The sequence below is a fragment of the Eulemur rufifrons genome, chromosome 8 (genome assembly GCF_041146395.1).
Source record: "Eulemur rufifrons isolate Redbay chromosome 8, OSU_ERuf_1, whole genome shotgun sequence".
Lineage (NCBI taxonomy): Eukaryota > Metazoa > Chordata > Mammalia > Primates > Lemuridae > Eulemur > Eulemur rufifrons.
In genome coordinates, this window is record NC_090990.1 from 125,732,226 (window position 1) to 125,804,314 (window position 72,089).

A 72,089-nucleotide genomic window follows, 5' to 3' on the forward strand; every position below is an offset into this window, starting at 1 on the left:
GACTAAAGGAACCCACCTAAGAAAAACAGAGGCAGTTAGTGGGAGAAAGTAACAAAGGACAGCCTATTACTCCTCTGAAGGTGGTACTTTTTTCATTCCTTTGTTCACCAAATATTATTTTGCTTCTATTATGTGCTAAGTTCTGTAGATACAAAATAATAAATTATGGTCTCTGGCTTCGAAGAGCACTGCTATAGAGTTGTCCTGATTATATAAGGACACATTTGCCCTCCCTGATAAAATGCAATTGCTTTCTAAGAACTTTTGGAAAGATACTAATCTTTCTGTAATTCTTTTTTTCCTATAAATCTGGTCTTAAGAGATGGCCTTAAGTATCTCAGTATTTTCTGAGTTCCTTCTCCTTTGCCTGGTGATACACCTGATGGCAACAAATGAACATTAGTGGTCTAATGGGTTGGTCATAATCATTGTATGATTTCTTTCTCCTGGATAGTAGATTCTATTTCTTTTAAACTGTAAAAGCTCACATAACACCTGCTGCTGCCATTTTTGTCACCTCTATTTCTTGAGTTTTACCAGTAATAATGGCCATTTACAAAGAGCGCTAACTATTAATAGTTTACATTTATTATATGATTTAATCCTTGCAGCAATCTTACAACAATCTTGCACCTGCTAGACTCCCCAATTTGAAAATAAAGAGCCTAAGGCTCAGGGCCATTCGGGGCCGGGCCCCAGCTCACAAAGCTGGTAAGTTGCAAACATGGAATTCAAATGTCTGTGTCTCAAAAACCCTTAATCATTGTACTAAATACCTCATCATCATAATTTCTAACGCATATGAAGTACTTGACTTGTACTGCGTGCTGTGCCAAGCATTTTACAAACATCTTCTCAGTCTGGAAGGCAAAGAACTGGGGACGGGAAGGTAGAATCTACGCTAGGGGCAGGAAGAGCTACCAGCCTGCTGTTCCAGGTGTGGTTTGTGTTCAGCAGCATTGGCATCACCTGGGAGCTTTTCGGAATTGCCGAGTATCAGGTCGCACCCAGACTGACCGAGTCAGACGCTAACAAAATCTCCAGGTGACCTGTAAGCACATCAGTCTGAGCAGTACTGTCGTAGAAGACGCCTGAAAAAACCCATCATCAGTTGTGCATAGATTTCTCTAATGCAGGGCTTCTGTAAATGCGATCCTGAATCAAAACATCAGCTTCACCTGAGAACTTGATTAAAATGCAAATTCTAGAGCCCCACCCTAGACCTATTGATTAGAAACTCCGGGGCAGGAAGCGGTTTTAGTTCCCCAGGTGATTCTGATGAGCCCTGAGGCGTGAAAGTCTTCCTTCCTGATCCCGCTAACCTTACACCTGTGCTCAGCCGGGAACAAGGAGGCAGCAGTGACACCCTGTGGAGCCGGGGGGAGTCTGCACCTTCTCCATGCGCACACCTGCTCTTTCTCCCTGGTAGGATAAAACCGTCAGGATCCTTGTTCTTTGCACTGGAAATACCAAGCTGATTTCTTTTCCTGCAAACTATTTGCTTTCGAGTCCTGTGCCCATTTTGTATATGCAAACTAGATTCTTTCATTCAGCAAATATTGATTAATGTATCACCAACGAGGTGTCAAGGATCACGACAGAGGTAATGCAGAAGATATAAAGCATATCGCATCGGCCCCCACAGCAATCTACTAACAGTGGTATCTGTAATAGCACCAGCTACCATTTTAGGATTGTTGTGCGGCAGGTACTGTGCTAATTGTTTTCCAGACCTCACTCAGCGCTGACGTGCCTGAGACGCACATGTGAACCTTGAACAACGTGGGTTTGAACAGTTTGGGTCCATTCATACGTGGACTTCTGTCAATAAAACTTACACTGAGTGTGCACCTGCCTCCCCTTCCTCCCCTTTCCCCTCCTCGACTTCTTCTGCCTCTGCCACCCCAGAGACGGCAAGGCCAATCCCTCCTCTTCCTCTTCTTCCTCAGCCTACTCAGTGTGAAGGTGACGAGGATGAAGACCTTTAGGATGATCCAATTCCGGTTCATGAATAGTAAATATATTTCCTCTTCCTTACGACTTTCTTAATCACATTTTCTTTTCTCTAGCTTACTTTCTTGCAAGAATACAGCATATACTGCATATAACATACAAATATGTTAGCTGACTGTTATCAGTAAGGCTTCTGCTCAAGAGTAGGCTATCAGTAGTTAATTTTTTTGAGAAATCGAAAGCTATATGTGGATTTTTGTGTTTGTGGGGGGTGGGTGCCCCTAACTCCCACATTGTTAAAGGGTCAGCTGTATTTGTCATTCTCGTTTTGTAAGGAAAGTAATATGAGGACCGATTCTAGTTTACGCTCTGAATCACACACAGTTCTTAAAGTGGTCACCAAGGGTTATTGTTATTAGAATCACTTGGTGTGTTTGTTGTCAGAGCAGAGCCTCAGAAACCCACCGAACTAACCTCTGGGGGTGAGACATGTTCAGCAAACACCCCAGGCAAATTTTATATGCACTAAAGTTTGAGAACTACCATAATACACTATATGGTATCCACCAAAATATTGCCCTTCAAAGTATTATGGGCTACAGTCAAAGATTTGTAGAGCACTGGGGCTTGTACTTTAGGGAGGCCTATGAGGTGGCCGTAAGAACAGAGTTGAGGAGGTTGGTGGTGGCAGAAACTGACTTTACAAGAGCATCATCAGAAGATGTCACACGGACATATCAATGCCACCTGGTGTTCTGGGTCCATTTCCTAAGTGATTTGCTCACTGTATGGAATCTCAAATTCTTGACTCAGGAAAATTCAATTTTAAGAGTTGCACGGAATGTGAGCTAGAAATTCTGAACCAATTACTAAAGAGGATACCTTAGATAAAATAATTTTTAAAAGATAATACACAGAGGCTCAGAATTAGAGCCCTACGATAAGAATCATCCTCATAGCAATATTTAAAAACAATCTTAAGATACTACTTAGAACCTATTTCGACGCCGAACAATGGTCTCTAAGTTCTTTCTGACATTTTTCTTTTTTTGAGTTGTTACTATCACTTTAAAATTTTCAGCGTTTACATTTCAAGCCTTAGTGCTTGATGTTCGCGCTGGTTATGCGGGTTGTGCTGCGCCCCCTGGTGGCAGCATGGAGAGGAGGATGAGAAGCATATTTCAATCAAAGGGAAGGTGCCAACTTAATTGAAAGAGCTGGCAGGCCCTGAATTTGAAATGGAATTTCATATAGAATTTTTCTGGTCTTACTAAAAATAGGAAACATCCCGTTAAACTAAAATCAGATGTATTAACTTCAGGCTGCGAGGTGCATATTTCAATTTCCCTTGCTTTGTCATAAAATGGATTAGCTCCTTGAAATATGTCAGTTGAACTCGAAATTAAATATTTGCTCTGCATAGAGCTAAGTGCCTGAACTCAAAAATGATAACAGAAGTCAGTATCTGCACGGCAGCCCCTTAAGATCAGGCCTCAGCACGTGCCATGGACCGATGATGCCATTTGCATCTTCAGAGTATTAATTTTCCTAGATTAATAAACTTTAAAAGATTGCATGGCCCAAATAGTCATTCTCAAGAAGGCTCTGGGAAAAAAAATCTAAATATTATAATTTGTTCTTCAGTCAAAACAGCCAAATATAAGTCCTAATGTCCATCGTACCCAGGGCCTCTTGAATAAGGCTTTTTACTTCTTTAGGGGCAAAAATAGAGTGAAGATAACAAAACTACTAAAACACATGTTGATATTTAGTGTGAGAAAATGCATAAAAGATAGTGCTTCTTGCTGTACTAATATAAATCTGATCTCAATGACCATATAATTCTCATGGGAGAAATGGCTATTCCTTAAGTAAACATTTCAGTGACTACCAGGTGCTTGGTACTATGCTAGACTAGAGATACTGAAACAGATTTGTCACTGGCCTCAAGAAACCCAAAGTCTAGCCAGGTAAAACACTTGAATTCCTTTGTGAGGTTGGGTTAGAGACCAGGAGCTGGTAAGAAGATTATTGCAAGTATTTGAGGTGAGAAATCACGAGGACACAAAACAGCAACACGAGCAAAGGAGACATAAGAGGGAGATTTGGGGACCTTAATCCACCGCTCTTGCTAACTTAATAGATCTAATAAGTGAAATGTGGTGGCATAAGAGACAAAGTAGGTGAGCTCCTTTCCCAACATGGGCAAACGCATAGTTGGTGATGTTAGTAACCACAATGTTTCTTTTTTATTTTAGCATATTATGAGGAGGGGGTGGGGTACAAATGTTTAGGTCACATCTATTACCTTTGCGCTGCCCAAGTCAGAGCTTCAAGCGTGCCCATCCCCCAGACGGTGCGCACCGCACCCTTTAGGTGTGAATACACCCATCCTCTCCACCCCCCTCTCCCACATCGATGGATGTTACCACTATATATGCACATAAGTGTTGATCAGTTAATACCAATTTGATGGTGAGTCCACGTGGTGCTTGTTTTTCCATTCTTGAGACACTTCACTTAGTAGAATGGGCTCCAGCTCTAACAAGAATACAAGAGGTGCTAGATCACTGTTGTTTTTTGTGGCTGAGTAGAACTCCATGGTGTACATAGACCACATTTTATTAATCCACTCATGTATTGATGGGCACCTGGGTTGTTTCCACATCTTTGCAATTGTGAATTGTGCTGCTATAAACATTCTAGTGCAGATGTCTTTTTTATAGTGTCTTTTTTCCTTTGTGGAGATGCCCAGTCATGGGATTACTGCATCAAATGGTAGTTCTACTTGTAGCTCTTGGAGGTATCTCCATATTACTTTCCACAGGGGTTGCACTAGTTTGCAGTCCCACCAGCAGTGTATGAGTGTTCCTGTCTCTCCACATCCATGCCAACATTTATTGTTTTGGGACTTTTTCATAAAAGCCATTCTTACCAGGTATAAAACCATCCTCACATAGCCATCTAATCTTTGACAAAGCAGACAAAACGTACTCTGGGGAAAAGAATCCTTATTCAATAAATGGTGCTGGGAAAACTGGATAGCCACATGTAGAAGACTGAAACAGGATCCGCACCTCTCACCTCTCACAAAAATCAACTCGTGGTGGAAAACAGACTTAAACCTAAAGCATGAAACTATAAGAATTCTAGAAGAAATGTAGGAAAACTCTTATAGACATTGGCCTAAGGAAAGAATTCATGAAGACCCCAAATGCAATCACAGCAACATCAAAATAAATAAATGGGACCTGAACAAATTAAAAAGCTTCTGCACAGCCAGGGAAACTATCACGAGAGCAAACAGACAACCTACAGAGTGGGAGAAAATATTCGCATGCTACACATCCGATAAAGGGCTGATAACTAGAATCTATATAGATCTCAGGAAAATCAGCAAGGAAAAAAAAATCAAAGAACCCCATTAAAAAGTGGGCAAAGGACATGAACAGAAACTTTTCAAAAGAAGACAGACGAATGGCCAAAACACATCTGAAAAAATGCTCAACATCTCTAATCATCAGGGAAAGGCAAATCAAAACCACAATGAGCTATCACTTAACTCCAGTGAGAATGGCTTTTATCACAATGTTTTTAGATATTTGATAATCATATTTGAATCTAATTGGTTTCCCTTATAATCACATGATTCTGAAGGGGTCCAATAGGCTTCACCCGAATGCCAAAAGGTCAGATACACCCACTGACCACGGAGTCTCCAAGTCTGAAATGCACGAGATACATGACAAACGTAATAAAATGTATGCAAATATAGTAAAAGTTGTACGGATGTTTAATTTGTAGATTGAAGCTGTGGGTGTAGACAAAAGTTTTCTAGAAGCATAGAGATTGTGAGGAGGAGGGCCAAGGACAGAAGCCTGGAGAGCAGAAACTCTTAGGGGGTGAACAGAGAATGAAGCCCACAGGGGAGGGAATTAAAAAGGGACAGAGAATGAAGCCCACAGGGGAGGGAATTAAAAAGGGACGGGGAATTAAGAGAACCAACAGAGTCGTGTTATTGAGACAAAGGGGAAAAAAGTACTGGACAGCTGGAATTTTAAAAAGATAAAGATTAAAAAAGTATCTATTGGCCCGGCGCGGTGGCTCACGCCTGTAATCCTAGCACTCTGGGAGGCCGAGGTGGGTGGATCGCTCGAGGTCAGGAGTTCGAGACCAGCCTGAGCAAGAGCGAGATCCCGTCTCTACTAAAAATAGAAAGAAATTATATGGACAACTAAAATATATATAGAAAAAAAAAATTAGCCAGGCATGGTGGCGCATGCCTGTAGTCCCAGCTACTGGGGAGGCTGAAGCAGGAGGATCGCTTGAGCCCAGGAGTTTGAGGTTGCTGTGAGCGAGGCTGATGCCATGGCACTCACTCTAGCCCGGGGAACAGGGCGAAATTCTGTCTCAAAAAAAAAAAAAAAAAAGTTATCTATGGAATTTTGGTAACTAGGAATTTTTTGGTGACCTTAGAAAGCTCAGAGAATTAATATAGACAGAACAATGCCATGATGGACAGGAAATAAAATAGACTGGCAAATAGACAATAGGTTTTCTAGAAATTTGGTCGGGGGAAAAAAGGGCAGTAGGTAATGGTAGAGACAGGTACACGGTGGTTAAAACTTTTAAATATGAGACGTGTTCATGTTTACACCTGATACCCAGCCTCACAGGCAGCCCTTTCTATGAAAACCCGTGACTATCTAAAGAGCAGCAAGGAAGGAGCGGGCCGTAGCTCCACTCTGCACCCCCATCTATTCCTCCAGACACCTCGTTTTCGTTCTTCTCCTCCCATTCCAGGGCTTTCCTCTCGCTGAAGGCCTGGGCTCTCCCCACAGCATTTTATTATCTCTGACAAAGAGGAACCTACCCAGCACTCTCAGGACTCTGAATACTAATAGATAACAGGTATCGAGTGTCTACTAGGTGCCAGGCACTGTTCTAATCATTTTATGCATTTTAACTCATCTTTCTCATAAAAATGCCGATGGCGTCAAGGAAGAAACAGACTCCCACACCCAAACTTTTTCTTTCAAATGATTACATTAGAAAGTGTAGTACGGCTGGAACATTCCAGACTTCAGTATCACATGAGCACAGTTCAAATTTTGGTTCAGCTATTTAACCTTCTGGGACCATCATATGGTTACTAAATCTGTAAAGTAGTAATAAAAATATCGAATCAGATCCCCAACTACAGTGTTTAGGGCACAGTGAGGCCTTAGTGAAGCCACAGCTCTGGATGTCAACAAACAAAACCACAGCCGTGATAATAACGGAAAAAGAATATTTCAAAGGTAACCAGTTTCATTTTATTACAACTATTTGCAAAGGGCAGAGTACAGACATGAATAGCTACACAAGTTATTTTAACTTTAAATTAATAAAAGTCTACCTTGAATTCTTATCTTATAAACTAGCCACATATGAGAGTATATAAGAACTGACTGAGGCCACATTATTTGGTGCTTCTGATACTTCCACTAGCTTCGACTTAACTATTGTCTTTCCAAACAGAAGATTAAAGGACGACAAGCTATTTACAAAGAGACGTATAATTCGGTTTAATCAGGGTGACACTCTGAACATCTTCCTCTTCAGCTCCGCTGTCTTCTCATCTACCTTAGCACAGCCGTCCTCTCTTGCCTTTTCAATGCCTTCGTGGTATTTCTCCAAAGCAGTTTTCAAGTTTAGAAGTATTTCCTAAGTAGAAAATGAAAGAGTAAAAATTATTCCATGCAACAACCTAAACTAAAAATGAGTTACAAGAATTCCAGTAGTTACATTCGTATTAATATTTTAAAGCCTAAACTCTTATGCACACACATGCATGTGTATGCCTGCTCTGATTAAAAATTCATTCTGCTGAGCTGTACAAACACATCAAAAAAGTCTGCTACTTAGAAAGAACAAAGCAGAGACATGTGACAATGGTTAGGATTCCAAGACATTAAAAATAAACACTTATAATTACCAAAGAAAAATTTTACTTTAGAGCTTTCCATGCTAAACATGGAATAACTGGATTACTATAGATAAACTATAACCACTGTATTCGACCCTAATCATCATTTAAAAGATATGTAAATAGATTTAATAAGTCATCTACAGGACTGAAAAATGTATCTTTGAGTTCTTTTAAAAAATTGGTTTCATAGTTCACAACTTATATGGATGTGCTAAGAATTAAAAAAATGAAAGCAAAACAATTTTTATAGATTAAGAAACGTGTTAACCTGTATACATTTTCTATTTCATACTTACAAATATAATATTAATCCTCCTTTTATTATTCATTTTTCTTAGACAAAACAATTCTCAAGCCATGTACAAGAAACAGTGGTATTGTGCAAGGCTACGGGATCTATTTTGCCATTGAAATAAAACAACCACCCTTTTCCAACAGGGGAGGACAAACAGTAAATGGGTACAATGTTGCCAATTTTAAGCATCTCTCCTATAAAATTTTTCTTAAACCTATGGTTTCATACTATTTATCTAAGTTTAAATTCTAGCATAGAATCTGATTTTCGATAAATTATATAGATTAGAATTTGATCTAGTACGAATTCAGTGTTCCAAAAAAAAGAACACTATTTTCAGTGACTGCCACCTTTGCAAGTCTAACAACTATTACTCCAGATTAAGCGAATGTAAATATATGCTTAAGACTAAATGCTCTCCAAAAATTCAAACGGTTATTAAATCCTAATACAAAAATAGAAGAGTGTGTTTAGATTTCCAAGATCTAAGCAGATATCAAATTACCATTACTATGATAGAATACAAACCATTAGGAAAATAAATCAAAAATTTTTGAAAGCTTTATTTCTTAAATCCTTCAGGAAAAGTGTGAATTAGTTGCTAGCTTGTGTGAATGCCATTTAAAAAAAAAAAATCAGCAGATTCAGCAGCTATAGATCAATTTAACTTCCTAGTTCTATAGGGGTATATGTTTATTCATACTAAAAAGAAAGCTGAATAAATTTGGTAGAAAGATAGTACTTATAAGAAACTATCAAAACTAAGCATGGCTAAATAAAGATATACAATCTGTAAATATCTGAACCAACGGTTTCAGCATACTCAAAAGAACATTCTCCTCCTGAGAACAAACATTCTCTCAAGACGGAGCCAAATTCTGCCCGTAGAGGCTGTAGGGTCAGACTAAAGCCAATTCCATGCACACACACACACACACACACGGGAGCAAACAAACCTTGAAGTCCTGAGCCAGCCCGCACAAGGTGTTTAATGGGGACAGATCCTAACTCTGATAAATGCTATCTATTTTAAAGTTCCCAATTGAGTTCTACATCCAAGTGGAACTTTATGATATTAATCCACAATAATTCATATATAGTAAGTCTTACTGTGATGACTGTATTGAAGTTAAGTATTTTTAAACTCAAAAACTAGTTCCGCACCATCTAATACGATAACCACTAGCCACATGTGACTATTTCAATCTACTGCAATTTAAATTTAACTTAATCAAATGAAATTCAAAATTCAGTTCCCCAGTGGCACTGGCCACACATCAAGGGCTCAACAGCCGCATGTACCCGCCGGCTGCGGGACCCCAGGAAGTTCTGTTGGGCAGGGTTGGTCTAGATACTAATAATTATCCCACTTTTTAAATCAGAGGTATTTAAGATTATACAAAATCTATGGATTTTTATACCCAGTGTAGCCATTTATCACACAAGTATGTGTTAATTAATCAACCAAATATATTATGGAGTACTTTCTATAAGCAGCACTGTAAATAATATAGTAGTACAATGGAAGATGAAATTGTGCCTTCTACCCTCCAGGAACATATAAACATACCAGACTGGATATTGAGTGCTTGAAATATAGCTAGTGCAAAAGAGGAAACATTTTTTATTTTATTTCATTGTAATTAACTTAAATGCAAATGTAAACAGCCACACATTGCTAAGAGCCACCTCTCTGGACAGCACAGACCCAGGTTATTCAGAGGAGACTGACGGTGCTGCAGCACCTGAGAGAGCAGAGGAATCAAAGGCAGGTGCAAGGAGTCGGAGAAAGTTATACGGAGGATACAGTCTCTACTGAACCCTCAATAAGGGAAATGATCATCTTAGATACAAAGTTCCGGAAGTCCAGAGGTGGGTGGACTCGCGCCTGCTCTCTCGGTCACGTGACGCCCACACCTCACAGACGCACGGGCCGCCTGTTGAAACACTGCCCCAACGAACAGACTGGAAAAACAGTTCCTGCTTTAAACAAGAAAGGACTGTATCGAGGGCAATATTTTAGCAGGATAAATTTGGTATTGTCCAAATCTACTTAGTACTCCGTGTGGATTTGATACAGAAGAATCTGAAATCAAGGAAGAAATTCAGCAAGTGCCGCTGCCATCGATGAGCATTACCTAATCATGTGAGAGACGTACGAACAGAAAGGGGCCGTTACGAACAGTGTCACCGAGTAAAATAAAATCATGACATTAACTTGCTGATTGTCTAGATAGCAGGATCATCTAAAGCAAGTCCAAAATGTCAATTCTTTATGATAGAAAATGACGATGCCGTTAAGAAGCAGAAGAAACTGAGAGAAAGAGAGGCAGGAAAAGAGAGAAAGGGAGGGAGGACAGACACAGAAAGACGTTGGATATAATCTTACATATGTTATTTTTGTCGTGTGTGGCCAGAACAGGAGACAGATTTTTGAAAGTTACCCAAATAAAGGTAATAATTGAAACTAGAAGAGATAAATTATGTCTGGGAAAGAATAGTTAATGAAAAAAGGAATAGGATCACTAGAATTCAACAGAATTTGTGCAAAGAACAATTTGGCAATCTTAACATATCCTTGTTTCCTTTTCATAGTGGATGATTATAAAGTAAACTAAGGAGACTTCTCTGACAAAAAGTACCTTGATTTCAACAAAATATTTAGAGACCTTCCCATGCTACTGGGGAACAAACAGGTATCACAATGTAGACAGGTAACGGTAGTTTAGAATAACTTATCAAGTTGAACAGTTGTACCTAAAGTTGTGATCACTAGTTCTACACCACTTTGAATAACAATACAAGGCAGCAAAGGGCCTTGTTCTACTCAGCATTTTTATCTTGGAGACAAAGGCACGTGATTAAATGTGCAGTGACGCTGAACAAGGAGAAACAGCTGATGTGCATGATGGAATGACAGATTTAAACTGACCTTGATATTTCTGAAATCTAGGTTGAAAGAAATAAAATGAAATGGTAAAACCCTGAATTAAAAGCAAGAGTTGCACTAAAATACAGTGAACAAGTCCTACCTTGGCAGGACCGTATGTGACAAAGACAGGGGTCCTTGAACTAATCACAAGCTCGGTGAGTCGAGGGCGAGACGCTGACGCCCCAACTCCAGCCCGGCGTTAGGCTTCACTAAGCACCGGGCTTGGGGCTGGTCACGCCACCATGTTAGGAGACTGCGTTTAGTATCAGGTTCTACATTTTAAACAGAATAAAGATAAGTAGGAAACAGAGTCGAGAGAACAGTAAACAGGACAGTAACGAGTCTGAAAACCAAGCTCCATGAAGAATGGCTGGAAAAGTGGGTGGGGCCAATTAACCTGAATGAGAGAAGGCTGAAAAGAAACCATGACCATTGTCCTCAAATGTCTGAAAGGTTATTAAGTAAAAGAAGGCATAGACTTTCTCCAGAGAGAAGATCTAGGTTCACTAGAGTACAGAAATAAATATTTTAAACTCAATAAGAAATAGCATTTTACAACCAAAGCTGTCCTAGCAGAACAGCGTGATTGGTCACGAGTGCTACACCATTGAAAACAAGTAAGTAGAAACCATCACCAGATCTCAAAAGCCACAACTGAAATACAGGTTTGCGGACCCCACTGCTGTAGAGTCTAAACCAAGGTATTTGGGTGGGGGTTGTTTATTTTTAAATTCATCGTTGAATTCTAATACCCAGCTGGTTTTAAGAAACACCATGCCAGATGACCTTTCCATTTGACAAACATTTCAGGAAAGCACACTACTTGTAAGGCACCATCCCAGGCATGGTTGACACACGCTAAGGTTAACAGTACATGACTGCCACTGTCAAGAAACATAAAATGTGACCGGCAAGAGACACATGCACAAAACTAACAGTAATATAAGGTGAGCGTGGTTATCTTTTATGACTGATAAACAAAGGGATCTGAAATTTGAGTTAGTAACTAGTTACTAATTCGTTAGTAACTGGTTCATTAACTACCCAGACTTGTGATACTATATAAATATTTATCGATTTGATTTGGTTAAGAAGCAGGATTAAATATCTCCCAAGGTCTCTGTAATCCCCATTCTGCATAGGGCCAAAGACCGAATCGTGGTGAATATTCAGTTAAGGGGCGGGAAAAAGAAAAGTAGTTGTACAGAAAGAAAAGAGAAAAAAAGCAGGATAGACAGTGCACTAGGCAGACCATGAAAGGAGAATCACAACCATTTTATTTTCTTTTTACTTTCTTTTTCCTTCTTCCTTTCCTTCCTCCAGTTCTTTCTTCTTTCCTTCCTCTTAAAGTAGCCTTGAGATGATGCTCACATGGACAAGTGCCACAGCATAATCTTTCAGGGGGATAGAAAGTCCCCGAGAACAGGTAAGGGCATTGTCTTCTGTGGCTCTTTTAGTATTGGGAATTTTTGCAGACTGGGTGTGGATGGTGGGAAGTAGTGACAGCAAGTGTTGAAATATTTATCAGGTATCGGGGATTTCAGAAACCTGAATCGAAGGTGTCAAGCGCAGGCAAGATGAAGAATATTGAGAAAAGAAAAAAAGGCCAAGGGATTTTGCATCATAAAGAGCTATTTTTAATGACTTTTGGTAGAGCAGTTTAGACGATTGTTCTAGTAGAACAATCTTGACGATATGAATCAAACTTCAAAAGTTCCGGAGAGAATGGAGATATGATAAATGTATCAGGAACAGACAACTTGTTAGAGACACTGGCAGTTAAAAGAAGGAGAGAAACGGGTAAACATTTTATGTTTGACACAGGACTGGCACTTCGAAAGGTAAAACTGTACAAGACAACATGCCTGTTCTCATTGCACTTAAGACTGTTTATGAAGTTATAAAATAAATGTACTCGAAACAAGCAAAGAATAAACATAGTAAATAATAGTAGGTAACTGTGATAAAGGTATCATTAAAAGTCCTATGACACATGGGACCAAGCTAAGCTGTTTTGTTTCAGTTAACACCTCCAATATATTTAACACTGATGTTAAAAAATATTTTTGAGATCCTTTTATCAGGAAAAAAAAAAATGGAGAAACTTTTTAGAGGAAATTACTTAAAATCACTATCCAAGTTCATTTACCTAAAAAATTCAGAATCTTTATGGAACAACTACTCTTACTGCAAAGAACAACATTCTGTTATGTGTTGTCAGGAAAAAAAGGCAAGAAAGAAAAAAAGGTATGGAGAAAAAACATACACAGATTATACAAGGGTAATAGGAAAGGTGCTATACATGAAAATAAAAGTAAAGGACCTGTGTGGTCAATTTCTAATCCAGAAACGGACAGAATCTTCATGATGAGGGTGACAATTCACACTTTAAACCCAGGAGATGACCTGACGTCGATTCTTACGGACACACACCCACCTGGGACTTCAGCTTCTCCCGCTCAGCAGCATCCTTTAGTTGCTGGATTCCAAATTTAACTTTTTGGATTTCTTGATTAATTGTGGTGACTCGCTCATAGACAGCATCTCTTTTTTCTTGAACTTTATTGCAATCCCTAAAGGAAAAGAGACAGCTAACACAGAATCCTCTTAAGCATCCAAAAAGGCAAACACTTAATTCTAATTTTGATTCCAAAGTGATCCTGTGTCAGTCAGGATTTATTTAACACACCACGTCTAAAACTCTTCTCGAGATAGAAAAGCACACAAACAAAAGCCCCGAAGCCTGGTGCTAGACTCACGTCGTGGCATACAGTGAGCTTTTTCGCCCAAAAGCTATTTTAAAAACTGGAGATTTTAAGTGACATTTCCCTAGTTGTACACACTTAGGTACTGTTGGTGGGATTACAAATTAATGCAACTTTTCTGCCAGGCAGTTTGACGACAAATACAGAAGCCTCAGGCTCTGCCCTTTTTCTTCATCTGCTTAAGGAAGTGCGAAGGAAACAGACGATTGATCTCTACTGATCATCTTTTAGGACTGAGAGAATGATGTCACAAACGTATCTGGGACAGGTATTCTAAACACACATTCTTAGAACTGATGGGGAGAAGACCCTACCAACGAAATACTCCAACACGCTGGTAAAAAACATGTTTAGCAAAGTATTAGTTCTTACCTGAATAAAAAATAAAGACTTTTTCTCAGTGAAAGCTATAACTCTACAGCCCAGCTAGACCGTAAGACGGACCGGCTGACTCATTCTAACGCACCTCTAGACCACAGTCTCCAAAGTGCACTGGCACGAGCAGTAGCACCAGAACCCTCGTGCAGAATGATACAAAGGAACTGGAATTGTGTATCTAGGAAAAAAAAAAACCTAGTAGCTCAAACATCTCTAAACCTAGATCTCGCAGTATAAGTTTCATAACTAACCCATCTGCCTTAGTCACCTAAATGTGACTAAATAAAACTATTTAAAACCTTTTTGAAAATATAGTAGTTTTGGAATCCTGGGGGGAGAATGCTTTAACTTTTCCTAACTACTTTCTAACACACTAAGATGGATAGTAACTCCATACTCGATTAGTGTGCGTTTGTATTGCTTAACGTCCTCATGCTTCTTGTTTATCTTGAACTGTGTCGTGGCAAGTTTTTCCTTCTTCACAATCATCAGTCTTTTGAATGAATTTTCTTCAGTCTTCAGTTTTTTCAGTTCTGACTCATCACTCTCAATTTGGTCCTCCAAGTTCAGGCTCTGCATTTTACAGGAAATATTTAAAGTCAGTAAACCAATGAGGATTTACAAACAAATTGGAAGAGTATTTTCTAGGATGAGCTGTAATAAACCCTAATTTTAAAATGAGATAAAACCACCTAGCCCCTGCAAGCACAGGTGAAGTCGCAGACTGAACAACGGAGACAACAGGAAGGCACTGGGGGTGCTGAGGGAAAGCACGGCGGCCGGGGAGGCATTTCCATCGCGTCCTCCTGTCGGTAGAGATCGCGACAGAGAGACGTCAGCAGATCAGCCAAGAGACTAGAGTGAGGAGGTTAGTGGGGCAGGGTCCGGGCCAAGGCAGGAGAAGGGAAGAGAAGAGGGAAGACCCTAGCAACAACTGAAAGCAGAGCTCAGTCTTTTGGGGCGACTCTTGACGGTAGATGAGGGGATTATGTAGTCAGGAAGGAATACCTCAGGCCATCTCAACTTCTCAACCGTAGGGTTCTCTCAGAAAAGGAAATCATTGCTCGAATGTAGTGTTAGTTAGAACCCGGGGACTTCAGACTAAGAAACGCAAATGCCATTAGCTCTCACTCTTCAGGGCAGAGACCTTGCCGTAAACTTCAAATCTCTTTATAGGCCCTAGGTACAGTGTTGGACACCGAGTTGAGATTTTATGCTTTCTGATTATGAGATCATTTCCAACTGTTAGAACAAGTGTAAAATTCTATTACAGCAGCCCCTTCATCCATGAGTTCCCTTTCCATGGTTTCAGTTACCCGAGGCCAACCATGGTCTGACAACATTAAATGGAAAATTTCAGAAATAAAAACTTTGTAAGTTTTAAATTGCAAGCTGTTCTGAGCAGCATGGTGAAATCTCGCAGTGTCCTGCTCTGTCCCACCATGGGTGTGCGTCGTCCCTCTGTCCAGCGTATCCGTGCTGTGCACATCACCTGCCCTGTCTTTAGTCATCAGCGTCCAGCCACAGACACCGGAGTGGCTGGTGAGCCGGGACCACCTGAAGCAGCTGACCCTCCTCCTGACATATGGTCACAAGGTCAATGGTAGCCTAACGACTTGTCACAATGCCTACACCATTCACCTCACTTCATCTCAGCATGTCGGTATTTTATCATCTCCTATCATCAAAACAAGGGTGAGTGAGTACAGTACACTAAGATGGATTGAGAGAGAACAGTACATTGTTACAATGGTTCTCTTTTATTAATACTTATTGCTGCTAATCTCTTACTGTGCCCGATTTGTAAATTAAACTTTATCATACGTATGCATGTATATGAAAAAACAAAGCATATACAGGGTTCAGTGCTATCCACGGTTTCAGGCATCCACTGGATACACCTTGCAACGTATCCCCTCTGCTCTGGATAAGAAAGGACTACTGTACCATTTTCCAGAATGTACGTGGCAATGTACTGTGTTAGTCAATTCACAATTCATTGTATCCGAAGGTTAAACATGGGTTCTTGCTACTGCCAGGTTTAAAAAGAAAAGTGTCTTATTTCCCAGCATTCATTGCCACATCTATTATACCGTAGAATGATCCTGCTTTTCTTTAGGAAAATAGTAGCAAAAACTGAAAACAAAATCCAGGGAACTATCGTAAGCTATTACATAATAAAGACATGAAAAGTGCACACAATACAAACCTCCTTTAGGACGCTGGTTAATTTCTCCCTGTTATCCGAGAGGTCCTGTATTTTCTTCTGGTACAGCTGCACCTCCAGCTGGCACGCGGGCAGGCAGTCCACCGAGTCCCCATAGATCTCGTACTTCTCCATCACCTCTTGCTTTGAAAGAAAAAAAAATACAGACCACAGTTTGATACTCTCCTTTATGAAGCTGTAGTAATGTCAACTTGTTTGCTCTTAAATAATTTCTGCATTTAATATTGAAAGCTTAAGAGTAGAAAACAATCAAGTTTCTAGGTCAGTAACGAAGCTCTACTATTGACATGTGTCTGAGCACATGTAATTATGTTTCTTAATTGCCAAATATCCCCGAACAAAGGAAAACTGCCATAATTTTACTAAATCCCTCACTGAAGTACACTCCAAAGGTTATTCATTATGATATTAAAAGTATTCATTCTGCTAATACTCAAACCATTTCTGATTACTCCTGGGCAATGAGATTACCCATTTATAATCTTCCTATTCATTTGTATAATAACTGTTATTATAGCTAATTCTTTTAAAAAGATTAACTCCTCTTCTAAAATTACAAAATGAACATATATTTACCACAACTGCTGTAACAATACAAAGATTTCTTTCCTTTTCCCTACCAGCCTACCCCTTGTCCTAACTTAGCAACCAGTTGGAGTTTGTCTTTAGTGAAATGCCTAATCATATTATTGCTCATTTTTCTGTTATCTTTTTCTTACTAATATGTAAATGCTCTTTGCATATTGGGGATATAATCCCTTTACCTGTCATATTCGCTGTAAATATGTGCTACGAAATCTACTTTTCTCCATAGTTTTGGGGTTTTGAATCTTAATTTTCAAAATCTATCCTAGTCCAAGATTATATAAATAAATGTTCTCCTAAAATTTCTAACACTGCTAATTTTTTAAATTTAAATTTATAATCCACATAAAATTTATTTTTGTGAAGGGTGCAAGGCACGGGCCCAACTCTCTTTTCTTCTAGATGAATAGCTGACTGAGCCAGAACTGTTTTCTAAATAAAGCATCCTTTTCCCATAAATACTCAGATCAATTTCTGAGTTATCATTTCTGTTCTGGTGACATTTGTCCATTTTTGTGTGATAATCTTAATTTCTAGGAATAACTTTGATAACAAATTCAGAGATAAATAAGAAATTTTAATTAATAAAAATTAATTAAAAACTTTGCTTCAGATAGGATGCTTAATTGTCTATCCAATTCTAATTCTGTGTGGCTCCACCTCCATCCGTCTCCCACTGTAACCGCTAACCTTGACTATACCTTGTTCCCTCCCTCACAGAACTCACACGTGTTGTTCTCTCTGTACAGTTTACTGTTCATTCTCTAGACGGTAGCGTAAATTTCCACTTCCTTTCCTCTGCCACCGGATTCCCACAGTACTAAACTGGCCTTCCCCATTACATTATCTCCAAGCACCCTGTATTTTTTGCCCCTCTCTTGCTATTTTAATAGATTTTAATTTTTCAGGCAGTTTGACATTCACAGCAAAACTGATCAGAAGGTACATGGATTTCTCATATACCCCAACTTGCCCCCACAAGTATATAGCCAATACTTTCTTAGCCAAAGTATATAGCCTGTCCTTTTTATAGTACCCATTATAATTTGTAATTATGTAATTGTAAAATTGTTTAATATCTTTCTCCGTTGTTATAAAGTAACTAAATCTCATGAGGACAGAGCAGATCTGTTCTGATCACCAGAGCAAAGCCTCAAAAAATTTGTCGCATAGTTGAACAAATGTCTTAAAACTATATTTCTTTTCCCCATATCCACTTTAGAGAAGAGCTACAAATCTTAAGGCCAAAAAGTTTAAGAGGAAGAGAAGTACAGATAATCTAGAAATCAGAAAATTAACGCATGATTAAATATGAGTTTGCTTTAAAAAAATAAAAAAGATAGAAGAGCATTAAAATAAAAAGATAGCGTACCCTGGAATTTTTAAGCTTCTGGACTGTATCTTTCATTTTTTCTTTATAATTCTTTAGCTTCTCTGGAGAATCCACAATTTTTGTTTTCAAACTCTCTTGTAGTTCCTTTGAAGAAACTACTGACAATTTTAGTTCATTCTGTCGAGAAAACATTTTTATATATTAGATATAATAGTACAATTGGTGATTTACCCTTCCAATAAAGGAAAAGAATACAGAAATTAGTTCCGTGTTCACCGCGAGTGAGGTAAAATTAAATCCCGACCACCTCGCTTGCCTGTTCAATTGCTCGTGTTCATCCACAGGCCAGAGATCAGCTCCTGACCCTGACGTTCAAGGCCCTTCAGTACGTGCCTCGTGCTCTCCTTCCCCAGCTCAGCGCCCACTTGTTTCCTGCTGCACCCCACAACCTAACAATGCCGGCCTCACGCTTGGACAAGTCCTCGTGATCTTTCCTAGATCAGCACGGTCCTTCTAGAATATCATCACCCCACTCCTGTCTGCCTGCTGAATTTCTATTGATCCTTGAAAATCCTGCTCCCATTTCCTCTACTTTTCTTCCATAAACAGTGCAATTATTACACGTGCAACTCTATACTACAATTACGTATTTAATATATGTTTCATAATTGACTGATCAAATTAGAGTCATGAAGTCATCTTTGTTCTTCCAATACCCAAACAAAGTAATAGCACATGCTCAATACATGCTTGTGGAATCAAAACAAACTCCTTTCTCCTGAAAATTTTGTTTTGTTTTGTTTTGAGACAGGGTCTCACTCTGTTGCCTGGGCTAGAGTGCAGTGGTGTCATCATAGCTCACTGCAGCCTCAAACTCCTGGGCTCAAACAATCCTCCCGCCTGGGCCTCCCAAAGTGCTGAGATTACAGGTGTGAGCTGCCCTGCCCAGCCCTTTCTCCTGAATTTCAAAAATGAGTGCAACCATTCAAGGAATCAAAGCTTTTAAAACTTTGCTGCAGTCTAAAATTATTAAAAAAAAAAAATTCACATGCATTTCCTTCCCAAATATTTGCTGTTGGTTGTTGATAAATTATATTTACGTTGTTTCGGAACACCTTATGACTCTATCTATGTACTGACATGGAAGATTCCCCAAAAATATTAAGCGAAAGAACTGTATTATACATTTCTATAAAAACAAAACAACAAAACAGTGACACGTGACTACATGCATCTGTATATATGCAAGCAATGTCATGGAGAAAGAAAAGGAAGGGTCTCACCTCAAGATAAAAGGGCTCAGAGAAGGCCCTTCATATTTGACCCCCACCCTTCTCTCTCTCTCATACACACACACAGAGTCATTTGAGTAACTTATAACAGAAATGTATTATTGCATGGCTTATGTAATTGAGCTAAATATTTTTAACTTTAAAAAAGAAAAGTTCTTTTTTTTTTTTTTTTGAGACAGAGTCTCACTCTGTTGCCCGGGCTAGAGTGCCGTGGTGTCAGCCTAGCTCACTGCAACCTCAAACTCCTGGGCTCAAGCGATCCTCCTGCCTCAGTCTCCTGAGTAGCTGGGACTACAGGCATGCGCCACCATGCCCGGCTAATTTTTTCTATATATTTTTAGTTGTCCAGTTAATTTCTTTCTATTTTTTAGTAGAGACAGGGTCTCGCTCTTGCTCAGGCTGGTCTCAAACTCCTGACCTCGAGTGATCCTCCCACCTCGGCCTCCCAGAGTGCTGGGATTACAGGCGTAAGTCACCGAAGAAAGAAAAGTTCTTATCTTAGTGATCAGCTAACTCAGACGTCAAAACGAAATGTTTAAAATAGTGCATTTCTGTTATTTCTGTATATTTTGTTATTTTATTCTTAGAGTACCACAAACCACCATACTATCTACTCTTTTAATACTCTACAAAATTAGAGATCATTTTCCTTACATAATATTAACTTTCATCACTTTTCTTCCCTTTATAAAAAGCCTAAACTTGATATTATAAGTACAAAGTGATTTTGTTTTAATCTAGATTTAAATGGGACAGAAAGAAATGAATAATAAAACTGAGCCATAGTAAGTACTGCTCAAATGAAAACATTTGCCAATAAAAAGAATGATAGAAAATACAATATTAAAAAATAATATGATGAATGGGGCAGGCTTTTCTATATATAGAATTAAAGCCAAAAACCATTAAGGCTCTAACTATACATTTTACTATATAAAAATGTAAACCTTCAAATAGAAAAAAATTATGATTTTGAAAGATAAATAGAAAGCTAATATCCCTAATTCATGGAGTTTCCTTAAAAATAAATAAAATAAGCAAGGTACACAAACAAGTAATTTACAAAATAAGAAATAACAAGAAATTACTTAAGATGGTCAAAATCACTAGAAATAAAGAAATCAATTTAAAATGACATTTTTCTTCTCCCTATAAGAGTGACAAAAATGTTAAAAAAAAAAAATAAACCAAACTAAAAACATCCAATTTTGGAAAAGGTATAAGGAAACAGACAATCCCATATTCTATTGGTAGGAATATAAATTAGTATCTTTCTAGAAGTCTGTTTGGAAATATGAGTCAATATTAAATGTGTATTTCCATGATCCAGAAATCCTAAATTAAGAAATTTATAAGATAAAAAGCAGCTTCATGCAGAAATGTACATATATACATATGTATGCAATAGCACACACATACATATATTTATCTTTAATAGCAAAAAAATTTAGAAGCAATATGGAAGTCTGTCCATGGGGGACTAACAGGCTCGACATTACAGCACATACATGGAACGCACAACCAGATGAAAGCATTAATATAATGAGAATCTGTGTGAAACTCACGATAATTATTTGTACTATATTGTTAAGTAGGGAAAAAAGCAGGTTTGAGATATGTTGAGTGTAATATCATCTATGTAAAATTACACACATGTATTTACATTTGCATAGCAAATATCTATGATATATGTCATACTATGTGCTAAGCTGCTTTCCAGTGATTTTTACTTTATACATTTCTGGTGTCTTGAGTCTTCTAAAACAATAATAATGTATTATATTTAGGTTGAAAAAAGTTAAGTTAGTCTCGTTTTGAGGGAAAAAGGGAGAAACATTTGACTATAATAACACACAGCTAAAATACTCCTTCACACAACATATTCAAATTTTAAATGCCAGTTTTAAAAAAGATGCTTACTTACCAAACGCTTGGTTTTCTCTGAAATGTTTGACTTCTTTTGAGAATTTCCCTCTTGCAGCACTATCTAGGGAAAAAGCAAATAAATGTTTTATAATGACTCAGAACAGATTTAAATTTAGCTGCTCACTGCTTTCTCATAAAATAAAGGTAAGAAAAAAGAGGCGTTAAATGGATTAGACCAGATATTCTTAAAACTTTCTTTGTTCATGATGCCCTCAGGCCAAAAGAAATATCTAGGAGTTCCTTTACTATGTAATTAAGACCAAATAACTGCGTAAGTATTTATGTGCTAACAATGCTGTAGCCCTCTGAAAAAATAATACACACAAGCTGAAATAAAAAAATAGTTTTACTTCATTCTTAAATAACCAAAATTACTCCCTAACTAGATGTGTGTACCTGTTGGGCATTGCATAGATTCCCATGCCCTGGGGTGTACATCTCAGATTGGAAGTGGACATTCTTATTTCCTGCGCCACGATCATGGTCACATGGTACTTGCTTTTTACCATAGCAAATGCCAAAACCCCAGCTTCACAAAGATAGGAAAAGAAAAGTTCTCTAACGCTGAAACTGTGAACTACCTTGAATTCAGGAAGTATATGACAGATGCTGAGTATTGTAGAGTTTCCCTTGAAAATATGCAATATTTCCATGCTCCCCGCAGGGTTTGCTGCAGTGTCTGGGGTGCCAGCGTGCGTGGTTTGGAAACAGAATTAGACATAAAAGACTCTCAAAAACTTTATTCAACAAGACAGCACATAACTTTGGCAACATAAACAAACCACCAGGGTTCTCAGGGGCACAGCAATATATTCTGTTTCTTTAGTAACTGAAAGCAATGTGCTCTCACCGCCTCTACATGCCCCAGCACATCTAAAAAAAGAAAAACTTTTCTAAAATGTCTCCCAAGAGATACCGTTTTCTGATGAAAGTCTTGATTCAGAGATTGCTGCAGCTCCTGAATAGCATCTGAAAGTTGCTTGAACTCTTCTTGCTCTTCAACTGGAACAGAGCTAAACACAGCAAAATAGATTAAAATAACATTTATCGAGTCCTTAACTTTGAAAGGCTAAAATAAAATCCTGCCCTCGAATAACTTAGATGAAGAAACCATCTGCTTTCGTGTTTCTGAATTACATCCTTTCATATGACAGCCATTTAAAATAGATGATCTGGCCTCTGCTACAGAGAGAAAATAAAAATCAGATGAGCTCCTTCAATTTTCTACCTTCAAATCTATGCATTCAACCCCGTACATACCTGCCCTTTCAAACTTCTCTCCCAGTGAAGTGAACATGGTCTTCCTCTTCCTGTTTAACGCTAACATCGCCACCTCCGTGCAGCTCCCGTCCCCTGCCCTCTCCTAGTCCCGAGTCATCTGTCCTTCTGCCACCAGGCCTTCCTAAGAGCACTCACATGTGCTGGAGCCTCTTCCATGCGGATGTGCTCTACGTTAGTTTTTGCCTCTCTGAGGTATTAGCCATCTGTTTTTATTCTGCTGTGAACTCTCTGTGAATAGCCTTTGCCCATTCTTCTGTTATCTTTTTTCCTATCAGTTTGTAGGAGTGCTTTGTAGATTAGGAATGTTACCTGGATTTTGTTATCAGAAGTTAGTAATGCTTTGTGGAGTATGTTGCAATTATTCTGTCCTAGTTTGTCACTTTTGACTTAATCTGTGATGTCTTTTACCATGTTCTATCTGCCTCCTGTCCCCAGTCTTTTCAGCTTTCTGCTGCTTATAGTCAACTGTTACTAGGGGCGTGTTAGAAAAGCCCTCACCTGAAACAAATAACCTCAAAGACATCAACAAATTAGAAAAAACAAACAAACAAACAAAATTCCTTCTCTCTCTCTACATATATATGAGGAAGGCAAAGAAATCTTAACTTTCAAGTCATTCTTTCCCCTATATAACCTGAGTCAAAAACAAAACAAACAAAAAACTGTTGTAGGAGTTAAAAATTTTAACAAAATTAACTGGTCTGGAGAAACAGAGTTCAGACAGTTATTGCTCATCTACATAAGACAAATAATCCAGATATAATTTGGAAGAGTAAGTTAATGACTTTAAACAAGTCAGGCTAACACACTAACAAGAAAGAAGCCAAAGAATGTATTAAGAGTTAGAAGAAAATCGGGTTTTCTTTATGTATAAAAGGCAAGCTTAACTAATCTATTCAGGAAGACAAAAGAGACAAGGTGGACAGTAGGGCTGTAAAACATTACTTACGATTCACTTTGCATTTACTTTATCTGTAAATGTCCCACTTACTCAAGTCTCTCCAGTTTCATTAATGCCTCCTGGTGGGCGACATTTAACTGCTGCACTTTGTCCGCAGAGGATTTCTATTAAAGCAATTTTAGTAATCTCATATTAAATCTGATTGTCAACGTAACCAATGATTTCTGTTTTCAAAAAAGTCTACACGCACAGACTACAAAATATTTACTCACTCTACAATTTTTGCCATCAGAAATAAGAAATTTAAGGCAGTTAGGCATTCATGACAGATGTATTAGGAAGTTCTTTACTTAACACAAATGTTGAGTAAGGTGTCTGACACCTGACTAAGGTGTCTCACCATAGTCAGGCACCATACCAGATACTGGGAATTCCCAAGACTAACTTATAGTTCCTAAACTTAAGTAGCTCAGTCTCCTTGAAGATCAGATACATCAATGAAAACCTACAAAACGGCTTGTTATCTTGAATACAGTGGGACTGATGAAGAGTGACATCCAACCCAACTTGGGTAATGGCTGGGGAGGAGGGTCACAGAGGGCTACATAGAGGTAATAGATGTCTGAACTGTATCTTAAAAAAATACAGGAATAATTAGCCAAGCAAAATTGGGTGTGCACGTGTGTGTGTGTGTGAGTTGGCACACACATGTGCAAGCTCTGAAGAGCATGTGACGTTTAGTAGATACAAGCACAGCATGATGTGTGCAAACAAGTATTTGCCTTTTAGCTCCACGTGGCTGGAGCTTACGGTCTAACTGCCGGGTGTTGCTCCGGTGCTTTTCCAAGAGTGTGGTGTCCCAAAACTGAGAACAAACGGGAACAAATCACACAGATACCCATCATCTTCCTAAATTCTGTAAATTGTTGAAGAAAGGAAAATGAGTTTGTCTCTGTTAACGTGATTGCCTTGGACTGAATCTTACAGTGCAATGCTGGACAGGCACGATAAACACTACCACAAACAGTTCAATTAGGCCCTTATTTAAAAGGCAAATATAAATCTCAAATATCTCAATTATTTAAAAAACACTACAGTAGCTATGCAAACTGCAAAGAAAAAAACCACAAACCTATCAATATTCTCTTCCCTAACATTTGCTAATATAGGAAAAGAAGCCTCAGCTACAAGATTTAAAAAAAAAAAAAAAAAAAAAAAAAAACCAATGTTACCAAATATCAAAGAAAATCTCATTCTGAGAAATGCTTTCCAGTAACTAAAATCTACAATTTTATATATACATAAAAATAAATTTGATTCTAATGGCCATACAATTTGATATCTGTGACAAACATTTCAAAACAGATTAATAGTTCTTATAAATGTTGTTACTGATCTGTGACCCAAAAACATATTTAAATCTTACATATTGCCAAAGAAATTCCATATATGTCTCACGGCACGCTTCTCTGAAGTGAATAAAGTTGATAATGCCACTTAAAAATCGACTTGTCCGTTTTGCTTCTAAAATAGAAAGTGAGACTCTTTAAATAAATCTTTGAACCAATGTCATATAAAAATGAAAATCCATCCTCTCCCACCATATACTCTGCTCATAATAAACTAAAACTGTACAGGCCATAACAAAGTTCAGGAAAAGACAAACCACTTTGGCCATGAAGAAATAAGAGATCAGATTTACTGTTCTGTATTACCAACTAGAAAAACTGACAAAAATATACAAAGCAACAAACTTGAGACACTGGACAACACAGGCAACACAGGACAGCAATCTTCAAGAGAAAAAAAGGAGGTGAACCCTATTAATGGACCAGTCCATGACTTGGAGAGTTTTCAGGCGATGCCCCAAAGAGGGAGAACACAAACAAAAGTGAGGGGGTCTTTCTGAGTCAAAAATACAGAATTTAGAGTTTGGAGAGGCCAACGCAACTAGGATTTATGGGCCTGAGCATTTGAGAAGAAGAACTGCAAAGAGAAAGAATTCTGGGAGCCTGTATAGGAGTCCCCTCAAGTTTTCACTGGAATACTAACTGGTACACCAATATGAATGCCAAGAAAATAACCAGAAATATTTAAAGGAGTTAAAATCCAGCACCCAACAATGTAAAATTTACAATGTCTGGCACCCAAAAAAAATGACCAGGCATGAAAAGAAGCAGGGTAAAATGATTCATAATTTAAAAAAAAAATCAATCAATGAAAAGCATACCCCAAAAAATAACACAGATGATAGGTTTAGTAGATAAGGATGTGAAAACAGCCTTTACAAATATATAAAGGTAGAGAAAAATCATCAACATTATGAAGAGAAAAAGGAAGTTTCTTTTTTTAAAGACCTGAATGAAACTTTTAGAATTGAAAGATAAAATAATCTGAAATAAAAAGTACACTGATGGGATTGATATCAGATTAGACCCAGAAATGAAAGGACTCGTGAAATTAAAGACAGAGGATAGAAGTTATCTTAAATGAAAGCCAAAGAGAAAAAAATGAATAAAATAGCTCTGAACTCAGGAACAATATCAATCAGCATAAATGTGAAATTGGAGTCCCACAGAATGGAAGGGTAGAAAAAAACTTTTACAGGCTAGCTGAATAGTTTCCATTTCATATAAACTAAAAACATATCTAAAGAAGTGAGCAAACCTAAGCAGGGGGGGAAAACCCAAAACAGAAAAATAAAAACAAGGGAAAAAAAATATCAGAAAATCCCTCAAAAGGCACATTATCATCAAACTGCTGAAAACTAGTGATAAAGAGAAAATCTTAGAGTAGCCAGAGGGAGGAAAACAAAACAAAAGCAAATGACATTGAGAGGAACAAAGATGAGAACAGCAGACTTCTCAGAAATAAAGCAAGCCAGAAGACAGGCTGGAGCAGCATCTCTAAAGCACTGAAAAACCAACAACTCAGCATTCTGTACAGTCATCGCTGGGTATCCGCAGCGCACTGGTTCCAGGACTTCTCTCGGATACCAAAATCCGTGCGTGCTTAAAATGATGTAAAATGACGTAGTGCACTTGGCAATCCACATCTGCAGGTTCTGCAGCCACAAATTCAACCAGCTTTGAATTGAAAGCTTGACCCTCCGTAACCACAGAGAATTTAGGAAAAATACCTTTCAAATGATGGCAAAATAAAGTCTTTTTACCAGCACCACAAGAAATGTTAACAAAATTCTTCAGGTGCAAGCAAATTCATCAGATAGGAATTTGGATGCACTTAACAGAATGTGAGTTAATATAAAAGATATTTTTACCCATTAAAAAAATCCCTTTAAAAGATTAATTAATAACTGAAGCAAACCTAATAACAATGCATCAAGGTGTTCACGGTATCTATAGCTGGAAAGGTTATGGCACAATAGCACAAAGGCCAGGAGCGGGGAAAATAAAAGTATATTGTAAGGTATAACATACTTGAAGATAGATAATGGTATGTTAAAGATATATATTAACCCTGGTGCAAATACCATTAAAAAAAAAAAAGAGGTATAGCTGATAAGCCAATAATAGAGATAAGACAGAATATATCTTTCTCATATATTTTACTATATAAAATAAAATATATTCCAGTACCAAAATAAGGCAGGAAATGTGGAAAACAGAAATAAAGAACAGCAAAGAGAAAACAAATAGCATAAAGGTGGATTTAAACCTAATCATATCAATAACAACATTTAATCTAAGTGGTCCAAACACTCCAATTAAAAGACAGAGATAGTGAGGTTGAATTAAAAAAGCAAGACCCAACTATACGCTGTCTCTAAGTGTCTATCTACTTCAAATAAAGACACAGTTAGGTTAAAAGGTTGATATATCATGACAATACAAATCAAAAGAAATCTGGAATAGCTATATTAATATCAAACAAAGCATATTTCAGAACAAAGAATATGTCTTCAAGAGGATACAGTAATTCTAAATGTGTATACCTTTACAACTAAAGCTTCAAGGTCTATGAAACAAAATAAAAAGAACAGGCAAAACAGACAAACCCACCATCATAGCTGAAGATTTCCTATAGAACAATTGACACTTCTCCATCAATTGTTCAATAGAACAATTAGCAGAACATCTGTAAGGATCCAGAAGGCTTGAACACTATTAACTAGATGAAATTAACATGTTTAGAACACTCCACCCATCGACAACAGAATACATACTCTCCCAGTGCACATGGAACATTTACCAAGATAGACCATGTGGCAGGCTGAATAATGGCACCCAAAGATATCCAGATCCTAGTCCTTGGAACCTGTGCCTGTTATCTTATTGGCAAAGTAGCATTACAGTATAATTAAGTTAATGATTTTAAGATAGAGAGATTATCCTGGATTATCTGGGCAGGCTCTAAATACAATCACAAATGTCCTTATAAGAGGAAAGCAGAGAGATTTCACTACAGATATACAGTAGAAAGCAATGTGACCACAAAAGCAGAGAAAGATTTAAAGATGCTACACTGCTGGCCTTGAAGATATGAAGGAACCATGAGCCAAGGAATGGAAGGAATACAGATCTTGAAGCTGGAAGAGGCAGGGAAACAGATCACCCCTTGGACTCCCCTAAGGGATTATTACAACCCTGGTAACACTTTGGTTTTGGTCCAAGGAAACCAATTCTGAACTTCTGACCACTGGAACTATAAGAGAATAAATGTGTGTCATCTTAAGCTACCGAGTTTGTGCCAGTTTATTACAACTACCATAGTACACAAATACACATCATATTCTGGGCCATAGACTAAGTCTAAATAAATTTAAATTGATTCAAATAATACAAAGTATATTCTCTGATCACAAAAGAAATAAATTACAAATCAATAACAGAAAAATTACTGGAAAATCCCCAAATATTTGGAGTAGACACACACTGATAAATAACACATACATGAGAAAAGTAAATTTGAAAATATTTTGAACTGAATGAAAATAAAAATACAACATATCAAGATTTGTGGGATGTAGCTAAAATAAGGCCAGAGGAAAATTTGTAGCACTAAACACCTGTATTAGGAAAGAAGAAAGGTTTCAAATTAATGGCTTCCACCATAAAAAAGAAAAAAAAAAAAACTAGAAAAAGAGAAAAAAGAGCAAATGAAATCCAAAGTAAGCATAAGAAAAAAGAAAAACAATAAGCACGGAATTCAGTAAAATAAAAAACAGAAATATAAGACAGAAAAGAATCAATGGAACCAAAAGCTGGTTCTTTGAAAAGATCAACAAAAGTGATAAACTGACAGCCAGACTAGTCAGGGGGGACAAAAAAGAGTAAAGAAACAAATTATTAACATCAGAAATGAGAAAGGGGACATCATTACTGACCTCAATGATATTAAAATGATACATAAGAACTGGACGTGATGGCATTTACTGGCAAAAATAAAATAAAATAATATAGGTGTTCCTGCTACAGGTGGAGGAAAAAAATATGGTAATTTTATGAACTTTCATAAAATTTTTTAATAAATTTGCCAACTTAACTGATATGGATAAATTCCCTAAAAAAGGGCAAAAGACCGAAGCTCATTCAGATTTGACAATAAATAACCAGATTAGCTTTTTATCTATTGAAGAAATTGAATTCCTAATTTACCCTACTGAGAAAATTCCAGTTCCAGAATGGAGTCATTGATGAATTCTACCAAATATTTAAGGAATAATACAAATTTTATAAAACTCCTGAAAATGGGAGAGGGAGTTTTTCCAAATTCATTCTAGAAGGCTGGCACTACCCTGATACCCAAATCAGTCACTGCAATCACATTACAAGAAAAGAAAACTACAGACCAATATCTATCATGAAAATACACACAGAAACACTTAACAAAATATTACCAAATCAAATCCAACAGTATTTTAAAAATATAACATATCATAACCAAATGGGGCCCATTCTGTATGCAAGGTTGGTTTGATATTCAAAAATCAAATAATGTAATTCACTAGACTAGGAAGTGGAACCCCATGATTATTTCACTAGATGCAAAAAAGGTATTTCAAAATTTAATAGCCTTCATATTAAAAACTCTCAGCAAAAATAAAAGTTGCTCACCTTGATAATGAGCATCTAATAAAATCCAGTCCTACAACTAACACTTCATATGAAAGACAAAATGCTTTCCCCTTAAGATCATGAGTAAGGTAATTACTCAGCATTATACTAGAAGTCCTAGCCAGCGTAGAATGCAAGAAATAAAAGGCATCTAGATTGGAAAGAAGTAAAACTGTCTTTGTTCTCAAACAATATGATTGTCAATATAGAAAATCCTAAAGGAATCTAAAAAAAATTTACTAGAAAAAGTAATTTTAACAAGGTCAATATATAAAAATCAATTATATTTCTCTACGCCAACAATGACCAATAATCAGAAAATTTAAATTTAAAAAAACATTTACAGAATCACTAAAAATCTAAATATTTAGGGATAAATTTAACAAAATTTATCATACAACACCTACACTCTGAAATATATAGACGGTTTTTGTGAGAAATTAAATACAATCTAAAAAATGCAGAGATATAACATGCATACAGAAGACCCAAAGGGATTAAATTGTCAAGTATCCCCAAAATAATCTATACATTCAAATTAAAGCCAGTCAATTAGCTTTTATTGATGAGGAGGCATAGAAAGTGTCAAGCTAAAAATACTAAATTGCATATGAAAATGCAAAAGACCAGAATAGTCAAACAATTTTGAAAAAGATGAACAAAGTTGAAAGACTAACACTGTGTAATTTCAAGACTTACTTTAAAGCAAAAGCTATCACAGTTGTAGTGTGCTTGGCATGAAGACAGACATATAGATCAACGGAGTATAAGAGTGAGCCCAGAAATAGACTCATACATATATATGACCAGTTGATTTTTTAATACGCTTTATTTTTTAGAGCAGTTTTAGGTTCCCAGCAAACTCGTACAGAAGTAGACAGTTCCCATGTGGCCCATGTCCCCACACAAGTACAGCTTCACCATCAGCATCCCCCACCCAAGTGGCACATTTGCTACAATTGATGAATTGGCACTGACACATCATTATCACCCCAAATGCATAGTTTACTTTAGGGTTCACTTCTGCTGTTGTACATTCTATGAGTGTGGACAGATGCATAGGGACACGTATCTACCATTAGAGTAGTTTCACTGACCTAAAAATCCTCTGTGCCCTGCCTATACACCCCTCCTTCACCCCTAATCCCTGCCAACAACTGATCTTTCCACTGTCTCCACAGTTTTGCCTTTTCCAGGACATCACGTAGCTATACAGCCTTTTCAGACTGGCTTCTTTCACTTAGTAATATGCATTTAAGATTTCTCTGTGTCTTTTCGTGGCTTGATTGCTAATTTCCTTTTAGCGCTGAGTAACATTCCATTGTCTGGATGTATCACAGTTTGTTTATTCATTTACCTACTGAAGGACATCTTGGTTGCTTCCAAGTTTTGGTAATTGAGAATAAAGATGCTCTAAACATCTGTGTGCATGTTTTTGTGTGAACATAAATAAGGGGCTGGGTAAACACTGAGGAATACGATTGTTAGACTGCATGGTAAGAGCATGTTCAGTTTTGTAAGAAGCTGACAAACTGTCACGCAAAGTGGCTGTCCCGTTCGGTATTCCCACCAGCAAACAATCAGAGTTCCTGTTGCTCCACATCCTCATCAGCATTTGGTATTGTCATTGTTTTGGATTTTTGGCATTCTAATAGGCGTGTAATGGTTGGTCAATTGATTTTTGACAAAAAGTGCCAAGGCAATTCAGTGGGGAAGAGATAATCTTCTCAACAGGAGGTGCTAGAATAATTTGATATCCATAGCAAAAAGAAAAAACCTCATACCATATATAAAAATTCAAACACTAAACAATAAAAGAAGCTAAAACTGTAATACTCCTGAAGCAAAATACAGGAGTAAATCTTAGCAACCTTAGATTAGAAAAAGATACCCAAATCAGTCACTGCAATCACATTACAAGAAAAGAAAACTACAGACCAATATCTATCATGAAAATACACACAGAAACACTTAACAAAATATTACCAAATCAAATCCAACAGTATTTTAAAAATATAACATATCATAACCAAATGGGGCCCATTCTGTATGCAAGGTTGGTTTGATATTCAAAAATCAAATAATGTAATTCACTAGACTAGGAAGTGGAACCCCATGATTATTTCACTAGATGCAAAAAAGGTATTTCAAAATTTAATACCCTTCATATTAAAAACTCTCAGCAAAAATAAAAGTTGCTCATAAAAAATGGTTTTATGATTCATAAAAAATGGTTTTATGAATCATAAAAGAAAAAATTAATTAATTAGAATCTTCAAAATTGAAATTTATTTTGCTCTTCAAAAGATATTGTTATGAAATTGAAAAACCAAGTAACAGATTAGGAGAAAATATTTGCATAACACATATCTTATAAACAACTTGTTTCCAAAATATCTAAAGGCGGCTTTCAACTCAGTAAGAAAACAATTCAATTTAGAAAAACAGACAAATGATTCAAATATAAACTTTATCAAAGAAGATATACATATAGCAAATAAGCATACGAAAATATGCTCATTCTTATTAGTCATCGGGGAAATGTAAATTAAAATCATGAAATACCACTACATACCCTCTAGAATGGTTAAAATTAAAAACTTAAAATACCAGGCCGGGCATGATGGCTCACACCTGTAATCCTAGCACTCTGGTAGGCCAAGGTGGGAGGATTGTTTGAAGTCAGGAGTTCAAGACCAGCCCGAGCAAAAATGAGACTCCGTCTCTACTAAAGACAGAAAAAATTAGCCAGGCGTGGTGGCCTGCACCTGTAGTACCAGCTACTCAGGAAACTGAGGCAGAAGGATTGCTTGAGCCCAAGAATTAGAGGTTGCTGTGAGCCAGGCTGATGCCTCAGCACTCTAGCCCGGACAACAGAGCGAGACTGTCTCAAAAAAAAAAAAAAACCAACAACAACAAAAAACTTACAATACCAAGTCCAGGGTGAATGTGGAACAACTGAAATGATCATATATTGCTAGTAGTGATGCAACCACTTTGGAAAAGTTTGGCAGTTTCTTAACAAATTAAGCATGTACTTACCATATGAACCAGCATTTCAACTCCTAGGTATTTATCCAGAAAAATGAAGACATGTTCACCCAAAGACTTGTATGTCAATGTTCATAGCAGCTTTGTTCATAATGAACAAATATTAGAAACAATTCAAATGTCTACAAACTGGTCAATGGATAAACAAATGTGGTATATACTTAGAACAATCCAAAATAAAAAGAAACAAACTACAAATTGCAGTAATGTGGATGAATCTCAAAAGCATTATTCTTTAAAGAAGACAGACGTAAATGACTACAGATTGTAGGATTTCATCTATAGTAAATTCTAAAAAAGTCAAAACTACAGTGATAGAAAACAGACCCATGTTTGCCAGGGAAGGGAAGGAGCCACAGGAGACCAACTGCAAAGGGACACGAGGAAACTTCGGGGCTTCCTGGAAATGTTCTACGTAAGATTGTGGCAGTGGTTACATAACTATATGTGTGTGTTAAAACTCATCCAATTCATACTTACAACTGGTGAATTTTATTGTGCATAAATTTATGTCACTAAACCAAACCAAACAAAAAAGTAAGAGTTCCAAAAGAGAGTGAAAAACAAATTTTTAAATGGCACACAGCAAATCTCTTGCAACATAAAATAACTCGATGAATAAATAAAAGAGTCAAATGAATTAAGGGATACTTCATTCTAGCAAAGCTAGAATTTTACAATACAACATCATGACTATTCTTATTAGTGCTAAAAGATAATTTCTTCATGGTAAAAAGTAATTGTTATATTTGATAAAGTTGGTATGTAAAAATCATAGTTGTATATTATTTATATTCGTATTCCCAAATTCATAGAACATTTTTAAAATGGAAGGAGTTAAGAAAAAATAATTAGAAAAATAGCTTTTCTGTGGATGTACAAAGGAAAAAAATTCCAATGGGATATTAAAAAAAAATTGATCCTTAAAAATGAAAAAATACTTTCTAAAGCCAATTTCCTTGAAGTTTTTTTTTTTTTTTTTTTTTTTACATTTATCGATGGAAAGGTCAAATGGTAGATGAAGCCAGATATAAAGAAGTGTTTTAAATTCTCACTTACTTGGATACAGAATATCAGCAGTCTCAAAGTCATTCACCCGGCAGATGGGCATAAATGAGTCCCTTGAAGATGAAGTGGAGAAAGAATATTGAAAAGTATATGGCAAATTATGAACTAAGCCATAGGATATAAACATCTATTTTCAAAAAGAGATTTCTGGATATATTTGTCCATATCAAAGGACAAAGCCAGAAGTCTACCATAATGCATAATCCTATAGCACCCAAATCTATTTTTTCTGCATGCTACTAATGTCTTCATGCAATACCATGAATATAGTTATAGATTCTAATAACAGCACACACGTCCGGAGACACATTCTTTCAGAACACAAAAGCCTTCACAAAGATGGCAAATAATTTTAGATTTCTAACATCTTAGAACTCCCAGTGAAAGCACTCTGAAAAAGTGCCGTCGTAGGTGGAGGCAGTTCTGTTTGGCGAAGTCCACAATTTTGAATGTTACGGGATGGAATAAAGAGAAAGATGGTAGAAATCCTTTCCCAAAGAAAATCGGGTCATTAAGAAAGCTTAATGTGATGTAAATATCAATGTAGACTAAGACAATAAAACCATTCTGTACTCACAGATGAGTGAATAAATTGCTGAATGGTAAGAAGCCCTCCATTAAATGTGGATACATGACTTCAGAGTTTACTGGCATCTAAATGTAACAAATCACAAAATCTAAATTACATATTGATTAGACAACATGAGAAAAATCTTCAACCTTAATTACATATAAGATCAAAATATATTAACTTATTATAATTAAATTAAAATGCTTGAATAATAAAGATCATAGTACAAAGTTAGAGTTGTCATTAAAATTATTAATGCTAGGTTCAGTGGGTAATAAAGATTTTTAAATGAATAAAAAAATGAAGGCGTAATGGTTAGCATTTACTAAATATCAGGTACTATGCTAGGCATTTTACAATTCTCTTCTAAATTTTACAACAACCCGATTACATAGTGCTATCCTTATTTTATAGACAAAGAGACTAAGCTTAGCTTCTTTGAAACTAGCAAAGTTTCATAGCAAATAAGTGGCAAAGCCTCTGACTTTTAAACAAATTTCAAATACGCAGTCATATTGGTGAGATTCCAAAGACGTTACATTTTTAGTGCATCTTTACATGATGGCCTTGTGATTTCACAACAACAAAAAGAGATTAAGAAAAATGACCTTTCCTACTAGAAACACCTAATTTGCTAAAAGTGCAGTTGCCTCATTTCAATTGTTTCAATCTTACTACTTAACTTCTGCATTAATTTGGCAGTCCTTCCTGAGAACAGAACAGTATGAAAACTTTGCTGCTGCTTATTGTAGTCTCTGAAGACAACCCGATAAATCTGTGAACAACTGCACAGCATCAATAAGGTGCAAGTGCCCTTTACGTCTTCCACTACGGTTTTGGTCTTACTAAAGCTATCGATATAAATGATTACTGTGCCTAAGATTCCTTTGCACGCAACATTAATTTTGTAAAAGTGTTTGAATTTGTTAAAAATACAGTCAAGAACTTCCGATCTTAAAAGCCAGTATGCATTGTGAGCAGGAGAAATGTAGCAAAAAATCACATTTTGCCTCATCTTAAACTCACCATGTAAAAATGTTCCAGTCGAATCCCATATACTATCTGTAAGGCTCTCATGTAGATCATGTACAGGACTTCAGGCTATAACAGAAAAATAACTTTGAATACTCTGATGCATTATTCTAAAGCTGTATCACTGTCACCATTACCATCCAATCAATATTAGTCAAGGAAAGCAAAGAAAAAGGCCACAAAGTTACTCTATTTCCCTTGAAATAGTCCTTAATTTTTCCAAATTTTAAAACACAGGACACTTAGTTTGCTGGTATATAGTAAGTGGTCAGTGAGATGGGCTGTTTAAGAATGAGAGCAAGTATATCCAAATCCAACCCAAGCAACCCATCCACCCTCGGGCAGGGAGGAAGGAGGGCTGGCCTCTTACAACAGGCTGCCAGGCAGGTGGCAGAAGTAATGCCACACTAAGGATGCACTTTCTAAAAAAGACCATGAGAAACCTTGCTTGTTGCTGTAGATCTTAAGGTTTCCTTACCTTTAAAGGTTAAGGGAACACTTGATCTAGAATGTATACATTTAATAGGGTAATAGGGGATTTTAAAAATCTTATTTTCTGAATGAGCAGTTCCTAAATGCTGGCTTGGGAACCTGTTCTGATCCACGTACAAGTTTACTGGATCAGCAGTAAAATGAGAAATGGGGGGGAAATGTGGTACTCTTTTCGTAAAGCTAAATTTATTCAAAGGCCTACTGTTTATTCTGAGATTATTCCTTCCATTTTAAAGAATCAAAGAAGTACTGAGATCAGAAAGTTTGAGTTCTACATCATTAAACCAGATTTTACTGTTATCACTTCAAGATCAAGACGGGAAACTGGAAGGAGACTCTGGGATTTTCTGTGACACATAAATAGTTCATTTTTGTATTTAATAACTAAAGATATGAAGAACAATGCCTGTCACAACAACTCAATTCCCCCTGGGGCATAATGCAAGAAAATTAATCTTTAAGTTTCCGAAGAGAATAGTTTCTAAGCATTTTTTTGTGGTTGGAAACCACTTGGAATAAGTTCTTTCAAGCTCTACCAATAAAGGATACTCTCAGACCACCATTGCAATAATAATAAAAAATTTAATATACTTTAAGATGGTTTAAAAGTTATTTTTTATAAGAAAACGACCATATTAAAGAACTGAATCCTAATGGGACTATGATGTTGCCCCACATATAAAATACTGTTATTTTAAAATGACCTGAGGTGAGAGATTTTCTCTGGATGAAAACGACTGGCCCACATCAAATAGGAGAGTATATGCCTTTCTTGCCACATATAGACCTAGTTGCTTACTTTATTCTCAAATTCCATTATTCCCAGGCACACACAACCGCATTTTACCTTTGGGTTTGGATAAAGATCACTCTTGGAGAGGTTTTTACCATCACCTCCTGTTAAGATCTTGTTGCGGATATGAACCACGATCTCAGCTACATTGTATCTGGGGAAAGACAATGTTTCCATCTTGGGAGTTTCCTGCTAACCTGAAGGAAGAAAAATAAAGATCAGAAATACCACACAATCAGTAGTTCTTATTATCTGGAAACTGATAAATGTAAGGCAAAATTAACAAGCCAAGTTTGCGCTACTTATAGTAGTGTTAACTATCATCAAATAACCTCGTAAAATAAAAACAAGTATGTACATACATATCCTAAAATAACTTTTATTCTAAAGTGACACAGTTATTTTCTGCTAATTTGCCTAACGCTGTTCTCTTTCACATGGGAAGGAGAACGGGCTGAACAGACAGATGAGAAACCATGTGCTTCTTTTCTACATTGGGGGGTCAGAGGGCTTAACAAGATCAATCCTGAGATCTGATTCTCAAAGCAAGGCATACAAGGCAACACCACTGACAGAAGCAATAGAGTAGAATTGCATTCTGATTTGACAGCCTATTCAACCCATACATAGTGAGATGGTTAACAAGGTTAAAATGCAAATAGGAAAGGAGAAAAAAAAATACAGAATAGATGGTATAATTGGAAGGAATTCCTATCACCAAAGTGGGAACTTTAAAAAAAAAAAAAAAAAAAAAGACACTTAAAAACACTTATCCTAATGTCCTCAGATAGTGAGTTATTCCTACCTGTGTCCCCCTAGAGTAGCAGTTCTCCAATTATGCCCCCCAGTGCACACCTGGAAATGTGTGTAGACATTTTTAGTTGTTAGGACAGGTGTGGAGGTGCTACTGGAATCCAGTGAGTAGAGACCAGGGATGCTGATAAATAGCCTGTAATGCATGGGTGGCCCCCGCAGCAAAGAACCATCCAGTCCAAAATGCCAATGATGCTGAGGTTAAGAAAACTTGTCCTAGAACCTTGCATTCAACTCTGTTATAATACTTGTCACAATTATAGGAATTATGTTTATAGAACTCTGACCCTACATGGCGTGATCCTGGTAGGCTGAGACCTTCTCATTTTCTTCACTCTCTCCCTGTGACTGGCAGAATCGCAATAGTAAGAGGAAGAGAAGCAGCAATAGAAGCTCTTGTCTCAGCCGCTTACGTAAATACCTGCTTAGTTACCTACAGATCCCGACTGTCCGGTGAAGCTGCGTGACCCCAGAAAGCCAGAGTGAATGTATTCAATTATGCAAACACGCTGAATTTCCACAAGTCTGGAAATCTACTTCTTTAGCCTACTAATGTTTCTTAGAATATTAGGGTTAAAAAGCTCTGCCAACTTGCCTAACCTCTAACGAACACAGGAAGCCATTCTAAAAGATTATTAAATAACTTCCCGTTTCTGCTTGAACGTTTGAAAACATCACAGAATTCATTAACTCTCAAGGCAACTTTTTCCTACTTTAATATGGCTCTGAATTAGATAACTCTTCCTTATGGTGTACAGAAATATGTTTTCTTGTAAGTTTACCTACTGGTCCTATTTCTAGTCACTGCAACTGAATAGAATATATTTATTAATATACATAGAATATGTTTACGTGACACCACTTTCAAAAATGTGAGGAAAGCTATCACACCTCTGTTAAGCCCTCTCTTCTCGAAGATAAGTATAATTTCTTTATGTATGGCTGTAGGTAACTTTAAAATACTCCTTATATGACACTGTTTTAGAAACGTTACCATCCTATTCACCTTCCTCTAAAACACTCTTTTTGGAACTGGAGACCATCGTCCTAAGTGAAGTATCTCAGGAACAGAACACCGACCACCACATGTTCTCACTAGTAAGTGGGCGCTAAGCGATGGGTGCACGTGGGCACAGAGTGATATAAAGGACACGAGAAACCAAGACCGGGGTGGGGAGAGGGATAAAAACCCACCTTTCAGGTATAATGAACATGATTCTGGTGATGGGCACACCAAAAGCCCTGAGTTAAGCATTATTTAATGTATCCAGTGACAAGGACACTTGTACTCGTTAATATTTTGAAATAAAAAAAATAATAATACCAAAGCACCCTATTTTGTCAATGTCTTCTTAAAACGTAATACCCAAACTGACAGGGTCTGCCAAGGGCAAAGTATTAACACAGGGGCCTCCACTGATCTAGTTCACAACTGTACCATTTCCCGACAAATACATATTCATGATCAACTGAAATTCCACGGACTTCCTTAACATGACCCATTTATATATCAAACCAGGACTTCCCTATGTCCTTCTCACATAATTGATTACTTGAACCTTAAGTGAAGATGTGCATTTTCTACTATAGAATTTCATCATTTCATTTTAGAGCTAGGATCTTTTGGAATCTGGATTTTGATGCCTCACATAGTATACGTCCCTTTCTGCATAAATATGCATTCTGTATTTTCATCTAAATCTTAGGTTTAAAATCTGTTGCTAGAAAGGACTGGGACAAAGAAAGACTACAGAAAAAGTCACTTTTTCAAAGCAAGCTACATCTTATTTAAATTAGAGATCATCACGATAGAAAGCGTAGGTGTAAAATATAATTGTTACTGCTCATCCCTCTCCTAATGTTTTGCACTCTGCGATCAGATTAATCCTTACAAAACACCTAATGCATCACGTAACAGCTGCACAAAAATACTTCAATTACTCACCTTACCCACCGCATCAAATTTCTCTGCTTGGTTTCTAAAACTTTTAATGATCTAATGAACTTTCTGCTCCAAATTATTCTCCTAGCTTTCCCACACTTCCAATGTTTCCTTTTGGAATCGGCTCCAATATCCAAATTCTACCCTTCTTTCAAAGCACAAATTCAGTTCCAATTTATTCATGAACATGTGCGTGTGCGGAGAAAAGTGATAAGAAAGACACTTTCCAGCTACACAGTCTGAGCTTTCAGATGGAATAACGTACAAAGCGATGACCCCTCTGACTGCCTCGCAGGTGGCAGAGATTAACTGCTAATTACTCCTCCGGTGTCTCGTCTATTTGCAACACCAGGGGGCTGAGCAGAGGAGGTATTGATTGAAAGGGTATCTGTTACATTTTACACACTTGGCTTGCTAAAATAAACCAGCTTGCGGAAATCATCATTCTACGAAGCAGAGATTAAACAAAAACAGACAGACGTGACTGCCAAGCTCGGAGAATGAAGTAAAAACCTCCTCGAATCGGCCCAGGGAAAACTGACGGCGTCCCGTGCGAGTCGTGCCGTCCACACTGCTCGCTCCCTTCCACTCCGGGACCGAGTACGACGCTCCTGCCTTTCGGTTCCTGGGCTCAGATTTGGTTCAAAGCGACGTTTGAGCAAGGCAGCACTGCAGAGAGGTGACGACCATCTGCACCAAAGAACCCCCAGGACCCCCCCACCCTGCCCAGCAAACGGATTAACAGACGTCCATACACCAGGCTTGAGTGGCCCCATTGCAGCTCAAGTCTCGTCCTCCACGGTCTACGCTGCACCCGGCAACACCCGTTAGTGTCACAAGGCCTGAGCTCCGTTTTTTTTTCCCCTGGGACCAACAGCCAATCAAATAAAAAGCGACTGCGGGCTCGTCCCCCGCCGCCCCGGCGCCCGTTTCTCCAATCTTCTCCCCAGCGCCGCGCACAGAGAAGACGCCGCGAGGCCGAGCGTCCCGCGCCCCGGGCGGGAGAGGACGCCCCGTCTCCCTCCCGCGCCCGCCCGCGCTCACCTACCGCACCCGCCGCCCACAGCGAGGCGGCCCGTTCGCGGAGCAGCCACGGGCAAAGTCGGAAATCAGCCAACACCGACGACGGTTACCACTTTTCAAACTTGCCGCCTCCGACCGGAAGTCCCGCCCCGTCCCGCCAAACTCACTTCCGCCCGCGCCGGGTGCCGGGAGGGCTCAAGACACTCGAGGCGGGCGGGGCTTGCGTCGGGCTGCCGGGCGCTGGGCTCCGGGCGGAACCATCATTCGCGGAGTCGGCGTCTAGTCGGAACCTGGATTCCGCAGGAAGTGGGAGCCCCGCGGCTTGGAAGAAGAGTCCGGGTCGGGTGTTTAGCCCGGTTGTGACTTCCGCCAAGGCCTGGAGGGTTTGCAGGGTCCCAGGCGAAGCGCCGAAGCGAGTGAAGGGGCCTCAGCTAAGCTCAGGGTGACAGGGACAAAGGACGCGGGGCTCTCAGTGAGGGCTGAGTCGTAGAGCGTTGATCATGAGCCAGAGTCTGCGTTAGAGGCCTGTAGGCGGAATCTCATTTAAGACTCATTAAAGGGGGAGCGTATAGATACTGTCATTGTCCCCTCAAAATGCGGGTTCTAAATCGGAGCGAGGATGCCGATGGCCGAAAGCTGCGCACGGTATTCGCAGGTAACACAGGCGGGACGTGGGCACAGATCTCCGCTTCCGCGTCCGTAAGAAACCGGCTTGGAGGGCTGGAAGTCGGGGACGTTCGCCCGGTCACGTCCTCGCACCTCCCGAGCCGGAAACCCAGGCGCAAGGAGGGATGATTGTCCCAGGTCATACACTGGAACGGCTCCGTCTAGAGCACAATCCGGGTCTCGTGATCTTGGCTGCTTCCTCTCTCCGTTCATCCCTCTGCACATAAAACTCAAAAGTGGGTTGGGAAAATAGGTTTTTGGAAAACATCAGAAAGACAGCGAGGAAAGGAGGGAAAAAAAGAGCTTTCTCATTGGCACAGACCAGATAAAATTGATTACTTCCGCCTGCACATCCTGCACTAAACCCTGTTTCTTTAGGGGCAGGGAAGAGGAGCATCGTAGCTGGGAGCACAGCTCTAGGGTCCAAGAGAGTTCGGTTTAAATCTTTGACTTCATGACTTACTGCCTGTGTGGAGTTAGGCAAGTTGTTTAACCTGAGCTGGCCTCTGTGTCTTTAAAATAGTGATAACAGTCCTATCTGCGTTATAGGATATCATGAAGGCTAAGTAAATTAGTTCATGTAATGTGCTTAGTAAAGTGCCTGGCAAAATTTGGTGCGTGGTTAGCAGTTATTTTGACTATATCATTTCTACATGGTCCCTAGTAAAATGTCTTTGAAATGGCAAGAGTGGCCGGGTGCAGTGGCTGATACTTGTAATACCAGCATTTGGGGAGGCTGAAGAGGGAGGATCACTTTCGGCCAGGAGTATGAAACCGTCTGGGGCAACATAATGAGACCCAGTCTCTACAAAAAAAAATTTTTTTTAATTAGCCAGATATGTGGCGTGTGCTTGTAGTCCTAGCTACTCATGAGGCTGAGGCAGGAGGTGGCCTGAACCCAGGAGTTGGAGGTTATAGTGAGCTGTCATTGTGCCACTGCGTCTCCAGCCGAGGCACAGGGTGAGACTCTGTCTCAAAAAAAAAAAAAAAAAGGCAAGTGCTCAGCAAATGTCTGTTGAGCATCTAGGTAAGAAAAAAGTGACCTATACGATAGCCCAGAGTAGAATGGACCATGTGGAAAGAGAAAAATGAGGTGAAGGAAGAAAAGAACAAGATGCCATTTTCTTGTATCTATAATAAAAATTATTTATTGGGGGATTGATTTAACTATTGATATGGCAAATTGATAGTTATATTAAAATTGAAATTATTGGCCAGGTGTGGTGGCGCACACCTGTAATCCTAGCACTGGGAGGCTGAGGTGGGAGGATCGCTTGAGGTCAGGAGTTTGAGACCTGCCTGAGCAAGGACAAGACCCCATCTCTAGTAAAAATAGAAAACAATTAGCCAGGCGTGGTGGCATGTGCCTGTAGTCCCAGCTACTCAGGAGGCTGAGGCAGGAGGATCATTTGCACCCAGGAGTTTGAGGTTGCTGGGAGCGAGGCTGACGCCACAGCACTCTAGCCCAGGTAACAGAGCAACACTCTATCTCAAAAAAAAAAAAGTTGAAATTACTTATGAAAAAAACTGAGTGTTTATTCAAATTTATCTTAATTACAAGGGTAAATCTGACTTTTTCAGAATTTGGTTGCCCGATAACTGGTCAGCGTGAGTTGGAGGATGGAACAGCAGAATTTCCACCCTAGACTTTCAGAATTTTGTCATCATAAAAGCACTAACTACTGCAGAAAACTAAACTCCAGTATTTGTTCTAGTGTAGCGTTATATTTTTCTGTTCCTCCATACTCTCACCTGCACTGTTTCGTGTTCCCTGTCAGCCCTCCTGCCGCTACCTCCCTTCCCAGGCTAGACTGCCTGGTTCGTCACTTCCCGTGTCCAGGGCCTCGGACCCAGGTGCGTCCTGTAACTCTCAGTGATTTCCAACAACCTGAACCACTTCCCTCAATCCCCTTCCTGACTTCAACTCCTCTCTTTAATAGAAGGCGACCAAAGTAGCCTTAAAGGTATTTTTCAAGCACCTAACACATTCCTATGCATCTGCAGTTTGTGGTGCCTGTTCCTGTTCTAATTTTGATTCCATGTTCCCGTTCTAGACTGCACTTTACAGGCTGGATGACAGACCCGTAAGGACTGAGTCGACCTTTGAGTGACGGGGATGCTCAGTGAGACCACGGCAGCCGCAACGGGGACTTTAATGCAGGTGCTGTTCCTGTGGTAGCCGGTCCTTTAAACAAATCTCTGTAAGTGGCACAGGTTCCAGATTGTTATTTCTGCTGTGTTTTTAGCAGATCAGTAAGGACAAAAGTTGCTTTCTTTGGTCTAATACAGTAGGAACAGGTGAACTCTTAAGACTGGGTCCTGTGCTCAGCCTGCCGTCAGGCGCCCTTCATTGGAATGGAGATTCCGTGGGGGCCACAGACATTTCCTGTACCCTCTTCCCAGTTCATTGAGAATAAAGCCATCGTGCGACATACACCTTAACTTCCTGCCTCCCCCACTGCCATCAGCGCCCCATTTATCTCCCCTCTTAGTCTATCTCAGAAGATAAGATGGACGTCCTCCACCAATGTTTGGATCACTGTTTCTCTTTTTAGACCTTTCTGCTACGTGTAATACCATCAATCAGACCTTTGAAACCTAACTCCTTTGGCATCTCTCCCATTTTTTTCTACTTGTCTTCATGCTTTTTTGGAGTCTCTTTCTCTGCATATCCTTAAGCAGTTATTTCCCGAAGTTTCCGTCTCAAGTTGTTTTTCTGCCTGTGTCTTCCCCCTTGGCCTGTGCCCACTCTTACTGTTTTAACCTTTTTTGCTCATGGATTCCAAAACTCCTGCTATTCCTGACCTCTCCCTTGAAGTTAAGGTGTTTGTTTCCTCCCTTTGGGAGGGCTCATGAGCTCCTCAAACTCTAGTTCATCCTTTCCTTTCCTTTCCTTTCCTTTCCACTGCCAATTCTGTCTCACTGCCTCCAGCCATAATACCACCCCCACCGACACCCCTAAATCCATCTTGTAAGTCGCAGCCCGAATGGCCGGTCTGACCATTTCACCTGCCTCCTGAAATTGCTACATCCCCCTCCCCAGTCTCCTTCCGCCTCAAGTCCGACTCCTCAGCCCGGCGTCCTGGGGCCTCCACCGTCCCTTTCCAGTCTCATCTCCCATCATGCCCACCTCCATGCTTGGGACTGTTTTACACTTGGAGACCTTTTCTCATTCTTGTTGAGTGCTGTCTGGACTATCCTTATTTTCTTTGCCTGACTCTTCCTTATCCTTACTTATTTTTCAGAGGTCTTGCAAGAAGCCTTTCCTTGTTCTGTAGTCTCAGTTAGTTGACTTTTCTCCGTGGTTTCTTGGCATTCAGTTATTCATGTAAAAAACATCCATGAGCTCTTATCTGTGCCAGACACTGAGCTAGAGACTGGAAATATGATCGTGAATGGGAAAATTTGGCAATAACCAATCTAATAACTTCCCCGACAGGGCTTACGTTCTCATAGGGAAGGAAGACAAGTAACTACAAAAAGAAAAAAAGCAGTTCAGTCCGACTGGTTCCATGTTTGAGACTAGCCAGGAATTGGAAGGATGAGAGTCGAGTGTTCTAGGCGGAGGGAATAGTGTTTGTGAAGGACGGGCATGCCAGGGGAGCACAGTCAGGGACCGAGAGATTCTAAACAGAGCTGGAGAAGTAAACAAGGACCAGATCGTGAAGAGCATTACTGAGTAACAGAGTTTGGACTTCCTCTTAAGGGCAATAATAAATGTTAGTGGTTCAAATATGATCAGGTTTGTATTTAGATGATGAATCTGTCTACTCGGAGAAAAAGGAATCGAACAGTGGCAAACCTCGACAGAGGAGACAATTGTAGTGATCCAGGGAAAAGAAGATGTCACCCTATCCTAGGCTATTGCCAGTGTGGATGGAAATAGATCTCAGAAGAATTTAGGAAGTAGAAGTGGCAGAACTTGGTGACTGAATTGTAAGGGCAGAAGTGGGAGAAATCAAGGATGGAATTCCATAAACGAGTTCTGTTTGCTATCATGTATCCACAGCTTAGCACAAGTCCTTACACACTGGAGATACTTCGTAAATACCTATGAATCAATGAATTTTCTGTCTTGAGTGCCCAGATAAATGGGGTGCCAGTCTCTGATTTAGGTAACATAGAGGCAAACTCACTTGGGAGGTGACTAATGATTCAGTTTTGAACATGTCTAGCTCAGGATGCCTGTGAAACACACACAGGACAGTGCCTAGATGCATGACAACTGAATGAGTGATTCTGAAATTCATTAAAGGAAGTCTGAGGTGAATGGATTCCTTGCATAGTTAAAAAAATAAAAGTTTATACTATATTGAAATGCTCTGTTTTGTGTCTCTTTCTGCTACTACACAAGGTTGATGCTTTGATTTCCCACCACTTAACACCACGTCTGGCACAAATTGGGCACCTAATCAACGTTTGTTACTGAGCTGAACTAATTTTAAAATACGGTTTAACACATTAACTACCATGTGAGTTGTATTTAACTCACACTAGTTTTGAGCCCGGGGCCTTGTGAAGAATAGGTAACTCACATGTCTCTTTACCCTGGGACCCACATGAACTGTTTTTCAAGTTGCATATAACTCACACACAGAAAACAATAAGAAATAACAAATTTTTCATTAAATTAGAAAGGATCATTCTATTTTCAAAGTTTTTATTCTATTTTTGTAATCAAACACCATGGCCCCAAGGAAAAAATTTTCTTTTCTAGTGTGTAGCAGTCAATGTGTTAAACATGGTTTATTTCCTGTGGTATATACTTTGGTTCTTTTTGCCTTTTCCCCCCGTACTTATATTTCCTATGAGAAGTAAAAAGATGATAAAAAAAAGTGTTCTATTCAATGTTGTGGACTTAAAACAATTCTCCAACTATCGTCTGGTCAGTATAGAGTAGGATATTTTAATGCTACGAGATGGTATTAGCATTTTTGACCACATCACATTGTTGATTGATTTATAAATTCTGTGGTCGTCTCATTGATGCCATCATTCAATTCACTTATATGAATCATGAATAATGTTTATTGATGTCTTAAAAATGATGACTAACCCGGAATAGTAGGCTGAAGTGAAATTATGAACATGCATTTCATATTAAGAGCATGTGACAAAATCTTTGAAATTATGTACTGTAATATGAGGTAAGCGCTACAAAAGCAAGGGACTGTCATAATTTTATACTTGCCTAACTTTTCATATGAAAGGAAATAGTGATGTATCTCTATCAGCCAACATAGCTGGCTTGCCAACATAGGTAACATTTAATATGCACAACCCTTTATTTGCAAGTGTTACAATATCCTTTGCACATCCTAACTGCAGTTAATTATGAATGAATAAGTAAGAATGTGTAATTTTATATATTTTTGAATTATTGTAGTGTATAATTTTATGTAAATGGCTGGGGCCATAGATGTATTGAAAATACACTAATAAAGAAAATGATAAATTCTAGTAACATTTTTATATACAGCATATCCACCGGGTGGCGCTGTTATATTAGTGTTAACCTTACACACGCAAAGTTTTATTTCATTTTCTTTTACATAAGTAAACAGAATTAGAGTGATACACAGAGTGAACATAATGTTCTGAATGAATAAAATTAGATTCTAAATTTATTGGCTTTAAAATATATGTTTAGAGTTGAGGCTTAAGAAGAAAAATAGCGTTGGATTCAAAGTAGCTATCTGCTTTTTGTTACCTGTTAATCATTCCAGGCCTGTTAATTAATCCACTTAGTTCCTCAGCTGTGTCCCTATTTATTAGTGGTTTTGGGAACTGAGCTATACATTGTAATACTTTAGACAATATCTTTGTTAAAAACTCGAATGGAATTTCTAGTTAGAACCATACAATAACCATCCTTTGCTAAGTTGTGATGAGCCTTAAGCCAGAGCCAAGGAAGCATATTGGTATGTTATACTCTAACCCCTCTAGTATCTCTTCCCCAACATCAAGCTATATTAATTTAATATTATTAGTCCAGAGGACCTTAGGAACTATCAGCCCAAATTGGAAATTGCTAAAAATATTTGTCCAATGTAACATTTTTTTAAATTCAATTTTTCTGAGTATTTTCAATATTGTTGTTTTAATATCCTGTGGTTTTTTTCAGTTACTTCAAGGGAGGTAATGAGTTCCTCAGGAAAAAATATATTAATGTACTTTAATTTTTAAATTAGTCATAACATAACAGTTTTAGAAGAGTATCTCGGTCTGTTCAGGTTGCTGTAACAAAATACCATGAACTGGGTAGCTTGTAACCCAACAGAAATTTATTTCTTACCGTTCTGGAGGCTGGAGATTCTAAGACTCAGGCTCTGGCAGGTTTGTCTGGTGAGGTCCTGGCTCAGACGTCCCATAGAGCCACTCTGGACACTTGGGAGTTGCACATACAGATTGTTCCAGTCACTCCCGGACTCGGTGGTACCTGTGCGCTTGGCCTGTGGGCCAGAACGTCCTCTGTGTTCGTTCGCAGCTGGTGCTCTAAGTTATGGTTGGCCGATTCATAGGGTGTCCCTCCTCCCCAGGTATGACAGTCACTCAGGAGAGGGTTAGGGTGGGGCGGGACCAAGATGGGGCCCGGGGTCCACCCTCGTCCTTCTTTCCAGGTGGGGCAACTGCACCAAGGCAACAGCACCCACTTCGCCCCTAGGAGACCTGGGACCCCCGCTGTCCACCTGACAGAAGCACAAGATCCAGGTGTGTGCAGGGCTGGTCCCTTCTGAGAGGGGTGAGGACGACCGTGTTCCGGGCCCCTCCCCTGGCTGACGGGGATTTACCGGTGATCTTTGGCATTTCTTGGCTTGAAAATGCACCGCCCAGTCTCTGTCTCCATCTTCAAGTGGAATCCTCCCTGCACGTGTTTCTGTATGCAAATTTCCTTTTTGTGCAAGGACACCAATTACTGGATTAAGGCCCAGCCTCATGACTTCATTTTACCTTGATTACCTCTGTAATGACCTTATTTCCAAATAAGGTCACATTCTGAAGTCTCTGGGCTTAGGACTTCAACATATCTCTTTTAGACGACACAATTCAACCCATAAAATATGGTTCACAGCATTAGGAGCCAAAGCCCTCCTGGGCAAGAGCTATAAATAACCCGAGGGCTCAAGCCAGCAAAATACAGTCCTTGGATTTTTATCTCCTTTGAAAATTGAGCAGTAATTACTTATTACTTTCATATTCTAATGCCCTTTGAGTGTAACATGCTGAGTACATGTGATTTGTTTTATTTTTCCTAGAAACAACTCTTAAAAAGCATTTTTCTGTATATCTTCAGAAGGGGGAAAAAACAGGAAGTTAATTGAATTGGTGAAACTTTGTCTCACAGAGAAAAACAAGGTTTCATTCAACAGAGCCTAGAGGATGACCGAGTTTAAGCAGTGCTGACAGTGCCTGTGAATTCTAAAGTTGAAATAAAATTGAAACAAGAGTAACAGTTTAGAAACAATTTTAAAATGTGCCCAAGCCCCAAATTGCTGGTAACATGATAGTTTTCTAACGGTGGGAATGTTTGTTCTAAGATGTGTAGCCTTTCGATGATCCATGTTGTGGAGTCCACGTCAGTTCTGTCCATAGTTATCACCCGCATCGGGAGGGCACCCTGGTGCCACAGTTTGGTAGAATCCATCATTCCTAGCTGGCCAGCTGAGGACCACTGGCCCTGCGTCAGAACAGCTGTCTGAGAGGACAGTCCGGTGAGAGGGGTGTGCCGCAAGAGAGTCACGGTAGACAGAGATGCCAACAAAAGGGAGAGTTTGTCTTCGTGTTCCTTGCAGATGTAGAAACCGTGGTCCGCTGTAGAGCTCCCGTTGGAGCACGGTGGAGCGTGGTGAAAGAACCTTTGAGAGAGCTTGACAAGGAATTTGGGGGAAGAGCATATTAGCAATCACAGGGAAAGCATCTATTTCTGGTTTAGACATTTCAAAGTCAGGAAGCTTGCTGGTATAGCCTGTATTTGCAGGGTGTTAAAGAACCGAAGTAAAGAATACTTGTAGGAGAAACAAGCACGTCTGAAGCTCCGTGAGAAAGGACACGGTGGCTGGGGTGGGGGCAGAGACTCTGGGGCAGCTCATGCAGGACCCAGAGAGGGGGACCCTATCCAGCAAAGACACTGCAGCGGGGCTGGAGGGAGACTCGCTTAGGGACAGCTGAACACCTCTCCAGTAAACCAAGCACTCTGTCCCTACAGAGACCACCACGCCAGAAGCCATCGGGAGAGGGCACAGCCACTCCAAGCCAGGGGGATTCCAGAAATGCCCTCCACCTCAGTCCAGTACACGGATTTTTTTGTAAGATGACCTCTGATTCCCCTGTCCCTCCTCCCTGCCCCCAACTTCAGAGAAAACAGACCTAGCAAAAGCGAGGGGAGGAGTGGGAGAGCAAACCATGCGGTGCCCGCTCCCCTCCTGTTTCGACCTTTAAATGTGGCCAGAAAGTTATAGAATCTGCCCAAGATGTCATTAAAGAAAATGACAGAGAGGTTTAAGATAGCATAATTGGAGACAATAATTAGAAGAAACCAAACAGCCTAAGGTTTATAATGCTCTGCCTTATAAACACTCCTGAACCAATGATAATCCTATTCTCGGAAGAGATCTTCAGAGATCTTGAAGATACTTGAAAACTACTTGTTAGACCAAGACCTGAAAAGCTTCCTTGTTGACTGTTACCGATGTTTGGCTCTCTGATCATTAAAGAATCATTGTATCGGCTATTAAATATCTAGGAATCCCTGTTTAAATAAAGTTAACACAAAAATTTATTTAACAAGTATATATTGATTGCTTGTTGGGCATATGGTGTATTAGGTGTTGGCAGTGTAAATATGAAGAAGGCATGTTGTGTGTGTTTATAAACAGCTAAGAGAAATACAGTATTATCTCAGAGGGTGGATGTAAGTGTGGTGGTAGCTTCCAGAAGGAAGCAGCGGATCTCCTTGGAAATCAGTGGAGTCTTCCCAGAAAGTACGACATTTGAGCTGGTTCTTGGAGGAGATGCACATTCCACCTATTGAATCCAAGTCAGTCTTTAACCCCTTTGCTCAGACTAGTTTATAGGTTGTTTTTCCACCTGGCGAGTCGATGAGCACAGGGCAGGAAAGTTCTGACAAAGGGAAGGAGAAGGAAGGTGTTGCAAGAGCCCGGCCGGCAGGGCTCCCCGAGGATCCCGAGGGAATGTGCCAAGTATTCAGGGACGAGAGGAGCTGCCAGCAGGGAGAGAATCGAAATTGTGAGCTAGATCATTTTACATACGTCTTCCCTGGTTCTATGAATATATTTCAGGGATTGTTTTATAATCACATCTCATTCAGCAGGCAGGAATGATCAGACAGACAGGACAATGACTCTTGAGACTTTATAGTTTGAAACAATATGTACAAATGTGTCGAGAGACATAGATCAATAAAACGAGGGCTGATAGAGCTACTAATGTCAGCCTCAAAGTGAGTAAATTGAGCAAGTACAGAGGTACAGTTCAAGTGTACAGAAGTTCTCTACGTCCTTGTGGCTCTCTGCTGCTTGCATGATCTGCTTTTTATTTTTAACAGTTCCAGCTTTGAGAGTTGAACATTAGTTAATCGTGTGATCTCAAGCAAGTCTCTGAGAGATCCTTTTTTTTCTTTTTGATAATCTTAAAACTAGAAGGTTAGACTAAATCACCACTATGATCCTTTTCAAAACTATCTATAATTTATGACTAGATGAGGATACTTCAATCTGTGCTAATGATACCACAGTCTCAAATTTGGAGCACTTAGATGAAATTCATTCACTGAAAAACTATTCGGTAAGTGTCTATGAAGAGGGTTGCCAGATAAAATATGGAACATTTAGTTAAATTTGAATTTCAGATGAGGAATGAAGATTTTTAAAATATGTTTCATATAATATTTGATAGGAAAAATTAAAAAATATACTTTAAAAGTATCTGTTCTTCATTTGAAATTCGAATTTAACTATGTGTCCTTTTAAACATTTTATTTCCAAATCTAGCATCCTCAGTTCTATGTTAGCTCCTAGTACAGAAGCTAGGCTCTGTGGAAGATAAAACCGTATAAACACTCCTGTAATCCCAGCGCTTTGGGAGGACAAGGCAGGAGGATCGCTTGAGACCAGAAGTTCAAGACCACCCTGGGTAACAGAGTGAGATCTCACCTCTACAAAATAATTTTAAAAATTAGCCAGGTGTGGTGGTACGTGCCTATAGTCCTAGCTACTCAGAAGGCCGAGGCAGGAGGATTGTTTGAACTCAGGAGTTCAAGGTTGTAGTCAGCTGTGATCGATCCTCCCACCTGGGCCTCCCAAAGTGCTGGGATTACAGGCAGAAGTTACCGTGCCTGGCCAGAAAACTTTATTTCAAAATATTCATTTTATTAGAAGCTATTTTATGACTGAACAAATATATATACATATATTTGTGTGTGTGTATATATATTTATATATATTTGTGTGTGTATATATATTTATATATATATTTGTGTGTGTGTATATATATTTATATATTTGTGTGTGTATATATATTTATATATATATTGTGTGTGTATAAATATTTGTGTGTGTGTGTGTATATATACACACACACACACACACACACATATGTGTAAAAGGGCTGTCTGAAAAGTATCCAGCCATTGTTGATATAATGAGAAGGTTCACATGGTTGGATACTTTCCAGACAGCTATATATATTTCATATATATATATATATTTCTATTTGTAAATAAATAAATATTTTTAAAAATAAAGAACAGCACACCTATCTGGACTGTAAAAAAAGAAACAAAAAACCAAAAGCCCATCTTTGGAATATTTGATCCAAATATTTGCTGTAAAGTGATTCCCTCAATACCAAAGAAAGCCAGATTTCCTTCCTAACTGAAATATCCCATGGTTAGACCAGGTACCCTGGGAAGAGCTTGGGAGTCTTTGCGTAATTATGAAGTGACAGCAGGAATTTCTTCTTAATTGTCTATGGCCTGAGGCAACTGTGAAAGTTAGGTCATGAGTAACCCAGGGAGTCTCACGGGTGACGGGCGCTTGATGGAATAATGGAGCACTTGGGCTCACGGCCTGTGAAAGCCAGAGTGATGGGAGAATTGAGCAGTAATAGGAGAGTTTATTTTTTGTAAAGACTCATTCTGGATAATTCCTCTTGTTTCTGATTTTCCCCCTCTAGAATCCTATCGCAGTTGTCTCTTTGTTTATTAAAATAGGCCACAACGATTGATGAAAAATTTGTTCTCTGAGAATAGCACCTACAGGAACAGTTATCCAAAGTGTTCTGTGCCCTTTCAAAGACTGAAATAAGCAGCATTGCTGAAATTGTGTGTTCACAGATAATGCCTCTCTCCCTGTTTTAGCAGTTTTCTTTCAAAAATGAATTATCACCAATGCCTGCCTTTATTCCTTTTTCTCTTCAACCTTCTTGCTGTCCCCATCACTGAGTATCTAAAATAGATTTGCAGCTGAATAAAAACTGCCCATTCCCTTGTCTTTCCCTGCCAGGCCTGCAGTTTGCTTTCAAGCTTATTCCAACACGCAACACAACGTGAGCTGTGTCTTAGGTTTATTCTCATACCCTGTATTCGGGGTCAATAAATCGGGTAAGTGCACAGCTGGGACGCAGCAGGAGTCCTGCAGACTTCAAGCAAATGTGCATGATTTTGTCAGTCCCAGAAGACGAGCCCTGGAGCGATTTGCTTGGATAACATTTTTGGCAGTGCTTCTTCCTTTGTTTTTATTAATGTTCTGGATTCATGTTTGTGAGGCTCTCAAATTTATTTCCAAGTAGATCAAGGTGACCTTCCCCTTCTCCAAGCTGAATCTCCCATGAGACTCATGAGTCCTGTTGTGGCCAATCAGAGATGTCACTTGTTAACTATTGGGGCACCTTCAGCCTTAAAATAGCTGCTAGAAAATTAAGACTGCAACCTGCAGGAAGAACAGAACGGTCAGGCACATCACACGACATTTTAATCAAATGATTTGGTTTAAGACTCGAAAACCTGGTCAGTGCTGAGCTCTGAGAGACGTTTTGAATTTAAAGTCAGATGGAGAAACTGGAAAAAGCTACATCGCAGAGCACTGAGTTAAGATCAGTCACGTTCAGAACAGTAACATCGAGGGCTGAACATCTGGGAACAATGAGATGATCGCGCTGCTTTAGAACTTAGCTCTCTTTTGTTGGGGTGGCCCCCACCTGCAAGGGGACACTCTCCCATCCAGGTGAGACCGAGGTGAGATCACAAAACCATCGTCCTCTGTCCCATCTTTCCTCCAAGCCGTAGACCCCCGTAGGCTTTGCTAACATCAATCACACTTCAGGAACGAGATACCAGAGTGATCCCGTCTTTTCTGCTCCTCTTCCTGCCTGGCTAGAACAGGAGAAATTTCATTGCTTACCCCGGGAAACACCAGAGTTAAACACGGTAAATACAAATGGTAGATGAAGCTAGTGTTGAAAGCTATAAAGTTGAAAGTAGGACCTAACATTCTGGAGCAATGTGTGTTCTTTTTAAAAAGAAAACACATATGATTTATTTCAGAGAGGTTTATTTCTGCCACCTCTCCAAAATATTCCCAAAATAATGATGGAGTAACATTGCAACTTAAAACGCTGGAGGCACCACGGGTGAAACAAAACTGTATTCTCTTGTCTTTCAGTTAGGGAAGAATAATATCTACTCAATCAAAATGATTTTTCCTCAGAAGCTATAGTCCTGGCCACTGGGAAACAGAGAATGTAAACTGTTGTTTCTCAGAATTTTTCATCCCAGGGACCCAAAGACAGTTTCCCTCCTTGCGAAAACATCCCAGGGTTTGTTTTCGAGTTGCCATCAACACAGAACAGCACCTTACGTATATGGTGGGCTTCCCGCTTTTCAAAGCATTTTCACATGTTTCTCAACTGTTTATTACACTAGTAACCCTGTGTTGGTATAAGTGTCGTCATTTTATAAATGAAACAACTGAGATACATGGAGATTAAGGGACTTCCGTAACATACGTAACTTGCAGCAGCAGAACAAAGGCAAAACCAAAAAGCCCTGCCGCAGACCTCCCCCGTCTGCCTTCAACGCCCCCTGAGAGTTCTTCATTGTTACTCCTTTACGGTGTTGCAAAAGGCCTCCAAATTTGGAAAAGATGTGCAAGAAGAAGGGAGGCACTGAGGCTGGCATTCTTCAACTTGCTTCTCCACAGCCTTTTCCTCCCGATATATAAAATCTGTAACAGTGAAGGAAAGGAGACCAGCATGCTAAACACTACACTGACGGGCTGGGCCTGCTGGCTCACGCCTGCGATCCCAGCACTGTGGGAGGCTGAGGCAGGAGGATCACCTGAGCCCAGGAGTTCGAGGTTACAGGGACCTGTGATCACCACTGGACTCTGGCCTAAGTAACACAGTGAGACCCTGTCTCTTAAAAAACAAACAAACAAAAACAAAAACCACTGAACTGTTGTTCAAATTTACCATTCCTCTGTAAGAGAATAATTTTCTTCTAAGGTTGTACAACTGCACTATCTACTTAGACCGTACGTTTCAAAGATCTGTTCTTTTAAGTTCCTTTTTTGTTTTTAAACCCTCATGTGCTTATCCTAAGAAAATAAAGAACATACTGTTACCAAAAGTTCAGCACTTGTCCCCGAGGCCATATCAGAACCAGGACAAGTGGTTTGAGGAGAAGGAAAGAGGAGTTTGTTAATTTGCCGGCAAATGAGGAAGGGGATAGACCAGGGTCTCAAAAGACCACTGTCCTGTCTTTAGGCAGAAACACAGGGCTTTTTTAAAGGGGGGTTATCAGCAATTGGACTCAGGTCTACCTGACCAGGGTCACATGTCATGGCTTTGGGCTGTTGTTGTTTAACTATAATTGGTGGTTTCAGGGGACTTTATCTCTAATGACAATGATCTCATGACCCTTTTCTAGATAATTCTGTTCATCCATCTCCTGTTGTTCAAGATACTACAAAACAAACAGCAAAGAATACTTTTCTGCCCCTTTGATTACTGGCCTCAGGAAGGAAGGCAGGTTTTAATTCCCAAAAAGGGTGGAGGTTTTAAAGAGACAACTTGTAAAACATTTTGTTGCCCTTTTTCAGAACTTTATCTCTGTTACAAAAGCAGATGATACCAGTACATCTTAGAGGTTGCTCTGTCAGAATAACCTGGCTGATGAACCTGAACAACAGGGTACTTTCTCTTTCCTTAATACCATTTAGTCTGCATCACAAAGAGTCTGGGTACTGATCCCACAAATAAGATAGTTGTTCTATGTTGGACCTACTGACAGTTCCAGAGTTTTCAGAATCATGATGAAAGGACTTAGGAATGAGTCCAACCTTCAGTGTTTCATGGCATAAAAATCATTTCCATTTGGGCTTGAAAAGTAACTGTGTTGGCGCTTCTATGAGTTTTATCCTTGGAATTCACAGCACATTAAATAAAATGATGACACTACACTAGAAATTTGATGTGAGGTACCATAGAATTTTTATGATTCTGTCAAGGTCTCTACTTTTTTTTTTTAAATGGGCTGGTTTCTCTTTCTTAGAATGGATGCCCTGAAACTGTGAAATTATATGAAGTAAGGGGTCCATATGATAGTAAGACAAATCTGATTTAGTTGGTTCAATCAGTAAAGTTCATGGAGTAGGAGAATAACAAACAGTTTGGCTGAACTCTTATTTTAAATTATTAAACTCCTGTGGTTTCCATTTACAAGCAGATTTTCTTTGCCTTTTCCCCCCCAATCCTAAACCCAAAGAATTTTAGTCGAGTGATATTTCTTATGATAACAGCCATTTGTAGGACTTGTAAGTAGAAGGTTTTAGATTGGTTGACCTCACAAAATACCCAATGTTCTCTTTATTTAGTGAAGATATGAAAGAGTAATTAAGAGAAGCACCTTTTCTGAAAAGACGTCTCTGGAAATACATCAGGATAACTTAGAGAACAATGAAGAAATTGGGGCTGGGGTCTAGAACAGTGGTCACACTGGGATGTACCAACACAGGACTGTCAAGGAGGGGCAGATTCGAGAAGTATGAGGGGTGGAATTATCAGAGGTGAGGAGTCTGTGATTGCTTTCAGGCTTCTGACTGAATAGCTGCATAGACGATGGTGCCTGGATACTGGAGCAGCCGCAGAAGTTTGTGTTTGGAATAAAAAATAAAATCATATGTTTGTTAGCCATTTTTATATCTTCTTTTGAAAAATTTCTATTCATGTCCTTTGCCCACTTTTTGATAGAGTTGTTCGATTTTTTTCTTACTGATTTTCCTGAGTTCTAAATAGATTCTTGTTATCAGTCCTTTATCTGATGTGTAGTATGCGAAAATTTTTTCCCATTCTGTAGGTTGTCTGCTTACTCTCATGACTGTTTCTTTGGCTGTGCAGAAGCTTTTTAATTTGATCAGGTCCCATTTATTTATTTTTGTTGTTGCTGTGATTGCCTTAGGGGTCTTCTTCATAAATTATTTGCCTAGGCCAATGTCTGTAAGAGTCTTTCCTACATTTTCTTCTAGAATTCTAACAGTTTCCCACCTAACGTTTAAGTCTGTTATCCACCGTGATTTGATTTTTGTGAGAGGTAAAAGCTGTGGGTCCTATTTTAGTCTTCTACTAATCATCAGTGAAATGCAAATCAAAACCACAGTGAGGTATCACTTAACTCCAGTGAGAATGGCCTTTATCAAAAAGTCCCAAAACAACACATGTTGATGTGGATGCGGAGAGACAGGAACACTCATACACTGCTGGTGGGACTGTAAACTAGTGCAACCCCTGTGGAAAGCAATGTGGAGATACCTTAAACAGATTCAAGTAGACCTACCATTCGATCCAGCAATCCCATTATTGGGCATCTACCCAGAAGAACAAAAGTCATTCTATAAAAAAGACACCTGCACCCGAATGTTTATAGCAGCACAATTCACAATCGCAAAGATGTGGAAACAACCCAAATGCCCATCAATTCATGAGTGGATTAGCAAAATGTGGTATATGTATACCATGGAATATTACTCAGCTATAAGAAATAACGGTGATATGGCATCTCTTTGGTTCTCCTGGAGAGAGCTGGAACCCATTCTATTAAGTGAAGTATCCCAAGAATGGAAAAATAAGCACCACATGTACTCACCAGCAAACTGGTTTCAAAAATATCAGTCAATAGAAACTGTCTCTGAGTTCCCATATGTTCAATTGAGTAGAAAAATTCTTCAAAGCAACTATATATTAACGAATGAAGGAAAATCATTTTAAAATCATCTTTAAATAATTAAAAGAAAGTTTGATATCCATGAGCCAATGAATAAAAAATTTCAGCAAAGAGATAAAAATCATATAAAAGGACCAAATAGAAATCCTGGAGTTGATGTATTATTAGGATATTTCATCCTGACAAAAGTTCAAAGAATCAGGAAGATATAGCAATTTTAAATATATTTATATCTAAAAACAGTGTCACAGAATACATGAAGCAAAACAGTGACAGAATTTAAAGGAGAAATAGACAACAATAATAGCTGTAGATTTCAATACCCATTCTCAATAATTGAGAACTAGATGGTAAATCAGCTAGGGTAAAGAAAATTTCAGTAAACCTATCAATAAACTTAATATAAATGACATTTAGAAAATACTCTACTGAAAGACTTCAGAATATACACTCTTTTCAAGTTTATTTGGAATATTCTCCAGATAGACGATATGTTCCTCCAAAAATAAGTCTCAATGCGTTTTTTTTTCTTTTTTTGGAAAAAATGAGATTATATGAAAGTATGTTTTCTGTTCACAAAATTAAGTTAGAGATCCATAATAGAAAGAAATACAGGAAAATTCCAAATATCTGGAAAGAAAGTGACAAGCTTATTAAAAAAAAAAAACCTCATGATTAAAAAAAATCATAAGGGAATATTTTAAATGAATAAAACCAAACTCACACCATATCAAAATTTATAAGATGCAGCTGAAGCCATGCTTCACAGAAATGCATGTAGCTTTCAACAACTATATCAGAAAAGAAGCAAAGTGTTATATGTGCTGTGGTTTGAATGTGTCCCCCAAATTTCATGTGTTGGAAACTTAATTCCCAAATTCATATGTTGATGGTATTTGGAGGTGAGGCCTTTGGGAGGTAATCAGAGTTATATAAGGTCATCAGGGTGGGGCCCCCATGGTAAAACTGGTGGCTTTGTAAGAAGAGGAAGAGAGACCTGACCTGACGAGGTCTTTCTGCCTAGACACCGTGGGATGACCCTCACCAGATGCCAGCACTGTGCTCTTGGACATCCCAGCCTCCAGAACCATGAGCTACATAAACTTTTTTTTATACTAGTCAAGTACAGTATTGAGAAGGGAGGAAAGAGCAAAGCAAAGAGGTCAATCTGTAGCCGACTGTGAGCAGTCAAGTGAGATCACCCACTACCTTTGGACCAGCTGAGAAATGTTTTTCTTCATAAATTACCCAGTCTGTGGTATTCTGTTATAGAAACAGCAAATAGATCAAGACCGTATCACATTGAAAGCATAAGCTCCTAACCTAAAAATTAGAAAAGTGGAATCAAACATGAAAGAAATAATATAGATCTGAGAAGGAAGGAAGGAAGGAAGGAAGGAAGGAAGGAAGGAAGGAAGGAAGGAGATTGGTTCTTTCAAAAGACCAACTGACAGATTCTTAGCTAGAATGAACAAGAAAATAAGAAGCACAATTTACCAAAGTCAGGAGTGAAAGAAGAGGCATTACTATTTATCCTAAAGAAATTTATAGGGTCAGAAAGGGACTATTATGAATAACTTTGTTCCAACAAATTTTACAACTTAGATGATACGGACAATTTCTAGAAAAACGTATATTAGAAAATCTAAATAGATCTATACTAAGTAAAAAAGTTGAGTTGGTACTTTCCCACAAAGTAAACACTTTTCAACTCATTCTATAAAGCAGTATTATTACCATGATACCAAAGCTAAACAAAAACATTACAAGAAAATAAAACTAAAAACCAGGTCCATCATGAACATAAGCACAAAAATATTTAATTAAATGTTAGCAAACCAAATTGAGCAATATATAAAATTTACTATACACCATGACCAAGTGGGATTTATCCCAGAAATCAAAGGTTTGTTTGACATTAGAAAAATCAATTAATGTAATATTTACCATATTAATAGAATGAAGGACTAAAAATCCATGGCTACCTCAATAGAGATAGATAACACATTTGACAAAATTCAACACCTATTCATGACCCTTTCAACAAATCAGAACAGAAGGAAACTTCCTCAACCCAAGTAAGAGAATCCACAAAGACTCTATATCTAAAATTATACTTAATGTTGAGAGATTTAATGCTTTCCCCTAAGATAAAGAAAAAAGCAAGGTTGTCCATTGTCACTACTTCTTTTCACAATTGTATTAGAGGTTCTAGCCACTGCTACAAAAAAAAAAAAAAAAAAAAAAAAAAAACAGGAGGAGGTAATTTAGAATGGAAAGAAAGATGTAAAAGCTGTGCTGCTTTTCTTACAGATTTTATAATCTTATATATACAGAATCCTAATGAATGTACACAACTAGTGGAACTAATTCAGAAGGTTAGTAAGATTGGAGAATACAAGATCTATATAAAAAGTTAATTGTATTTCCATATACCAGCAAAAAGCAATCTGAAAATGAATCTAAGAAAACAAATCTATTAACATTTGCATCAGAAACAATAAAATACTTAGTGATGAACTGAAAAAGAACTTTAATATCTGTACACTGAAAACTAAAAAAAGACTGATGAGAGAAATTAAAGATTTATATGAATGGGGAGATATTCTGTCTTCAAGGATTGGATAGCTCAATATTGTTATAATGGCAATCTTCCCTAAATTGATCTACAGGTTCACCATAATTCCTTATGAAATTCCAGAATTCTTTTTGTAGAAAATTTCTGGTTGATCCTGAAATTTATATAGAAATGTAAAGGATCTAGAAGAGCCAGAACAATTTTTATACAGAAAAAAGTTGATGACATACACCAGCAAATGCCAAAACTTATTGTAAAGCTATAGTAATAAAAATAGTCTGGTATCAGCATAAGATAGGCATATAAACCAGTGGAAAAGAATTAACATTAGTGGAACAGAATTGAGAGACCAGAAATAAACCCATACATCTATGGTTAGTTAATTTTCAACAATGGGCCTATGCAAAAATTAACTCAAGTGGATCACAGACCTAAATATAAAAGCTAAATTTGTAAAACTCAAGAATAAAACATATGAGAACATCTTTGTGACCTGGGGTTAGCCAAAAAGTTCTTAGATAAGACCATAAAATCACAAGTCATAATGGAAAAAATAATGATTTTGATTTCATTAAAATGAAAAACTTTTGTGCTTCAAAGACATTATGAAGAAAATGAAAAGATAAACCTCAGATTGGGAGAAGGTATTTGCAAATTGCATGTCTAAAAAGGACTTGTATCCAGCATACATGTTCCTACAACTCAATAAAAAGAAGGAAAACAACTCAATTTAAAAATGGGCAAAGGCAGCAACAGACATTTAACCAAAGAAGACATATGAAAGAAATTTTGTTCAACACCATTAGACCCTGGGGAAATTAAAATTAAAACCACACTGAGATACCACTATATGCCCACAAGAATGACTATAATCAAGGCAGGCTGGGCATGGTAGCTCATGCCTGTAATTTCACACTTTGGAAGGCAGAGGCAGGGGGATCTTTTGAGGCCAGGAGTTTGAGACCAGCCTGGGCACCATAACAAGACCCTGTCTCTACAAAAACAAAATTAAGAAAAAAAAAAAAAAGACAGATCATACGAAGCCTTGGTGAGGAAATAGAGCAGATGGAACCCTCATACATTACTGGTGGAAATGTAAAATTCTACAGCCACTTAGGAAAACCATTTGTTAGTGTCATCAAAACATTAAACATAAATTTACTCTTTATGAGTAAAATTTACAATTCTACTCTTAAAAGTGTGAGCCAAAGAAATGAAAACATATACCCACAAAATGTATGCAAATGTTCATAGCAGCATTATTCACAAGAACCTAAAACTAAAAACAATCCAAATGCCCATCAACTGGTGAATGATTAAAGTGTGGTACGTCCATACGGTGGAACACTATTCAGGAGTAAAGAGAAAAATAGTGATGCAAGCAACAACGTGGATGTCTTAGTCAGTTCGGGCTGCTGTAGCAAGATACTACAGACTGGGTGGCTCAAACAACAGAAATTTTGTTTCTCACAGTTCTGGAGGCTGAGAGGTTCAAGACCAGGGTGCCGGCAGAGTCTGTGTCTTTTGAGGAACTTCTTCCTGGTTTGCAGATGGCTGTGCTCCAGTGGTCTCCCACAGCAGAGACAGTGAGCTCTAGGCTGTTTCTCTTTCTATTAAGAACACTAGTCCCATCATGGGGCTCTACCTTCGTGACCTCATCTAAACCTAATTACCTTCCAAAAGCCCCGCCTCCTAATGCCACCCACTGGGGATTAATTTTGGGGGGACACAAACATGCCATCCATAACAATAAATAAACCTTAAAAATATTGGAAATTAAAGATCCTGCATGCAAAAGAGTGGATAGTCTATGTTTCTATTTTTACAAAATGGCCAGAAAAGACAGCGTTACAGAGACAGGAGGCAGTGGCTGGTCGCTGCTGCAGGGAGTGTGGGCTTGAGGGAAAATTTGAGGGGAATAAAAAAGTTCTAAAACTGGACAGTGGTGATGGTTGCAAAACTATAAATTTACTAAAAGTCATCGAATTTTATACTTGCAGGGGGTAAAATATCTAAATTATACCTCAATAAAGCAATGTATTTTTAAAAAGCTTCAACAAACCATGAGCAATGGGAAAGACCGGGGTCTCTGATCCAGTCTGACTTTGGATATTTAAATAAAGACTGAGTTACACACTGATTATTTTTCTTTCTCATCGTGTGACTTAACTCTGCTTGCAGAAGGAAAAGTTTATGGGAAATTTAAACGCTTCATTCCCTAGGGGACTGTTGAATTTTTTCTGTTGTCCTTTGAGGAGAAACATCCAAATAACAGATGCGTGCATTTCATTAATGATGAAAACAAGACTTTTTAAAAAAAATGTTTTTGTAAGACCGATTACCAGTAGTTTTGTTTATTTTCCCAATAATCTCTCTTCTGAACAGGTAAATTCATTTTCTGAAGCTTTCACAGACTAAATTAACTGTAGAGCTCTAAGGTCCTTGTGAACATTGTAGATGAAGAAAAAGAACTGTGGCAAGAATTTAAACATCTCTGAGTGATTGGGGGAAGTGAGCTCACGTACATCCATGCTGACCTTCTATAATACATTCACAGAGTTGTGATTAGTTATATATTGGTAAATAGTGACTCTTCAGAGTTTAATAATATAGATCTCCTATTTAATTGCTATGTTTGAGTTTATGTCCACCTTTCCAATTAGACTTGACAGATTCTATTGATATATAATGTCAAAATAAATGGTTCATTCAGGCAATTCCTAGAAGGAAAGCAATCATTCTAGAAAATTAAGACAGGCAAGTCAGTTTGGTATGCATGAAGGTTGGTGATTACATTACACTTTTATCTTCCAAATAATAGTTCAAAACCAAAATGAAACAGAGGCTAATGGTAGACCAGAGTCAGAAAACTGTGAAGCTAGTTTCTATTTTGTTAGTAATAACTGTGATTCTAAGGGGCATTTAAAATCTTCCATTCCATTTTCTCTCCATATGTTAAATGGAGTTAATAATAACATTATAGTTGCATGGTACTGATTTGATGATAAGACAAAAAGATTAATATGTAGCCAATCTTAGCTAACATGTCTCCAGGCCCTATAACCCTAGGGTCCATACAAATGAAGTGATATTAATAGTAACAACCCAAATTTTCCTTCCTTATAGTTCCAAATAAATTTACTCACCTTCTTCTGTTTTGCCTCATTCTTGTGGTCTGTCACCTGAGAGAGATTCCTTAACTACTAGTTTCCTGTGCTTTCAACATTGCGAAACCCTCTGTGAGCTTGAGAGCTCTGTGCCCTTTAGTTTGGTGGTGCTATTAGGTTGGTGCAAAAGGAATTGCAGTTTTAGCATGGTTGAAGTTTGCCATTTGCTGTTGGAGTGCATTCTTAAATAAATGCGGTTATGTTACACATCATTTGAACGCGCATTTCTCACTTTATGTTTTTTTTTTGCCAATGATTTATACTTGCTGTTTATTTTGTATTTATTTTAGACTATGGAAATGATGTTAGACAAAAAGCAAATTCGAGTGATTTTCTTATTTGAGTTCAAAATAGGTGGACGACTCGCAACATCATCATCCTCAGGAACTGCTAAGGAACAGACAGGGCCGTGGTGGTTCAGGAAGTTTTGCAGAGGGTAAGGGAGCCTTGAGGATGAAGAGCGCAGTGGCGGCCATGGAAGTTGACAAGGACCAACTGAGAGCAATCATGGAGACCGATGCTCTTACAAACTACGTGAGAAGTTGCCAAAGAACTCAGCATTGACCATTTTAGGGTCGTTTGGCATTTGAAGAAAACTGGAAGGTGAAAAAGCTCTATAAGTGGGCGCCTCATGAGCTGACCGAAAATCAAAGAAATCATTTTGAAGTGTCGTCTTCTCTTATTGTACGCAACAGCAGTGAACCATTTCTTGATTAGATTGTGATGTGTGACAAAAAGTGGATTTTATATGACAACCTGTGAAGACCAGCTCAGTGGCTGGACCGAGAAGAAGCTCCAAAGCACTTCCCAGAGCCAAACTTGCACCAAAAAAGGTCATGGTCCCTGTCTGGTGGTCTGCTGCCGGTCTGATCCGCTACAGCTTTCCGAATCCCGGTGAAACCATCACGTCTGAGAAGTCTGCTCAGCAAATCGATGAGATGCACCAAGAAATGCAACACCTGCAGGCGGCACTGACCAACAGAAAGGGCCCAGTTCTTCTCCATGACAACGCCCAACCGTACATCACACAACCAACGCTTCAAAAGTTGGACAAATTGGGCTACGAAGTTTTGCCTCATCCGCCATATTTCACCTGACCTCTCGCCAACTGACCACAACTTCTTCAAGCATCTCGACTACTTTTTGCAGGGAAAACGCTTCCACACCCAGCAGGATGCAGAAAATGCTTTCCTAGAGTTCGTCAAATTCCGAAGCATGGGTTTATACGGTACAGGAATAAACAAGCTTATTTCTCGTTGGCAAAAATGAGTTGCTTGTAATGGCTCCTATTTCGATTCATAAAGATATGTTTGAGCCTAGTTATAATGATTTAAAACTCACAGTCTGAAACTGCAATTACTTTGGCACCAACCTAATAACTTCCAGAGCAATGAGGAAAGAGTTCTTCTTCCTATCTTTGCATCACATTGTTACTGGACCCTAAAGCAATACTGCACGGGTCTTAATCTTACAGTATTCCTCATGGAGACAGCCTTTTAGAGAATTTCCTAGTCCTCTGTCTCTCAAGTGTATCAGACCTTCCTCCTGGGCTTGGTTAGGAAATAGATACCACCTCTTACTTTCCTCAGGCACGGAGCACAAACACTTCACGGTTTCCTTACCCCATGCATCCCAACACACACACATGGATACCTGGATATCCGCACTCCCATATTTACGTAAAACATCCAAATTGATTTCGAGTGTAAGTTCAAAAGTGAACCTGCCACATGATGAACACCATATTTTTATGAATTATGTGAATTTTTTTGAACACAGAACCTTCTTTGAGTATTCCAGACAGAACTGATTTTTTTCTTCCCAGTCAATCCTGTAGTGCCTTTTCTCTTACACCCCTCCGGCTCTAATATGCTGAAGAGAGGCATCGTGGTATCCAGACTGGAAACACCTAGAGATAATCGTTGGGCCTGTTGATATTCTAATCTTCCACGATGCTTAGCACCGTGTCTTGCACAGACACCTATGAACAATGAGCAAACTGAGACACCCTTCTCTAGCACCAGCCCAATCTCACAGTAACCCCTTCCCATATGGAAGTGCAGTATTCACACTCATAAATATTTCCTAGATTTTTTTAGATATTCCTAGGAACAGTACACTATACTCGTATAACAATTTTTTTAAAATTTTATTTTCCTAGAGCAATTTATCTCTGTAAGCTCATTGAGTCCTCTGTAGATACACATCCTTGATCTTCATCCGTCTCTCTTCGGGACTGCAGGAGGAGATGCTCTATAGGGCTAGTGGACAGCACAGAGGTGTGGAAGTCTGGCGTCGCAGGTCCTAGGCATGTATCTTCTACAACTAATCTATGTGAAATTGTTTAAAATGTCCCCAGGACTTGTTTTGCTCAGGTCTGGTAAGACAGCAGACATGGAAATGATTGTCCTGAGCAGACAGATTCCCAGGACCAGGTGGGGAATCACCCGGTGCAGTCGGGAGGCAGAAGGAAGAGAGCGGAGAGCATGGTCCAGAGCCCTTGGTGGGCTTTTCCTGGGAAGCAATGGGAGAGGCAGCAGAGGTACACTGACTACATTTAGGATTAGAGAGTTTGAATGATTTTGGTGGGTTGTGGGCTATGGTGGTGGTTCCTCGTCATCAGGGCCCTGGCCTTGAGGTGATTTGGGGCAGCAGAAATATTGGCTTGGTGTGTGAGAGTTTGATCAAACAGATAGTTGAGAGTGTGGGCTCTGCATCGGCAGGTGTATGTGTCAGAGGCATGCACACCGGGGAGTTTGCTTTCTCTGGGAATTAGCGATCTCTGGGAGGGGCAGCGTCTCCAGGATCGAGCCCTCAAATGCCGGAGCATCAAGAATACAGAACATAAGACACAGTTAATACTTTAGTGAAGTCACTTCAACTCCCACATCTTAGTTTCCTTCTCTGTAAAATGAAAATATTAAATGAAGTAACCTCTCCTGTCTCTCTCTGGTTCTGAGGAAAAATTCCTTAGCTCTGGGTTATATGCTTCAAGCTTCTTATGCCAATGAGTAATAGCTATAGCTAAAACCGTGGCTCTTTACCAATATGGAAGGCATTGTTTATGTCTGGAATAATTGTGTTTTGTAAAAAGGAGATAGGCTTAATAGCCCCAGCACCAAAACATTTAGTGTCTCATTCATACATTTTTTTCCTTATTAGGAGCTGAGCAGATAAAATATTTGAATTATCTAGTAAAGGCAGAAAAACAAAGAGGTAGAGAAAATGTCAGACAAATCTCGTCCATATTTACTAGAAGAATGCAAACCAGTTAGATCAGATAAGTTACTGATATATAAATCACCCAGGAGCAAACTAATATTTTAGTTGGAGAAAATTTGATAGTCAACCCCTTAATTTTCTAAATATGGTGACATGTATGTCTATGAATGAATGAAATTTATAAAGCGAAAGAATCCCTCAGGTAATTTAAGAAGTATTTTTTTCAGACTATCATAGAAATAAAAAGTTCAGAAAATATAAATTTCATTTCACAATTTCTAGTTATGATCTATACTCTGGGATCTTTATCCCCCCCTCCCTAACCCTTATAGAACACAAATGACCTCCCAATGCCACTAACCTGGCTGGACGTATCACAGCTTTGGAACGATTCACGACAGGAGGGCCGTGTGTGGCTGTGCAGACTGTGAGCTGCACAACTCTAGGGGGCACAGTTTATAGTCAGACTTGACCCTGGTTCTCCAGATGCTTCCATTAACGTGAGACACACATCTTACAATGTGTAAGTGGGAGAGTAGTGTGAGAGGAGGGTTGTGTAGGATGGATAAATAACTTCTGCTTGGAAATTACCAAAGAAGCTCTATGTCCAAACAACAATCGCCATGTGTCTGTCTGCTCCTGCTGCCATAAGAAAATAACCCACTGAGTGGCTTAAGCAACATGCATTTATCTCTCATGCTTCTGGAGGCTGGGAAGTGTAAGACCAAGGTGACGGCCTTTTGATTCTCAGTGAGGACTCTCTTCCTGGCTTGCACAGGCTGTTTTCTCCCTGTTTTCTCACATGGAGAGAGAGGGAAAGCACAAGGTCACTGCGGTCTCTCTCTACAAGGGCACTAATCCCATCAGGAGGGCTCCATCCTCATGACCTTATCTAGCTCAATAACCTTCCAAAGACCCTGCCTCCAAAGACTCATATTGGGGGTTTGGGCTTCAACATAAGAATCTGGGTGGGACACAAACTCAGTCTGTAACACCATGCAAATGACATTTCCTAGAATCATGAAATATACTATTTTCACAAATATTTTTTCTCTCTTTCTCTCTGGAGCATCCTTTGACCTTATTTTTAACTATTACCATATTAGTTCACTGATCTTTCAAGACTCGCTTCAGGTTCTAAGTCCTCCATTATTTCTTTAAAAATGCACCCTGAAAACTAGGTACTTTCCAGGCACTATAGTAGGTATCGGGAATAGATAGATAAATAAGATACACCTCTGCTCTCTCTTGCCTTGCAATCTAGAGGAGGAGATAAATGCTAAATGTAATACAGTATCAAAGATGTAGTGATGTAAGTCCAGACAAGGAAAATTAGTAGTGCAAAAGAGAAAACGACTTATTCTACCAGAGAAAGCTGAGAGAGGCTCTGAGAGAGCGTGGAGTGGAATAAGAATTCACAGAGAAAGATAAGTTTTGAGCTGAATCTTGAAGAACGAGCAAGCATTCAATAAGCAGATTTGCAGGGTGTGGGCTTTAAAATATTGGGGCAAGGCATGGAGATAGATCGTGAAAGCCCTTTATGACCTAAAGAGTTTGAACTTTATCTACAAAAAGTAGGAAGCCATTGAAGAAAGACACTATGCTTTAGAAACATCATTCTGGTGGAGATTTGACAGAGGCAAGTCCAGAGTAATAAAGACGAGTTAGGCAACAATTGCAAGAATGAAGAAAGAGATGACAAGGTCTGAATTAAGTAGGTAACAGTGGGATGGATGTGGGAATGCACAGGAGAAATATTAGAGAACATTTGTAGGATCTGATGGGTGAGGGAATGTGAGGGACAAGTGGAAGGGAACAGACTAGCGCACCTCTCAGTTTTCTGACTTAGATGACTGCATCTGGCCGTAAATTGGGATGGTGTTAATAATAAAATGGCGGAGCAGATCCGTCCAAGGGGGTTGGGGTGGCAGGAGGGTAGGAGATGAGTCCAACATTGGACTGACTCTGGCCTGGATGATGAGATCGGCGTGGCCTCCATGTAGAGTCTTGGTGGCAGCTGGTGAGTCGAGGGCACAGGGACAGGTTTGGGCTGAAAATGTAGCCTTCACAGTCATATTTGTTTAGAGCTTGACTGAAACGCAAGGGAGTGTAGAGAATAAAAATAAGTGAGCGCCAGGGATAGAGCCCTTGGAATTACTAATTTTTAAGGATTACGCAAGAAAATGAAAAACCAAAAAAGGAGAAGAAATGGTTATTGAGGTATAGAGAAAACAACAGCAAGAAAAAGGTAATGATTATGTGAAAGAGTTTTAGAGGTAGGGCAAGGGCAAGTACATTAAAACCTGAAACAATCCTTTCAAGCTGAAAATGAGTCACAGCTTCAGAGGGGGAGCGGGGCAGAACCCTGAGGAGATGGGGAGGTTGAGACAAATTGACGAAAGAATATGTAATCTTTTGAGTTTAGTTGTAAAAGGAAAGAGAGCCATAGGGCTGTAGAGAAGGAGACAAAGTAGAAGAAGTCTTTATAATTATTAAAAGGCCTTCAGCACGTCTATAGCCTACGTGAAAGAAGTTAAAAGAGGAAAGGACAGTAAACACAGTTTGGAGGAGGATAACAAAAGTACAAGCTGCTTTACACACATAGGAGATCAGATATCGAAAATCTAGAAAGAAATTAACATTGAAGTGAAAAGAGAAACCTCTTTTTTTTTTTTTTGATACAGAAGTGGAAACACTGGAAATGAACATATATTTAAGTAAGTTGTAAGTTTATGAGATCACTGGTAAAATGGTAAGGGATTTCATGTCTGGTAGCCTCATCTTTTTTTCTATCAACTTAAGGGGTATGATCATCACTGAAGTTGCAGCCGAGATGGAGTAAGGACCCACCTTTACACCCAACGTTTTACATTCTGAAGTGTAAAGAAGGTGAGGACTAGCCCCTGTGAGTGACAGAAGTGACACCTGAGCAGGGACAGGTGAAAGGTTTGCCAAATAGTACAGGGTGTGCCACTGCGTTGGAGTCCACAAATTTCTAGCGGCAATGACGCACACGGGTAACATCCTTTAGCAAAGCTCAGCAATTTGAACACATGAGTGGTGAAGCCACATGGCTGAATTTGCAATGGTGGTGAACCAGCACAGAAGGGTAAGGGCCTGTGGACTTTGACATGCTAGTGGGAGAGTAATTTACGAGACTCGCCATGGATCTAGATTGGGTAGAAAAAGTAGAGAAACCATCACAATGGTGGTAAACTGGGAGAGAAAGGAAAGAGTTAAGGAACAAAGTCTCAGTGAGGTTGAGGAGCAGGTAGACAAATGGAAATACAGTGACTCCAAGGTGGGAGATGATGGCCGGATCTTATACTATGGGGATGACCCACTCCCGAAATAAGGGCACCCCAAGGTCCAGATTCTGCCATGTGTATGGAATACTAAAATGACAATTACAGTGGAAGAAGGACTTTGGGATCCAAGAGCTTGGGATCAGTTTCTTAGACGGGCGTCCATGTGCATAACACAATCATGGTGGTGCTGGCCGGAGTCGGCAGAGGGCAGGTTGTGAGTCACCCCAGCTTGCTCAGTAATGAGGGGTGTCGGATGCAGGACAAGTAAAGAAGGAACAGATGAGCTTTGATTCAACTCAGCGTTTACAAAGTGTTATTCACAGATACAATTTCACTTAATCTTCCCAACCTATGAGGTAGACATGACTATTAGTCTAATTTTACAGATAAAGGAACTAAGGTTTACGCTGGGACTTGCCAAACAAAAATCACTCAAGCCTGTGACAGAGCTGGAATTTGAGCCCACATTTTCTGACTGTGGCTCTCATAGTCTTTCCAGGATAACACGCAGTCTCAGCCAAGAGGAAGTTTTACCCCTTGGGGCGCACATTTCACAGAGGTACTCTAAAGACAGAATGCCTTAGTTCAAACAAAAAATACTGTACGTGTGAAATTTAAGACCCATTAGTTAGGGAAGGGATGTGTTTCCTGAAGCCTGAAAGTATTTCCTGAAAGTGTTTCCCCCAGTTTGTGCCAAAGAAAACAAAAGGCTTATTATGTGCGTGCGTCAGTCAAAATCCCTCCTCAGCTGCCCCAGGTAGAGAGTAGAACTGGCCCTCAGTGGACCACAGGTGCTTCTTGATGTTTAATTTAACTCGATTACACCTGGATAAAAACGCCAGGTGACGGGGTCAAGAAATAGGCATGGAGCATCCAGTATGCTGCTTTAAAACAACATAAAGCAGATGGTCCCGGCTTTCTTGCTCACATCTCTTTCATGATTCTCATTTCTTCTCAAAGATAAAATTACTGATCATTATTTAAACAAAATATTTCTCAAGCACCAACCTTTGTGAGAGAGAGAATCAGAGTCCCTGCTTTCAGACATTACGGTCATTTAGTTCTTCTGTTTGATTAAACAAAACTATTACGGTAGGGAAAAAAAGAATTAATTACTCTTTCCCACTTGCCTTTAATTTCTGCCACTAGAGTTTATTTCTGACAAAAACAGGGAAGGAGTGAGACTGGTCTCTGGGCGTCCCTGGGGTTCCTTCCCCTCCTGGCAGGAGTGCTCAGGGCCTGGCGGGTGCTGAGAAATGGTCACTAAGCTATCCTTCTCCTGAGGACTCGCCGAGGGCACTGTCCACGAGGAGGGGAACCACCTGGCCACCGGAGAGTCAAATACTCAAAACCATTTTTAGAGAGGTTTAAAAGGGAAAAGTAATCTGAAAAAACAGCGCTTCTCCTTGAATATGGATAGGAGTGACTATCGGGGAGACCCAGGAAAGGGTCCTGCTTTTAGGGGAAGTGCCCAACAGGCGTATGGCCATGAATTTCAGTAGCATGGGCCCACAGAGGGCCAGCCAGGAGGAAACTCAAATGACAAAAATAAGTTAGATGCAAAAACGTTGAGCAAGCTACTGCCAGTCCAGATACTATGAAAAGGGTCTGACCTGTAAAATCCGGATAACGAAGTCCCTGAGGTTCTTTACCTCATAAGCTGTGGGCGTGGTGGAGGTGGGCACAGCCGAGTAGAGAAGGGAGCTGCGGGGTAAGATGCCACCTAGACCAGTTTACGGAATCGAGTTCTCCTCCCCTCCACTGATGTCAGTGGCAATGACACAAAAAGTCTCAGCAGTCGGTGTCATGCAGGAACAGGGCTTCTGTGGGTGGTGGGTCCATCCCTGAAGGACTGGAGTGAGGAGACAGGGGAACCGCTAAACAGGGGGCAGGGGGACCCTCCCACACAGCAGAGGATACGCAGAAAACAGTGGAGACGCGGCACGGAGCAATATGGTACCCTCAGAAGACCACGCCTTCCCACGCCAGCTCCACGGTGTCCACGCATAGAAACGACTGCCCAACACCAAGGAAGGAATCCTAGAATACTGACCCTACACAGAGCCGTTCAAACCGACACCATCCTAGTCTAATGTCCCACCTGACAGAGAGGATGGACGGTGGTGGCCATGCTGACCCACAAGGGCTCACGTCCTCTTACTGAAATAACCACTAACATACTGACATTCCATGCATGTGCCTTGTGAGGA

General features: G+C 39.2%; 1 protein-coding gene across 2 annotated transcripts; it reads right to left on the reverse strand.

Moving 5' to 3' along the window:
- Positions 1-7,229: 7,229 nt before the first annotated feature.
- NUF2 (NUF2 component of NDC80 kinetochore complex) lies at positions 7,230-40,837 on the reverse strand. 2 transcript variants are annotated; one of them, XM_069479120.1, is made up of 14 exons: positions 40,723-40,837; positions 36,978-37,120; positions 35,633-35,707; positions 34,613-34,689; positions 34,027-34,088; positions 25,266-25,363; positions 23,930-24,003; positions 22,574-22,670; positions 21,656-21,718; positions 18,479-18,616; positions 16,504-16,644; positions 14,692-14,867; positions 13,589-13,724; positions 7,230-7,659 (listed from the first exon to the last, which is right to left on the reverse strand). In XM_069479120.1, the coding sequence occupies exons 2-14, from the start codon at positions 37,098-37,100 to the stop codon at positions 7,525-7,527; spliced, it is 1,395 nt and encodes a 464-aa protein (XP_069335221.1). In that variant the 5' UTR covers positions 37,101-37,120; positions 40,723-40,837; the 3' UTR covers positions 7,230-7,524. The 2 variants fall into 2 exon arrangements, with proteins under 2 accessions (XP_069335221.1, XP_069335222.1); XM_069479121.1 differs by having other exon boundaries at positions 40,727-40,801.
- Between the last annotated feature and the right edge of the window lie 31,252 nt (positions 40,838-72,089).

Coding starts and splice junctions, on each gene's coding strand:
- NUF2 (XM_069479120.1), bottom strand. CDS start 37,100: ATGGAAACATTGTCTTTCCCCAGATACAATGTAGCTGAGATCGTGGTT. Junction 24,004..25,265: donor TGGAATTTCTTTGGCAATAT/GTAAGATTTAAA, acceptor TTGCTTTAATAG/AAATCCTCTGCGGACAAAGT. Junction 22,671..23,929: donor ATGAAACTGGAGAGACTTGA/GTAAGTGGGACA, acceptor TGCTGTGTTTAG/CTCTGTTCCAGTTGAAGAGC.